Source organism: Lactuca saligna, chromosome 5 (genome assembly GCF_052625555.1).
Source record: "Lactuca saligna cultivar CGN05327 chromosome 5, ASM5262555v1, whole genome shotgun sequence".
NCBI classification, from domain to species: domain Eukaryota; kingdom Viridiplantae; phylum Streptophyta; class Magnoliopsida; order Asterales; family Asteraceae; genus Lactuca; species Lactuca saligna.
Window position 1 is genome coordinate 303,093,472 of NC_136421.1, and position 72,089 is coordinate 303,165,560.

The following is a 72,089-nucleotide window of genomic DNA, read 5'->3' on the forward strand; positions in this document are numbered from 1 at the left end:
TAACCCGTGGATCCTAAGTAATATGAAAGGTCATGGTGCATTAGGGTTTTGCCATACTGTAAAAGAAGCCCCTTAGCCACCAAAATCGATCCAATGTGTTCTTTGGAAGAGTCATAGCCGATTTTGTGATAAGATAGTCATTTCTCTCAAGTCCTCCATTGTTGGTGGTATTTTGTGAAGCATTTGAGGCATCACATTTCGGGTGCTAGGATCTTAAAGGTTCAAGTTAACAAGCTATAACAAGAGGTAAGTAATCTAACTAGTTTTTGTCATTCAATTACCTATGTTTTGTATGCTAGTTAGGATGAATTCTTTGGAAAACAAATTGCATGGATAATTAGACAAAACATAGATCCAAAGCATCTAGGTTTGTATGTGCACCTTAAGGTTGTTAGAGTGCTCAAAACTCATTAGATGTTTGGGTCTATTAAGACTATGCTGATCGAGACATTTGATGATAGATATGCAGCTGTTACTGAAGTTGCTACTGCTGCAACCACCGCAACCATAGTTGCTGCTAGGCCATAGGGAGGTGACTCGTTGTTGTTCTGGGAGTTCAACAACATGAAGCCAACGGAGTTTTATGGGACATAGGATCCAATTGCTGCTATGAGATGGAACTCCGATATTGAGGGGTGTTTTTACACATGTTCATGCCCCGAGCATGTAAGAGTTCGATTTGCACTGAACCAGCTTCACTGGGGAGCGAAGGACTGGTGGAAGTTCGTGACAGCCAGCTTTACACCTAAAGATCATGCTGCAGTGACATGGGAGAGATTTACATAGTTGTTCCGAGATGAGTATGTTCCCCTGGTGGAGAGGGAACGGTTAGCCCAGGAGTTTATGTCTCTCAAGAAGAAGACAAAAACTATGAATGAGATCATGAGGATGTTCAATGAGAGGGCATTGTTTTGCCCTGAGCACGTGTCTATTGAGCAGGCACGTGTGAGTTGATATCTGAGCATACTGAGGAGGGATATACAAGAGTTCGTGGCGAAATCATCATATCGGACATTAGCTAAGCTTCTGACCAATGCCAGGTGGAAGGAGATTGAGTTAGAGTTACAGACCATAGAGGAGGAAGAGTCTCGGGGTAGAGAAAGGAGACCAATGCAGTTGCAGCCGGTGACAAAGCGGGCAAAGCCCACTGATACAAGAGTTGGGGGCCAGAAGGGCCGCACTTGTGGCAAGTGTGGAAAGAGTCATGAGGGATCATGTCGGGTAGGGATTTGCTACAAATGTGGCAAAGAGGGGCACATGGTGAAGGATTTCCCCAAGGGGTTTGCAGTTTGCTTTCGCTGCAACCAAATGGGACATCGGAAGGCCGGGTGCCATCAACTTCCTCAGGGATCAACTCAGGATTCTGCACCTGCTACTCTACGTGCTACTGATAGGTGGCCAACAAAGGTCGAGACACCGAGGGTTCGTGGGATAGCCTTTCAGCTGACAGTGGAGGAGGTATGCGCGACACCTGATGTTGTGGCTGGTATGTATTTCCTTATTTATATTCTTTTGAGATTTGTTATGCTTATATTGTGATGTATATAGCTACTTTTCTTGTGAGTTTTGTACCTGCTTTGGTGTTATGTGACTCAGGTGCGAGTCGATCCTTCGTGTCCTTAGCTTTTAGTCGACCTCTGAGGGTTTCTATAGCCGATGAGAATGCGGTTTTTGCCACTGATGTATTCTGAGGATGTGTACTAGAGATTTTTGGTGTTGAGTTCCCGATAGATCTGATGCCGATAGTGATGGGGGATGTATGTGTCATAGTGGGCATGGATTGGTTGAGTCAGTTTGTAGCTGCGATCGACTGTGAGCGTAAGATGGTGACCCTAAAAGATCCTAGTGGGGGAGTGCTTATGGTGTATGGAAAGGGTACCAAATATGGATCAGCTTTCTACTCTGCTGCCAGGGCGAGTTCTATCTCCAAGGTTCTGATAGTGTGCAAGTTTCCGGACGATTTCCCCGAGGAATTGTCGGGTGTGCCTCCCGAGAGGCATGTGGAGTTCCAGATTGATTTGGTTATGGGTTTAGCGCCTATTGCGAAGGCATCTTATCATAGGGTACCCTTTCCATACACTGTAAGCACTCCCCCACTAGGGTCGACCCGACCAAGATCGAGGCAGTTATGAGATGGGAGGTGTTGAGATCCCCGACCGAGATCAGGAGTTTTCTGGGTTTGGCCGGATACTATCAGAGATTTATCAAAGATTTCTCCAAGATTGTTGTTCCTCTCACCAGATTAACCTGGAAGGGTGTTACATTTTCTTGGGGGCCCGAGTAGCAGGCCTCATTCGAGACTCTTCGCCAGAGATTATGTGCAACTTCAGTATTAGCCCTTCCCGAGGGAGTGGAGGACTTTGTAGTTTATTGTGATGCATCTATATTAGGGATGAGTACTGTGTTGATGCATAGGGGCATGCGATAACATATGCATCGAGGCAGTTGAAGCCTCATGAGACGAGGTATCCCACCCACGATTTGGAGTTGGGGGCGGTGGTGTTCGCCCTCAAGATCTGGCCTCACTATCTGTATGGGGTCCGGTGTACCATATATACGGATCATAAGAGCCTGAAGTACCTCATGGATCATCCCAACTCAAAAATGAGGAATAGGAGGTGGTTAGATGTGATGAAAGACTACGACTACGGGATCTTGTATCATCCGGGCAAGGCTAATGTGGTAGCCAATGGCTTGAGCCGTAGAGCAGTGAGTGCTCTGATCCGAGATGTGTGTATGAGGATGACGGTGATGACTCCAATATTATATAGCATTCGAGAGACCCAGGTGGAGGCCGTGAGACCATAGAACCTCAAGAGGGAGAGAGTGATCAAACAGGTTTCTGAGTTTGAGATGGATAGTCGGTGACTTATGACATTCCGTGGGCGGATATGGGTACCATATATGGGTAGAGCTTGACCCATAATAATGGAGGATGCATATAGATCGAGATTCTCGATCTACCTGAGGGATACTAAGATATATTTGGATCTGAAGAGGGATTATTGGTGGCTGTGTATGAAGAGAGATGTGGCATGGGTAGTTGAGAGCTGCTTGATCTGTTGGCGTCCACATGGCCCGTTGGAGCCTCTAGAGATTCCCCAGTGGAAGTGGGAATAGATTTCCATGGATTTTATCACCAAATTACCAAGAATCACGCAAGGTGTCGATGCAATATGGGTGATTGTAGACGGGCTGACGAAGAGTGCTCACTTCCTAGCCATCACTGAGATCTATTCTACAAAGAAGTTGGTCGAGAGCTACGTACGAGAGGTGGTGGCATGGAATGGAGTGTCAACATCGACAGTGTTATATCGAGATGTGCACTTTATTTCCAGGTTCTGGAAGAAGTTTCATGAGGAATTGGGTACCTGTTTGCACTTCAGTACCGCATACCACTCACTAATAGACGGGCAGAGTGAAAAGACGATTCAGACACTTGAGGACATGCTACGTGCATGTGTTATGGACTTCGTTGGAAGTTGGGATACTTATTTACGCTTGGCTAAATTTGTTGGATAAGGTGTCTAAGTCCATAACTATTTCTAGTATGTACTTGACCCGACCCGCCATGGTCCATTTGGGTTGCATGGCACCATGCAATTGGATAGAATAAATGAGAGAAATAACACTTGGATATTATTAATATATTATAAGTTCTAATATATTAATAATATTATTTGATTAGTTTGATCAAGAATTAATTTAGAATTAATTAAGTGATCAAAAGATAACTAATTAAATATATGGGTTGATTATGTAAATCATCCATATCTTGTATAGTGGGCTAAGAGGCTCCATGGATTATCAAGTTGGGTTCCACCCATAGGATGCTCCATGGATGCTCCATGGGAGTTACAAACCCATGGGTCATGGAAATGAAGAGTCATGACACATTAGGGTTTACATGGTGTAACCCTAGATGTGTCAACACTATATAAGAATCATATTCTCCACCAAAATCGATTACACACATGTGAAACAAGAGGGCTAGGCCGATTTCAAGTAGTGTGCATTCTCTCAAAATTCTTTCCAAGAGCATTTGGTGTTGTGTGAAGCATTTGAGGCATCACACTTGGGGTGCTAGGCTCATAAGGTTTCAAGGAACATAAGCAACAACAAGGTAAGTTATTCTATCTATCATTCAAGTTAAAATTGTTCCCCATGTATGCTAAATAGGAATATAACCTTGGAATTCAACTTTGCATGATAATTAGACAAACATAGATCCAAGGTTATTAGGGTTGCATGTACACTTAGGAAGTGTTAGAATGCTCAAAACCCAACAGTGGTATCAGAGCCTAGGCTTGTTTGTTTGTTATTTGTGCAAAAAAAAGTTAAAGAAAGTCAAAAAACTTGCTGTCTGACTGCTGGACCTACTCGTCGAGTAGGTTAATGCACTCGGCGAGTAGGGTCGACAGAATGCAGATTTTCGACTTTAGTTGCTAGAAATGGATTAGAAACATTACCCTAAACTGTTTTGGTACTTGAAAACTTGTTTTAGATGGTGTAATATCTTTGCTAATTCATTTACAACAACTAGTTATCAAAATTACAAAGTTTTAAGTGTAATTTTGATTTATGAATGTGTTCATATTCATGTTCTTGTTCTTATGATATTTTAGATGATCATAGGAATTATTTGTAACCTATGTGGTAGATTAATTCTTGATCATAATGTGTTTTAATGGAGTCCATAACTTGTCCTCAGGTTATGGAAAACCAAGAGTCACACTTGAATTAAAACCATTAAAAGAACACAAGAGTTAGAAAAATGAAGAGTCTTCATTTTGATTACTCTATTAAATTCATAAGTTACAAGAAATGAAAAGCTTTGAAAGTTACAAAACTTGCCCTCAAGTTTTGGAACAAGTAAAGTCTTATTAAAAATTTAGTTCCAACCCTTAGAATTTTAAAAATTAAAATTCAACCCTTATACTTATATTATTATAATTTAATAATTATATATATATATATATATATATATATATATATATATATATATATATATATGTATGTATAAGAACAAAGTCGTCTTACCGCTAGTACGCCTCATTCACGAAGCCGGTCTATAAGGTGGGTATAAGGTTGTTGCCTATAAAATGGCAACTTAATGGGTGTCCATTCTCACCCACCGCTCGCTTGACTGGTGGAGGGTCGTTAGCCGAACGGGTAGGACAAGGACTTATAAATTCTCATTAAAAGTATGATGAATATTATAAAGTAACTATAAGTTTTATTAAATTCCCAATCTTAGTTACTTTAGGAAAATGTGAATAAGGTGCTAATCCATGAAATTACACTTTACACTTTGTTTAAGTCGTTGGTGGAGCGTGTGTGGTTAACCGGCACACTAACTTGGACTTAACAAGGTAGGTAAAGGGTGACTTAAGGTTTATTATAGTATCGGTGGAGCATGTGTGGTTTACCGGCACATCGATTGAGTGATAAACTTTAAGGGTACCAAGTGATTTGCATGGTTACTTCACACCTCGTTTTGTGATCCTCGGTATCCCAGTCACAAAACTTGGAGGGCACACTCGAGATTAAAACATGCCTTTGAAAAGTTCATTGAATCTCAAAGAATCTAGGAATTTCTAAGAAACAATCAAAAACCTAATATCTAATATTTCGGTTTTCGTGGTGGAAATTGGTGAATCGTCATTCACATACCTTTCAAATATGTTATAGCTTGGATTACGTCATACCTCTTCTAAGTTATAATATATTGTGATTGGATCCTAGCCTTAATATTAAATTTGGGTGTTTTATTAAGGACTCTCTTAATATCTAAACTAATCTTGTCCTCTTCCTTTAGATGTCTTCAAACAATGCTGCTTCTGGCTCTAATCCTAATGGCTCCTTTACCCTTATGAACTTGTGTGGGAAAGTCACTTTTGATGGATCCAACTTCAATGAGTGGATCAGAAACATCAGGATGATTACCCGCTACGAGGACAAAGAATATGTCCTTGACAAGGAGCTTAAGGAGATTGATGAGACCACTGCAACTCCTCAGGAGATCGCTGACTTTCAGGCACATGAAAGGGATGCTACGAAAGTAGCATGCATCATGATGGCCACGATGATAGCGGAACTCCAAAAGTCCTATGAGGATTTCTACCCTTATGAAATGCACCAAGATTTGATGGAAAGATACCATCAAAGTGCACGACCAGAGAGGTACGAAATCATCTGCTCCATGATAACAACCATGATGAAGGACGGGAATTCCGTCATGAGCCACATGCAGAAAATGCATAGGTATGTGGATCGATTGCTGAAGCTTAATGTGAACTTCCCTGAGGAGCTTGCAATAGATATAATTTTGCGCTCCTTACCATCGTGTTATGATCAATTCTGCATGACATATCACATGAATAAGGAAGAGGTCACACTCAGCAAACTTCAAGGACTTCTTAAGACCGCAGAATCAGGTCTTAAGGGGAAGTCGGTTGTTAACACTCCTACTCCAAACTCCACTCCGGTTTTGGCAATCGGGAAAAGTCGAGGGAAGAAGAGAAAGAGTTCTTCGAAGGGTACCAAGGTTAGGACCCTTGATGCCCCTTCTTCAAGTGGAACCAAGAAAGGTTTCGTCACTCCTTCTTCTGACCCAAAAGAGGCTGAATGCTTCTATTGCCATGAAAAATCACATTGGAAGCGAAACTGCCCAAAATACTAGCAAGATGTGAAGGATGGGAAAGTTAAACCCAACCATGCAGGTATTTACACTATCATTTCTAATAACTCACCCCATTCTAAATCTTTGGTCCTTGATACCGGTTGTGGTATTCACATTTGTTGTGACTTGCAGGGACTAAGAAGAAGTGAGAATGTGGAGCAAGGAAGAATAAACTTAATCATGGGGAATAGGAAAGTTACACCTATCACCAAGATTGGAGTTTATACTTTATCGCTAAGTAGTGGGTTAAATTTAGATTTGAATAAATGTTGTTATTCTCCAGAAATGGCAAGAAATATTATTTCCTTTCATGCATTGTATAAACAAGGTTTCACCTTTTCATTTGATAATGAAGTTGGTTCGATTAATGCTTTCTTTAATAATGTTCTTTATTTTAAAGCATTATCTTGTGATGGTGTGTATGAAGCTGTATCTGTTGTAGATAACTTAGGACATAATGTTTTGTGTATTGATTCTCTTAATAATAATAACTTGGATAAAGCATCATTATGGCATTGTCGTCTTGGACATATAAGCAAGAAACGCATAGGCCAACTCCAAAAGGATGGAGTATTGGAGTCGTTTGACCTAAAGTCAAATGATAGTTGCGAATCATGCTTACTTGGAAAAATGACGAAGTCACCCCTCACATGCTTGTGTGAGAGGGGTGAAGGTTTGTTGGACCTTGTACACACGGATGTGTGTGGACCATTCAAACATGCCATAAGGGTTGCTAATCGTTATTATTTGACTTTACTGATGATTACAGTAGATATGGATATGTCTACTTAATCAAGCATAAGTCAGAGACTTTCGAAAGGTTTAAGGAATTTAAACAGGAAGTTGAGAATCAATTAGGCAGGAACATTAAGATGCTTCGATCCGATCGAGGTAGTGAGTATCTTAGTTTAGAGTTCCTCGACTATCTAAGGGAATGTGGGATTGTCTCACAATCGACACCTCCCAGGACACCGCAGTTGAATGGTGTGGCTGAGAGGTGTAATCGAACCTTGTTAGACATGGTTCATTCCATGATGAGTCGAGCTTCGCTACCAATCTCATTCTGGGGGTATGCCTTAGAGACTGCCTCCCATATCCTTAATCTAGTCCCTACAAAGAAAGTTGCCAAAACTCCTCACGAGATGTGGACTGGTAAAGTACCCAAACTAGACCACATCAAGATTTGGGGTTGCGAGGCCTTCGTGAGATGCGAGACTCATGAGAAGCTCGAACCTTGAAGCGAGAGGTGTATTTTCATCAGCTACCCACAGCAATCCTTTGGTTACCTCTTCTACAGACCTAGTGATAATGTGGTCTTTGTAGCAAGAAGAGGAGTCTTTCGAGAAAGAGAGTTTATAAGCCAAGGAGATAGTGGGAGGCAAATTGATCTTGAAGAAATTCAAGATTCAAGTGGTAAAGGAAGTTCAAACTCTAGCCCTCAACTTGAGGAGGAAACTCCTGCTGAGCCAATTAACGAATCTGTACCTCTGAGGCGTTCCACGAGAGTTAGGAGTGCACCTGAGCATTACTATGGATTCCATATTACTGCAGAAGGTGAGACCCTCATTAGTGATGGGACACTAGTAAGTCAAGATGACCCTAACAACTACGAGGAAGCCATGGCAGGCCCCGAGTCTGCTAAATGGAAAGAGGCTATGGATAGCGAGATACAATCCATGTATGACAATCAAGTTTGGAACTTGGTTGAGAATGTACCAGGTCGTAAGACAGTAGGGTGCAAATGGATCTTCAAGAAGAAGACCGACATGGATGGTAATGTACACACTTATAAGGCTCGACTGGTCGCAAAGGGCTTCTCTCAAATTCCTAGAGTGGATTATGATGAGACCTTTTCTCCAGTAGCCAAGATTAAGTCTATTAGGGTTATGTTAGCCATAGCCGCATTTCATGACCATGAAATTTGGTAGATGGATGTCAAAACTGCTTTCCTTAATGGAAAGTTGGTTGAAGATGTTTACATGAGTCAGCTAGAAGGTTTTGTCAGCAGCGAGTACCCTAATAGAGTGTGTAAGCTTGAGAAATCCATCTATGGATTAAAGCAAGCACCTCGCAGATGGAATCTTTGGTTTGATGAAAAGGTCAAGGAATTTGGCTTTTCTAGGAGTGAAGATGAATCTTGTGTGTATTTCAAGGCTAGTGGGAGTATTGTTAGCTTTTTGGTATTGTTATGGATGACATACTACTCATAGGAAACGACATTCCAACCCTGCAGGAAGTAAAGTCCTGGCTTGGGAAGTGTTTCGCTATGAAGGACCTTGGTGAAACTGCCTATATTTTAGGGATAAGGATCTTGAGAGATCGGAGTAAAAGACTAATTGGACTTAGTCAGAGTACCTACTTGGATAAGGTGCTGAAGAGATTCAGCATGCAGGACTCCAAGAAAGGAGAGTTACCCATCCAGAGTAACGCCAAATTGAGTAAGATACAAAGCCCTAGAACTGAGGCTAAGATAGCAGAAATGAGTCGAATACCTTATGCTTCGGCTGTAGGATCGATCATGTATGCTATGATGTGTACTCGACCTGATGTAACCTTTGCCCTGAGCATGGTTAGCAGGTTTCAGTGGAACCCTGGGAAGGCACACTGGACTGCAGTAAAGAATATTCTCAAGTACCTACGAAGGACTAAGGACTGGGTCCTTACCCTCGGTGGGAGTGATGACTTGAGAGTTGTAGGGTATAGTGATGCTAGCTTCCAGACTGATAGGGATAATTTCCGCTCTCAGTCGGGCTGGGTCTTTACCCTAAACGGAGGAGCAATTTCTTGGAAGAGTTCCAAGAAAGAGACAGTGGCTGATTCAACTTGCGAATCAGAGTATATTGCAGCGAGCGAGGCGGCAAAGGAGGCTATATGGCTAAAGAACTGCATCGGAGACCTTGGACTTGTACCAACTATTAAAGAGCCAATGGAAATTTTCTGTGATAGTGAAAGCGCTATTGCCTTAGCCAAGGAACCAAGGGATCACGGGAGATCCAGACACATCGACAGAAGATACCATTTTATTAGACATCGAATAATAGAAGGACTCCTCGTGGCAAAGAGGGTATCATCGGTTGAGAACCCAGCAGATCCCCTCACGAAGAGACTGACTCGGGTTAAGCATCTCCAGCATGCTCGGCGCATAGGGCTGAGGGATGATATTAGATTTAGTAGTTAGATAACCTCGAAATTTGTAAAGTGTAATTGACATTAGATGATGAATAAAAGGTGTTTTATTATGAGTAAAGTGTTGCTATCTATTGTCAATCGTTTACTATATTTCTTTTGCATGTTTTGACTTCCAGAATAATTTTGTTTGGTATAACATATTATTCAAACCTCCACAGTCGGCCATATGTCGGAAGTAGGTATGAATCAAGACTGCCATGATTGGTTGCAGAGGTCTAAGGTGTTAGACAAGGCTACAACAATCATGAGTGCTCATAAGTTCTGAGCATTGGACTCAACCCACGCTCACTGGAATCACTTCATGGAATTCTATCTCGAGTGATCGTGAGACGGTAATATCATATAAGTCTTCAAACCTAGAGATATGATTTGTTACTTACAAGTTGGTTATGCATTGATTGTACGAAAACGCATTGGTAACTCGATGTTATAAATCGTGCTTTTGTGTGTAATTCAATGAGTGGTAGAACAAACATATGAGTCGAAGTTTATCTATTCCTTCTTAGATTAGAAGCTGATATCTGGGCCCCTCGATGATTTTGTTTTGACCTATGTACCGGGCCCGGTCAGAACTAAGTTGATGTGTTCAATTAAGTTCTTTGTCAAACAAATCGGAAATCGGGAAACAAACTGTTGGAAAATAAGTAAGACATTGTTCCATGTATTTGTCCGATTGATATCTAGAACAGAGGATTATATGGTCACTTATCTTAAATGGTGTACCATCATCTTCTCAGTTCCGAGAAACCTTGAAAAGAGCTACGATTGTCGATCGGTTCCTGAAGTCATACTTGCAGTAATAGTTATTAGACTTATCCAAGTGGGAGACTGTTGGATAAGGTGTCTAAGTCCATAACTATTTCTGGTATGTACTTGACCCGACCTGCCATGGTCCATTTGCGTTGCATGGCACCATGCAATTGGATAGACTAAATGAGAGAAATAACACTTGGAGATTATTAATATACGATAAGTTCTAATATATTAATAATATTATTTGATTAGTTTGATCAAGAATTAATTGAGAATTAATTAAGTGATCAAAAGATAACTAATTAAATATATGGGTTGATTATGTAAATCATCCATATCTTGTATAGTGGGCTAAGAGGCTCCATGGATTATCAAGTTGGGTTCCACCCATAGGATGCTCCATGGGAGTTACAAACCCATGGGTCATGGAAATGAAGAGTCATGACACATTAGGGTTTACATGGTGTAACCCTAGATGTGTCAACACTATATAAGAATCATATTCTCCACCAAAATCGGCTACACACATGTGAAACAAGAGGGCTAGGCCGATTTCAAGTAGTGTGCATTCTCTCAAAAGTCTTTCCAAGAGCATTTGGTGTTGTGTGAAGCATTTGAGGCATCACACTTGGGGTGCTAGGCTCATAAGGTTTCAAGGAACATAAGCAACAACAAGGTAAGTTATTCTATCTATCATTCAAGTTAAAATTGTTCCCCATGTATGCTAGATAGAAATATAGCCTTGGAATTCAACTTTGCATGATAATTAGACAAACATAGATCCAAGGTTATCAGGGTTGCATGTACACTTAGGAAGTGTTAGAATGCTCAAAACCCAAAAAAAATTTCATACAACAACCATCATTCCAGTATCAGTATGCCTCCCTTCGAGCTCTTATATGGGAATAGGTGTCATACTCCCATCTGTTGGGGAGAGGTAGGGCAGGGAGTGATGGGTGGCACTGAGATAGTGCTCAAGATGACCGAGGAGATTTAGCAGGTCATATAGAGGTTAGTGACATCCCATAGCCACTAGAAGAGTTACGCAGACCGGTGACGATTCGAGCTAGAGTTCCAGGTCGGAGACTTTGTCCTACTGAAGGTATTCCCATGGAAGGGGGTGATTCGATTCAAGAAATAGTGCAATCTGGTCCCTAGATACATTGGTCCTATCAGAGTGATTGACCGAGTAGGTAAGGTAGCTTAGCGGTTGCATCTACCTACAAAGTTGAGCCAGATTCATAACACCTTCCACATGCCTCAGCTGAGGAAGTATGTAGCCGATGAGACGACGGTGGTAGGAAGGTGAAAGTTTTGAGGAATGAAGAGGTGCTCGTCGTTCAGGTCTAGTGGAAACATTAGAAGGAATTCGAGTGGACGTGGGAGCTAGAGTCCGAGATGCGCAAGCAGTACCCATAGTTGTTTCCGGAGCATGAATTCGAGGGCGAAGTCTAATTCTACTGCGGGAGAATCGTAACATCCCGACTCCCATGTATTATATTTTTACAATCTTTATGTTTTTTATTGAGCAACTCGACGAGTTGGAGTCCCCAACTTGTTGAATAGAGACAGTTTTGGCCACGTGGGTTTACGACCAACTCGACGAGTTGGAGGGACCAACTCGATGAGTTGGCGTTGTGAGAGGAAACCCTAATTCTCCGGGGTTTTGTCCTATTTAAAGGACCTTAAGCCCTCATTTCTGCCTCACTAGTCACCTTACTCCCTGTGTGAAACCCTAATCGTCTAGAGTGATCTAAGATAAAAAATAAAAATAAAAAAAAAAAAAAAGCTAATCTTGGGCATTTTTTTGCACTTTTAGAAGAGAAGAGAAGAGTATCAAGGCTTGGAACGAGAAGGGATTGTTGGATCCAATGTTTATCCATCCTTAGCTTCTATTTGAAGGTAAAAGTCACCACCTTCTTCATTACTTTATTAGATCTCGTGTTTAAGGAGTTTTAGGGATTTTTACATCTTTCCTTGAGAATTATGATCATTTTGAGCTTGCCAAGATATTGAGACTTAAGATCTTGACCTTGTGAGGTCCCTTAAGCCCAAAGGTCCAAGATTTATCAAGCTAGAGGAGAGCTTTTATGCTTAGGACCCTAAATGGAACTTTTTTTTGGCATTTAAGGCCCTAAGTGCCATGCATGGATGTAAAGCTTGCAACTTTACGTGGTATCTCAGCCTTGAGAGGCTAGATCTAGAGTTTGGGGTTGTAACTCTGCCTTAAAATGTCTGAATGAGCAAATAGACTTAAGGGACTTAACGAGTTGATGAGCCGGTTCGACGAGTCGGCCATGGTTTTCCCCGACGAGTCTGGACATGAGTAACTCAGTGAGTTGATGAGACAATTCTACGAGTTAAGTTGGATTTTCATGACATTTATGAAGGAACGAGGGGACTCGACGAGGCACATAGATGCACTCGATGAGTCGGGTCAACATGGACTGTTGACTCGAGTGTTGACTTCTGTTGACTTTAGGGATTGGTCAAGACAAGGATTATGGGGACCATGGAGGGGTAAAATGGTCTTTTACCTATCCCAAGAGTTAGAGAGAGAAGAGAGTTTGGTTTATTTAGAGTTGTGATTAAATTGTTAATTAGAGATAATTATCATATGTGTTAGGCGGAGGCTAGATCGGTGATTTGTGTATGATGTTTATTTACTTGCTTACTATAATGCCCGTGTTTTTGGGCTAAATCATTAATGATGAAGCAATAGTCTAGGTCAACCATTGTAATTCGTTTTGAAGTATTATAAATGAATTATGTGAATTTACGTGTTTTATACTTAATTTTTATTAAATAATAATAAAGGATAAAAATAAGCGTTAAAAATAAACTTTAAATAAACCCAATATCTACGAAGAAAGTTGTAGTGGTTGATGATGGGTTTTAGCCATAAGAACTTTCCTATGTGCGCATGCAAAACCCTAATGCTCGGATCTAGGCTTTCTAATTAAACATGCTTTGAATCCAAGACTTCTAATGCCTAATTAGGTTAAATAACAACATTGAAATAGATCTAGAACCATACCTTTGAATTCCTTGTTGATCTTGTTGTCTTGGAGCTTCTAGAGTGACAAATGTCACTCCTCTAATGGCTTATAAACACCAATAGCAAGAAAGATGATTTAGGAGAGAGGAGAGGGGAGGAATTCGGCCAGAGTATCTCTACTTTAGATGGTGTATAGAATTCCCTCACCCCTAGGGTCTATTTATACTTGTAGACTCCTTAAGGATTACAGCTTTAACCCTAATTGGATAACTTAGACTTTAAGTTAATCCACATCCTTTCCTTGATAACCCTATGGACGATTTTTGGCTTATCCAAGCCCTAGAAATCGTCCATCCTATCTTGGATAAGGATTTATAGTCTAAAGTGTAACTATCAAACAATTGACAGTTTATACCCTCTTATTTAATTAATCTCTTTAAGTCACCAAATTAATTCCAATTAATCTATGACTTATATTAATCAAATAACCATATATTATTCCTTATAATATTTACTCTCTCTTAACAAATCATCCATCAAGTTGCTATGGTGAAGGCAACCCAAAAGGACCATGCACAACCGGGTCAAATACTTGCCTAATATAGTTGCAGCCTTAGACACTATTCCAACAGTCTCCCACTTGGATAAGTCTAGTAACTATACAAGTACAATTCGGTTTGCAATCGTAGCTCTCAAAGACGCTGTCAAACTCTGATCTAATCAATCTTGTCCTTTAGATAAGGGATCGTACAGTCCTCTGTTAGATATCATGCTGACAATCCTATGGAATGGTTAGTCTAGCATTTGATTTCTCGATCTCCGATTTATTCGACATAGAACTTAATCAAACACATCAATTCAGTTCTGACCGGGCCCAGCACATAAGTCAAATAAAATCATCGAGTGGCCAAGATATCGCTTTTACCTTTTGATAAAAGTTACAGATAAACTTCGACTTATATGCATTTACTTATTCATTAACCAACTATACACAACAATGCGTTTTATAACACCGAGTTACTGATGCGTTTTCGCATTATCAATGTACAATCAATTAACAAATAATAAACCATATATCTAGGTTTTAAGACTATATGATATTATCGTCTTGCGATCACCTTTTATATCGTATTCCATAAAGTGATTCCAGCAAGCGCGGGTTTGTTCCAATGCTCAAAACCAGTTCATAAGCACTCATGAACGTTGCAGCAACCCTTTGCTATGTCTAACACCATTTAAACAATCTACACACCAATTCATGACAATCTTCATTCATATCTACTTCCAACATATGAACGATTGTGGACAATTTGAACAATTCGATTATTCTTCATAAATTCAATTATTCTGGAAGTCAAAACATGCAAAGTGAAACAATAGTTAAATGATTAACATAAGACAGTAACATTACTCATAAATAAAACTCCTTTATTTAATCACCAAATGTTAATTACATTTATCTATTATGCGTTTCTAATACTATCTAATATATACTAATATCATCCTTCAGCCCAATACTCCTAGCATGCTGCAAGTGCTTAACCCTACTCAGTCCCTTCGTAAGCGGATCTGTTGGGTTACCTTCTAATGATATCCTCTTAACTATGAGTTGTCCTTGTTCTACACGATGTCTAATGAAGTGATATTTTCTGTCGATATGTCTTGATCTACCATGATCCCTCGGTTCCTTGGTCAAGGCAACCGCACCTTCGTTATCACAGAAAATATCCATGGGCTCCTTTATGGCAGGCACAACTCCAAGATCACCGATGAAGTTCTTTAGCCATATTGCCTCCTTCGACGCTTCGCTCATTGCGATGTACTCTGATTCGCACGTTGAATCAGCTACGGTTTCTTTCTTGGAACTTTTCCAAGTTACTGCTCCTCCATTTAGGGTAAAGACCCAGCCCGACTGCGAACGGTAGTTGTCCCTATCGGTCTGAAAACTGGCATCACTATACCCTCGCACCTTCAAGTCATCACTCCCTCCAAGGACTAAGAACCATTCTTTCGTCCTCCGAAGGTACTTAAGGATGTTCTTTACCGCAATCCAATGTGCTTTTCCAGGGTTCCCTTGATATCTGCTAACCATGCTCAAAGCGAAGGCTACATCAGGGCGAGTACAAGTCATAGCGTACATAATTGAGCCAACTGTGGAAGCGTACGATACTCGGCTCATTTCTGCTATTCAGCTTCAGTACTCAGACTTTGAGTCTTACACAACTTGGCATTTCCTTGTATCGGTAGTTCTCCCTTCTTTGAGTTTTCCATACTAAAACGTTTTAGTACCTTCTCTAAGTAAGTATTTTGACTAAGTCCAACTAGTCTCTTACTTCTTTCTCTTACTATCCTTATTCCCAAAATGTAAGAAGCCTCTCCGAGGTCCTTCATAGCGAAACACTTCCTGAGCCAGGACTTGACTTCCTGCAGAGTCGGGATGTCGTTTCCTATGAGTAATATGTCATCAACATATAGAACGAGGAAGCTTACTATACTCCCACTGGCTTTGACATATACACAAGATTCATCTTCGCTTCGTACAAATCCAAACTCTTTGACTTTCTCATCGAAGCAAAGATTCCATCTGCGAGACGCGTGCTTAAGTCCATAAATGGACTTCTCAAGATTACACACTCTATTTGGATGCTTCGGATTCACAAACCCCTCTGGCTAAGCCATGTAAACATTCTCAGCCAACTTTCCGTTAAGGAAGGCGGTCTTGACATCCATTTGCCAAATTTCATAATCATGAAATGCGGCAATTGCTAGCATCACTCTAGTAGATTTAATCTTCGCAACTGGTGATAAGGTCTCATCATAGTCAACTCCTGGAGTTTGAGTAAAGCCCTTCGCAACCAATCGCGCTTTATACGTGTGTACGTTCCCATCCACGTCGGTCTTCTTCTTGAAGATCCATTTGCACCCAACGGTCTTACGTCCGGGCACATAATCAACCAAATTCCAAACTTGGTTATTGTACATGGATTGGATCTCGCTATCCATTGCCTCTTTCCATTTCGCAGACTCCGGGCCTGCCATGGCTTCCTTATAGCTATTAGGTTCATCAAGATCTACTAGTGTACCATCACTAATATACGTGTCCCCTTCGGTAGTAATATGAAAACCATAAAACTGGGGATGAACTCTAACTCTATCGGAACGTCTAAGAGGTAAGGACTCGTCACTCGGTTCAACCGGAGTTTCCTCCTCGGGTTGAGTGCCAGCGGTAGAGGTTCCTTCATCTATCGACTCTTAAATCTCTTGAAGTTCGATTTGCCTCCCACTGTCTCCTTGGCTTATGAGTTCTCGCTCTCGGAAAACTCCTCTCCTCGCAACAAAGACAACGTTGTCCTTCGGTCTATAGAAGAGATATCCAAAGGATGTCTGCGGGTAGCTGATGAAAATACATCGCTCACTTCGAGGTTCGAGTTTGTCGTGAGTATCTCGTCTTACGAAAGCCTCGCAACCCCAAACCTTGATATGTGCCAACGAAGGAGCTTTCCCCGTCCACATCTCGTGAGGTGTTTTGGCAACCTTCTTAGTAGGGACTCGGTTAAGGAAATGGGCGGCAGTCTCTAAGGCATACCCCCAAAAGAAGATAGGTAGTGAAGCACGACTCATCATAGAGCGAACCATTATCCAATAAGGTTCGATTACGCCTTTCTACCACACCATTCAACTGCGGTGTCCTAGGAGGCATCAATTGCGAAACTATTCCACACTCCTTGAGATAATCGTGGAATTCAAGACTTAGGTATTCTCCTCCTCGATCGGATCGAAGCATATTGATTTTCCTGCCCAATTGATTCTCCACTTCATTCTTGAACTCTTTGAACTTTTCAAAGGTTTCTGACTTTTGCTTGATTAAATAGATATACCCATATCTACTATAATCATCGGTAAAAGTCACATAGAAGCGGTTCCCATCCTTCGTGGTCGATCTAAAGGGTCCACATACATCGGTATGTATTAGGTCCAATAGCCCCTCACCCCTTTCACAAGTATTCGTGAAGAGTGACTGGTGGTTGTCGAGGCCAACACAAATAATAACCCTAAATATTACACACTAAAATAGTGTATAGTGGTAAAGGGATCGAATCCACAGAGATTGGTTCAATTTATAACTCTATGAAAAATCTCTTTGTAAAAATACTTGTAAAATGAACATAAAAATAAAATGGTGGGTTTTTGGTGTTTTGAAATACTTGAAACAAACTAGAATTAACTATGATTTAAATAGACAAATGCCACAAAAATAAGAGTTTGATGTAAATCAATAAGGGAGAGATGGTTGACTTAAAGTTTCCTCACTTTGACTTTTGATGAACATATCATTAGAATCCAATGGTGCAATACTTTGATTTAAATCCTTAATTTGGCTATAGTAATCCAAGGAGCTTGAGATTACCTAGACTTTTCTTAATTGTTGAAATGGCTAGAGAAGCTCATAACAATTTCCTTAGTCAAAGTCACTAATTCCAAATAGCATGTAATTAGTGAAAGTCAACTAGCATTAAGAACCAAAAAGTCACCAAATCCAAGAGGGGTCAAATGCTTTCACCACCATGTTGGAGGAAATGTTTTTATGATTGTGTGAAGCAAAAACAACACAAAAATCATTTGTTGCTTGCTAATTTGAGGATCCTTTACTTAATCAAGAAATTAGCCAACTAATCACCACAAACACATTTAAACTCATGAACTAAAACATACAAGTAATGATAAGATGTTAAAACACAAAACATTCCCATAAAGATTCAAGAACATGTTCATGGATTCTTCAACATTCAACAAAAGTTCAAAGGATTAACCAAAAGTCAACCAAGATTAGTTTAGCCAAGCATGGCTAAACACAAAGAAACAAAGTTAGAGAAAATTGTACCAAACATTAAGCAAGAATCAAGAGGTAAAAATATATGTTCTTCAAGGGTTATTGGCCTTCAAAAGTCTTCAAAACTCCAGAGAGAATCTCCAAAAATCGGATGTCCAAGAGTTTTCAAAAGATGGGCACCAACCTTCCTCAAATAGCTCAAAAGAAGAATTTCCGAAATTGCCCCTGCAGGAGGTTGCGCGACCCGCGTGCTCTTGCGCGGGTGGGTTGCGCGGGTGGTCCCTGGATGTAGCATCTTTGAGGTTTTGGGCCTCCATAGCTTAGCCCACTTGGCACAGATCGAATCCAATCACCTCCTAGCCCATTTTCTTCAAGTTTTTCTTCATTTTAAGCCCAATTTGACCTCTCCAAATCCTCCAAAGCTCGTGAATTCGCCCGATTAATAATTTACGTACGCTTGAATATTCCCCCGCATCTTGCAAATTTAAAGTTTATTTCTCTCCAAGTCTTCAAATAATCATCAAGATCACTCCATGCATCATCGCCACTACCCATCAAGCCCAACATCATTTTTGTCTACCAAATCTCATCGCCTCCTATATGTCCTGAACACTCCCGCTCCGCTAGACCCGAAAACCTGCAATTATGCTCACAAGATTCGAGAGTACCCGAAATAGTCATAAAATAACAAAAAGGAAAATATGCATGGAAATTATCTAAATTATGAATGAAATATGCTAAAATAAACTATAAAAAGAAGTAATTAAAATGAAGCTATCAAATCACCCCAAGCTTAAACCTTACTTGTCCTCAAGTAAGACAAGACTAAATGAACATGGGATGAACTACCCTAGAAATAAAAAGAATGGATAGAACCATGGAACCTGTTCGACGTTATTCAACATGGTCAGAATTGATTTCGCTGCTATCTCACAACTTTTTCATCCGATGACAATGGAACCATAAACCACAGCCAGGACAACTCCTTTAGGTGAGTAAGGAGGGATGAGCAGTCACAGCCTCAATGGAACATGTATAAAATGAAGAACATCTGTAGTAGGGAGAAAGCAACTGGATGGGCTCGGGTGGAGCTCTTTTTTAAGTGTACACTCTGATCTCACATTTGTCGGTTTCTCTCATGTGTAACTAGGTTTAATCGCTCGGGCACCGTTGTAGGAATCGATTCACTTGGTGTTGGCCCAAACCTCCCGTAGTATCCGACTCGACAGTCTCCCTAACATCACCAATTTGCGAAAAACAACTCGATCTATATACAATAAAACATACCTAAATAAATGAATATCAAACGCCGAGTGACCAAGATGTTGGGAAATTTGTTCAATAATTGAACCGGCCACCTATCTAAGATAGTTGCAACTGAAAATTTGCATGCTTCATTTTGTTTTTGTTTTTGTTTTTTTTTTTTTTTTTTTTTTTTGTTTTTTTTTTTTTTTTGTTTTTTTTTTTGTTTTTGTTATTTTTTTTTTCATGAGAAAACCCTTTGACTCAAAATTTGGTTCCCAAAGGTGTGTAGGTGGAACCGAAAGGGTAATGATATAATCCGAATGGCCTAAGTATGAAAATGACCATGTGTGGAGCATAAAGATGTAATGTAAGCTCCTTCAAACTTGTGGTTTTTCAAAGATAATGAAAATGTCCAAATGTGGACTAAAAGACTCTCTAAATTCTAAGAAAATCGCAAAAAGATATGGTGATGTAAAGAGACCGGATATGGATTCTACTCGGGGACAAGCACCAATGCTTCATCCTAACAGTTCAAACATGATCAAGTGTGATCCTCTCCGCGGTAGTGACCGCAAGGCTAAGAACACCCATTGCTATAGTATATCCTACAGTTGTTAGTATTGTATGCATAATTCTTCATGAAAACTACCTGTCCATGGTCACTTACCCCTTTAAGCTACCAGCATCTGATCCCAAGTATGAAATCCCAAACTGCAACTAGTGGTCCCGGTTCGATGGGTGAGATAGCAACAAGATCCTGGACCAATAATGATACAATAACTATGAACCTGTTCCATGGCATCCAAGAGAGGTGAGAATAAACAGACAACAAAAATGCATGAATGCTAATGTCTTAAGCTAAATGTTATGCAAAAATAAAAAGTGGAAAAGAAGAAAATAAAATCTTTTTGAAATTTAATAAAATAAAAAAAAATATGAATGCAAATTAACTTAAACTAATATGTTATGCAACCTAACTAAAAATGCATGAAAAAGAGTAGAAAAAAATAAGGGAAATGCCCCACCCCAAGCTTAAGAACAAGCATTGTCCTCAATGCTTAAGGAAAGGGTGGAAAGGACCTAAATCGGAGGGTCGGGCGGCGGGAAATGCCCGTGGCGATAGTGGTAGTCCCACATATCCTGGACCTGGCGGGAAGTGTGAGAGGAGGACTGCTACAATCGATCAACACGGCTTGCCACATCTAGGATGGCTCTCGAATTCTCTTGCGTTTGGGCGTCGATGCGCTGCACCGTGGAGAACATTGTGGCAAATTGGTCAAAGAACGTGGGAGGGAAATATGGTGGGACTTCGTGTCCCTCCTGCTGATGCGGCTGGTCAAAATGTTGTGGAGGGGCCTGGAATTGATCATGCTGAAACATCGGCTGCTGCATCGAGGGCTGGTCAAAATGGTCCTCAGCTTCGGGCATCTCGTCGTCCTCTTCGTCATCTTCTTCCTCTTGTTCCTCTGCGTCGTCACCCTCATCATCACTGAATTCTGGGAATATGCCTGCTTGGGTTAACTGATCTGGAGGAAGCCAAGTGTCGTGGTCGCCTGTATCGAATGAAGAACCGATCCAACTTGGCAGGATGTAAACCGGGGCTTTGTCAGAGTCTAACCAACTGTACGTGCGGGTTCCCCGATCGAGCAACATCTCCATCCGGATGAGAGTGTCACAATCTAGCAGGAAGTTCGGTGGGGTGTCGACAGGTATGTACTCGGGATCCGGGAAGTCTAGACCGACGGCTCGACCTATGATCGTGATAAGTCCCCCGATGAAAATTTCCCCTGTGGGACATTGGCATATGGAGTCACATTTGTCTAAAAAGAAGCCTGAAAAACTGAGGGAGAGTGCACGCCTCATGCTTCGGAGGAAAAATAGCTCACATCTGTTGATTTGACCGGGCTCGAGACGCCCGAAAATACTCGTCGTAAGGACTCGGTGAGCAATTCACCAGCAGGGGTGAATGATGTGCTTGGCTCGCTGTCGGCTTGGGTTGAAGGTTGCGAGACCGGAAATTTGCATCCAAAAGTTTGCATCAGGGTAACGCAGAAAGTCTTGGTAGTCTTGATTTTGGGGGCTGATGCGGTATGGATCGTCTATACCCATGATAGAATCAAGCTCGTCGTATGTGAGCCTATGATGCTCGCCTTTCAATTGGAATGTGAGGACTTGCGTGTCATCATCTCGTGCATATGTGCTAAGAAATTCCATTGTGGGTTCCTCGTAAGTTCTGTCACAAAGTCGAAGAAAACCACGCCAACCGAGTTTTAGGAACAAATTGGATACACCATCATGCACCCCAAGCTTTTTCATAGACTTTTTATGGTAGAATTTTGTCGGTCGGATTGCGCGACCCCGAAGATTGAAGCGATAGGTTTTGATCTCAGCATTTGTAAGGGAAGGATCGCTTCCCTCTTCTCCTCTTTTTTTTCGTTTACCGGCTGCTTTGCGTGATGGACCGGCGACATCCTTTTGCGGGTTAGGATCGATCGATGATCCATGGGTGCGTGTCCGAGCCGTGGTTTTGCCCATTTTCGAAACCTACAATATCAAAAACAACTTCACCAACGTAATCCCTCACCTCACCACTCTCAAATTAATGCGACTATCTTTAGACCGAACACAAAATAAATCCAAGAAATAATGACACCCAACTTTTGACAATGTAAAATGATTTTAATCAACACCACTAGGTTAATTTGATAATCCCAACAAAAATTCGGCAGCAATACGAGACAAAATGAGAAAATCCCAACCAAAGTTTAAACAATTTTTGAACAAATTTCCAAGCAAATTAACCAATCTCAACCTTTCTCAAATCAATGTTTCCAAATAAATCGGGCAACAACTAACGATCTTAGGCAATTTCCAAAGCATAATTGGATGCAATTATCGAATTGAAACAATGCAATGTAATAAAAACCAAGGAAAGAGAATACCCGTATTATCCCAAAATTGAACTTGAGCCCGGAATCCGCTACCGTGCACCCCAAGCTGTGGTTATTCGTGGGTGCCTAAACGCAAGACTTGTTCATTGAAGGGATATTTTCAACTTGATTTGTGTGAAAAATCCGGCGGCGGCTCATGGTGGCTCAAAAATTATGGGAAAATTTTTGGTGAGAATTTGAGGTTTTGTTTGGTTAAATGTAAAGATCCTTGAAAAAGAAACACTTTGGTGGTGTCGGAATTGCGAGAGGTGGTAGGAGTTGGCCGGAAAATGGCCGGAAAGCGGCGAGTTGGGTGGTGGTGGCGCCCCTAGACCCGGCGATGGATCGGAGTAAAATTCAGGTGGGGTTTGCAGAGCACGGAAAATGGTGAAGAATGGTGGTGGTCTCGTCGTATTCTGACCGGTGGAACTCCGGGAAATCAAATTTTTGTGAAAAGTGGGTTTATGTGTTCTTGAGAGTTTGAGAGAGAATGAGAGGGTTTTGAGAGAATGAAATGAAGAAGGAGAGTTGCTGGAGGTTTTCAATCCATATTCAAGTGTGGTCAACACCCGGTCAATGTTGGTCAACTCATTAAACCACCTGGTCAACGAAAGTCAAAGCTGGTCAACAAAGTATGGGATGGTCGTTAGGGAAGCACGCGGGTCGCGCAGAGGGGGCGCGCGGGTCGCGCACATCATGCAGTTTGGTCCCTGGTTTTTGTTGCAAGCTGAAGACCGGCCGCACACACCAGCCGCGCACCCGTGCGCGGGTCGCGCAGGCTTCTGCTCCCGGAAATCAATTTTTCTCTGTTTTCTTCTGTTTCTTCACTAGTTCTTGATCCCAAATGCCCCAAACACCTAGTAACTCTTGGTTTCTTCAAAAATGACTTCAAAAGACACATCAAAACATTTTCAAAACTTTCTTTATTCGAATGTAGAAACACGAAAGCATAAAGCTTTTCCAAAAATGCCTCTCTTTAACGTCTTAGGCGAGACGTCCTTCTAGCTTGGTTCAACACTCCGGGACATCCAAGTGGATGACTTCAATAACGCTTGCATTAAAACTTTCATAGAATGGCTTTAATCGGTGCCCGTTGACTTTGAAAATATGTCCCGTTTCTTCACTTTGGATTTCCACCGCTCCATGGTCAAAAGTCTTTATTACAACAAATGGGCCAATCCACCTTGATCTTAATTTGCCCGGGAATAACTTCAACCGTGAATGGTAAAGTAAGACCCTATGTCCCGGTTCAAAATTCTTCCGGGTGATGGACTTGTCGTGGAAGAGCTTTGTTTTCTCCTTATAAATCCTTGCGTTTTCATAGGATTCGTTTCTCAATTCTTCTAGCTCTTGGAGTTGAAGTTTCCTATGCCTTCCAGCCTCGTCAATGTCAAAGTTGCATTTCTTGACCGCCCAAAATGCTCGGTGCTCTAACTCGACGGGAAGATGACAAGATTTTCCGAAAACTAATCTGAAGGGCGACATTCCAATCGGGGTCTTATAAGCGGTCCGATATGCCCATAAGGCATCGTCAAGTCGCAAACTCCAATCCTTCTTTGTCGGATTCACCGTTTTCTCTAGAATAGACTTCACTTCACGATTCGAGACCTCCGCTTGGCCATTCGTTTGAGGGTGATAGGCAGTGGAGACACGATGAGTCACGTGATACTTCTTCAATAGAGCCTCCATCATTTTGTTGCAAAAGTGCGTCCCTCTATCACTAATCAAAGCCCTAGGCACACCAAATCTCCTAAAAACATTAGACTTTAAAAACTTGATAACCGTTTTGCCATCGTCCGATCTTGTGGCTTTGGCCTCAACCCATTTAGAAACATAGTCAACCGCGAGTAAAATATAAACGTTGCCAAATGATACGGGAAATGGGCCCATAAAATCAATCCCCCATACGTCAAAAATTTCACAAACAAGGATTGGATTTTGGGGCATTTGGTTCTTTTGCGAAATGTTTCCCGTTCTTTGGCACCGCTCACAACTTTTGCAAAACATATAACAATCGCGTGACATGGTTGGCCAAAATAATCCACATTCAAGGACTTTTCTCAAAGTCCGGCTAGGTCCGAAGTGTCCCCCACAAGCAAATTCATGACAAAATTGCAAAATGGATTGGTGCTCTTGTTGGGGCACACATCGCCTAATGATTTGATCGGGACAATGTTTCCACAAATAAGGTTCATCCCACACATAGTATTTTGCATCACTTTTCAACTTGTCTTTCTGAGCACGCGTGAATGTGTCGGGATACCTTTTTGTGACCAAAAAGTTAACGATATCGGCATACCAAGGAATAGATTGGGTAAGGGAAAAGAGATGCTCATCCGAAAACTCGTCCCGCAATGGGAGAGGAGTTTCATTTGAAGTGATCCGACTTAGATGATCGGCAACAAGGTTCTCGCATCCACTCTTGTCCCGGATTTCCAAGTCAAATTCTTGTAACAGTAGGATCCACCGGATGAGTCTCGGCTTTGCATCTTTCTTCGTCATCAAGTACTTAAGAGCTGCGTGATCCGAATACACTATGACCTTGGTACCAAGTAGGTATTGTCTAAATTTCTCCAAGGCGAACACTATGGCCAATAGCTCCTTCTCCGTGGTAGAGTAGTTGCTTTGGGCATTGTCTAGTGTCCTTGATGCATAACAAATCACATGGGAGGCCTTCCCATTCTTTTGACCCAAAACGGCGCCAATCGCATAGTTTCTTGCATCACACATGATCTCAAAAGGGAGATCCCAATTTGGTGCTTGCATGATGGGAGCGGATGTAAGAAACTCTTTGAGCTTGTCAAAATCTTCTTTGCACGCCTCATTGAACTCGAAATCGACCTCCTTTTGCAAGAGTTGGCACATTGATCTTGTTATCTTTGAAAAATCCTTGATGAACCTTCGGTAGAAACCTGCATGGCCCAAAAAAGAACGAACTTCCCGAACACAAGTCGGGTAAGGTAAGCTTTGAATAACATCAATTTTGGCCTTATCTACCTCAATTCCTTTTTTAGACACAATGTGACCCAAAATGAGACCTTGACTCACCATGAAATGACATTTCTCAAAATTCAAAACCAAGTTTGTTTCAATGCATCTTTTTAAAATTTTTGTGAGATTAGTCAAACATTCTTGAAAAGAGTTGCCATGTACCGTGAAATCATCCATAAAAACCTCAATTATGTTTTCAACATAATCCAAAAAGATACTAACCATACAACGTTGGAAAGTGGCCAGGGCGTTACACAATCCAAATGGCATTCTCCGGTATGCAAAAGTACCAAATGGGCATGTAAATGTTGTCTTTTCTTGGTCCTCCGGTGCCACCGGGATTTGGTGAAAACCAGAGTACCCGTCTAGACAACAATAATGGGATTTCCCGGCCAACCTTTCTAACATTTGGTCAATGAAAGGCAATGGGAAATGATCTTTTCGTGTGCTCGCATTGAGTTTGCGATAGTCAATACATACTCTCCACCCGTTTTGCACACGGGTGGGGACTATCATACCTTTGTTGTTCTCGACCACCGTGATTCCCGTCTTCTTTGGAACGACTTGCACCGAACTCACCCACTTGCTATCCGAGATTGGATAGATCATCCCCGCATCAAGAAGCTTTAATATCTCTTTCTTCACAACTTCCATCATTGGTGGATTTAGCCTTCTTTGCACGTCTCTACTTGGCTTGCATTCATCCTCCATTAAGATCTTGTGCATACAAGTGGAGGGGCTCAAACCCTTGATATCCGCAATCGTCCAACCCATGGCTTCTTTATGCTCCTTCAACACCTTGAGGAGTTTCTCTTCTTCAAATTCGGTTAAATGAGTTGAGATGATAACCGGAAGGGTTTCATTCTTTCCCAAGTAGGCATACTTCAAGTGTTGAGGTAAGACCTTTAATTCCAATTCAGGTGGTTGAACAAGGGATGGAGACAATTTTGTATGAGTTGGGGACAATTCAATTTGCTTGACATCTAATCTTGTGGATTTTTTCATTTCCATTTTATTTACCAACTTCTCAACTTCCGGATCCAAATAATAAAGCTTTAATTGCTCGGCTAGCTTCCCACAATCGAATCCTTTGCTTAAGATCATCTCCAACATATCACCATTAGATAACTCAAACAATTCTTGAGTAATTGGCTCAACAACATCAACAAAATACAAAGATGAAACATCACTAGGATATCTCATGGCATCATAAATATTAAAACTTATTGTTTCACCATCAAACTCCATTGTCAAACTTCCCGCATACACATCGATTTTTGTCCTAGCCGTCTTCAAAAATGGTCTCCCAAGCAAGATTAGAGCCGATTTGGAAGACACTTGCTCATCTAGATCAATCACATAGAAATCCGCCGGGAAGACTAATTGGTTCACTTGCACTAGGACATCTTCTAAAACACCTCTAGGAAAGACACTTGATTTATCCGCAAGAGAGATTATGACACCGGTTTCACTTAAGGGTCCGACATTTAATGATTCATACACCGAATAGGGCATGACATTGATAGAAGCACCAAGATCAAGCATAGCACTACTAAAAGTGACATCTCCAATCTTTCAAGGAACCGTGAACATTCCGGGATCTTTGCATTTGGGTGGAAGTTTCCTTTGTAAAACCGCGGATGCGTTTTCATTCATCAAAATTTTCTCATTTCCCTTCAACTTCCTCTTGTTGGTACAAAGTTCTTTCAAGAACTTTGCATATCTCGGGATTTGCTTGATTGCATCAAGTAGAGGGATGTTTACTTCCACCTTTCGGAAGGTGTCCAAAATCTCTTTCTCCTCCATATTCTTCTTTGAAGTTGCAAGTCGAGAGGGGAACGGTGGTTGAGTGGCTATTGGTGTTACTAGAGCGATGGACTTCTTTGGAACTCCGGTTTGTGCATCGTTCTTGACTGTAGGTTCTTCAATGGGGATGATCTCTATTTCTTCCTCTTCTTCCCTTGGCTTCTTCTTTGAATTACTTTCTTCGGCTTGCTTGCCACTTCTCAAGGTCACCACATTGACATTTGGGTTCTTTTCGGTTTGAGAAGGGAGTTTACCACGAGATTCCAACTTGCTTATAAATGTAACTATATCTCCCATTTGTGCTTCAAGGTTGGAGATACTAGTCCTTGTCTCTTTTTGGAATTGTTGGGTACTAGTGGCTAGAGATTTGACAATGTCTTCAAGAGACATTCCGGAGCTACTTGGTTGAGATTGAGGAGATTGTTGATGATGATGTGGAGGGTGCGGTTTGGATTGATAGTGTGGTTGTTGATGTTGGTATTGAGGTTGTGGTGGTGGATAGGACGGTCTAACCAATGCATTGTGAGGCAATGGTCTTGGGTTGTAGCTTCCGTTGGGATTTGGCTTCCAACTTGAATTATATGCATTTTGGTACCCGGATGGTTTGTTGTGGTAGTTTTGGAATTCTCCCGTGGCATTCACATGCTCCGCATCTTCTTGAAGGATGGGACACATATCCGTAGGATGTCCCATGGTTGCACATATTCCACAAACCATCACTTGTGGAGTTTGTCCCATAGCTAGCTTTTGGACGACGGATGTTAGATCTTTTATTTGAGACTCAAGATTCGATGTTCCCACTTCATTAACTTTGTGTTGTGTGTCTCTCTTCATGTCTTGGCGAGGGCCAAAATGTTGTGAATTTGCGGCTATGGTGTTGAAAAGTTGTCTTGTTTGTTGTGGGGTTTTACTAAAGACATCTCCACCACTTGAGGCATCAACTAGTCTTCTCTCCATTGGCAAAAATCCCTCATAGAAGTGTTGAATGAGGAGTTGTTCCGGAATTTGGTGTTGTGGGCAACTATAGCACAAGTTGTGGAACCTCTCCCAATAATCATGGAAAGTCTCATTTTGACCTTGGCGGATCCCACAAATCTCATTTCGAAGACTTGAGACTCTTGAGGCGGGATAAAACTTGTCAAGGAAAGCTCTTGCCATGTCGGTCCATGAGTTGATCGACCCCGGTGGAAGATAGAATAACCAATCTTTTGCTCTATCGGCCAATGAAAAGGGGAATGCCCTTAGCTTAATTTGGTCATCGGTTGACCCTTGTGGCTTCATGCTAGTGCAAATAATGTGGAACATCTTCAAATGCTTGTGAGGGTCTTCATTCTCCAATCCATGGAAAGTCGGTAGGTGATGGACTAAACTTGACTTCAACTCTAAGCCTCCTTCCAAAACCGGGTAATTGATACCGGTTGGAGTTTGTGTAACATCGGTCTCCATCATTTGCCTCAAAGTTCTTTCGGGAACTTCTCCTCCGTCCGCCATTTCAATTGGTTCAATAATGGGTGGATTTTGTTGTAGGGGTGGTGTTTCGGGAATTTCTTGGCGAAGGTCGGGACTAGAATCGGGTTCTATGTCGCTTAATGAAGCGATTTCGACCTCCGGATCCCCGTGAGGATTAGAAGTTTGACCACGTTCAATTCGCTTCTCCTTCGCCAAACGCCTTGCTTCTTTTTCGATTTCTGGATTGTAAATCAAGTCACCTGTACGCTGAGATCTGGGCATAGAGAAACAAATTGATTAAAAATAAACCAATCCCCGGCAACGGCGCCAAAAATTTGGTGGTTGTCGAGGCCAACACAAATAATAAACCTAAATATTACACACTAAAATAGTGTATAGTGGTAAAGGGATCGAATCCACAGATATTGGTTCAATTTATAACTCTATGAAAAATCTCTTTGTAAAAATACTTGTAAAATGACAATAAAAATAAAATGGTGGGTTTTTGGTGTTTTGAAATACTTGAAACAAACTAGAATTAACTATAATTTAAATAGACAAATGCAACAAAAATAAGAGTTTGATGTAAAATCAATAAGGGAGAGATGGTTGACTTAAAGTTTCCTCAATTTGACTTTTGATGAACATATCATTAGAATCCAATGGTGCAATACTTTGATTTAAATCCTTAATTTGGCTATAGTAATTCAAGGAGCTTGAGATTACCTAGACTTTTCTTAATTGTTGAAATGGCTAGAGAAGCTCATAACAATTTCCTTAGTCAAAGTCACTAATTCCAAATAGCATGTAATTAGTGAAAGTCAACTAGCATTAAGAACCAAAAAGTCACCAAATCCAAGAGGGGTCAAATGCTTTCACCACCATGTTGGAGGAAATGTTTTTATGATTGTGTGAAGCAAAAACAACACAAAAATCATTTGTTGCTTGCTAATTTGAGGATCCTTTACTTAATCAAGAAATTAGCCAACTAATCACCACAAACACATTTAAACTCATGAACTAAAACATACAAGTAATGATAAGATGTTAAAACACAAAACATTCCCATAAAGATTCAAGAACATGTTCATGGATTCTTCAACATTCAACAAAAGTTCAAAGGATTAACCAAAAGTCAACCAAGATTAGTTTAGCCAAGCATGGCTAAACACAAAGAAACAAAGTTAGAGAAAATTGTACCAAACATTAAGCAAGAATCAAGAGGTAAAAATATGATGTTCTTCAAGGGTTCTTGGCCTTCAAAAGTCTTCAAAACTCCAGAGAGAATCTCCAAAAATTGGATGTCCAAGAGTTTTCAAAAGATGGGCACCAACCTTCCTCAAATAGTTCAAAAGAAGAATTTCCGAAATTGCCCCTGCAGGAGGTTGCGCGACCCGCGTGCTCTTGCGCGGGTGGGTTGCGCGGGTGGTCCCTGGATGTAGCATCTTTGAGGTTTTGGGCCTCCATAGCTTAGCCCACTTGGCACAGATCGAATCCAATCACCTCCTAGCCCATTTTCTTCAAGTTTTTCTTCATTTTAAGCCCAATTTGACCTCTCCAAATCCTCCAAAGCTCGTGAATTCACCCGATTAATAATTTACGTACGCTTGAATATTCCCCCGCATCTTGCAAATTTAAAGTTTATTTCTCTCCAAGTCTTCAAATAATCCTCAAGATCACTCCATGCATCATCGCCACTACCCATCAAGCCCAACATCATTTTTGTCTACCAAATCTCATCGCCTCCTATATGTCCCGAACACTCCCACTCCGCTAGACCCGAAAACCTGCAATTATGCTCACAAGATTCGAGAGTACCCGAAATAGTCATAAAATAACAAAAAGGAAAATATGCATGGAAATTATCTAAATTATGAATGAAATATGCTAAAATAAACTATAAAAAGAAGTAATTAAAATGAAGCTATCAGTGACTTAGTCATCTTTCCAAGTAAACAAGACTCGCATGTGTCATCTTCCCTAAGGTCGAATGACTCCAACACTCCATCCTTTTGGAGTTGGGCTATGCGTTTCTTGTTGACATGTCCAAGACGGCAAGGCCACAAGGATGCTTTATCCATACTAGTGGAAGAATCAATATTCAAAACATCATTTCCTAAGTTATCAACAATCATAACAGTTTCATATATTCCATTACACGGTATAGCTTCAAAGTAAAAGACACTATTTAGATAAGCCAAAATAGAACCATTCTTATTATTAAAAGAAAATCTAAATCCTTGTCTATATAAACCATGAAATGAAATGATGTTTCTAGCCATTTCTGGCGAATAGCAACAATTGTTCAAATCTAAACATAAATTATTCCTAAGCACTAAAGAATACACTCCAATCTTGGTAACAGGCGATGATCTTCTGTTCCCCATGATTAGATTTATCCTTCCTTGCTCCACATCCCTACTTCTTCTTAGTCCCTGCACATTTGAACAAATGTGATAACCACAACCGGTGTCAAGAACCCAAGAAATAGCATGATTAGAATCGTTAGATTTAATTGTGTATATACCTGCGAAAGATGGCTTGATCTTTCCTTCTTTGATTGCTTGCAGGTATTCTGGGCAGCTTCTCTTCCAATGTCCTATCTTGTGGCAGTGGTGGCACTCTGCCTCCTTTGGGTTAGGATAGGGCTTAGTGGGATCAACTTTGGTCCCACTAGAAGAGGCACCATCTCGGGATTTAACCTTGCGATAGTTCTTCGATGAAGCCTTCCTCTTCTTTCCCTTTCCTTGACCAATTGCCAAGACAGGAGCAACAAACGGATTGGGAGTAGGTGCAACAGACTTGTCTTTGAAGTTGCTCTCAGTGACCCTCAAAAGACCTTGGAGTTTGCTTAGGGTGACCTCCTATTTGTTCATGTGGTAGGTCATCCTAAATTGGTTGTACATCGGAGGCAAAGAGTGAAGCACCATGTCGATCGCCAAGTCTTCCCCAAAGTCAACATTTAACTTGCGAAGGCGATCGACATACCTTTAGCGGAAATCATGTTAAGAGATTCTCCATGACCCATCTTAGCGGAAATCATGTTAGTGAAAATCTCATAACGCTCTTGTCTCGCGTTTTGGAGGTATCTCTCCAATAAGTCTTGATGCATCTCGTATGGATACATGTCCTCGTAGGACTTTTGGAATTCAGAGTTCATGGTGGCAATCATGATGCAATGTACCTTCGTTGCATCTCGCTCATGAGTCTCAAAAGCGGTGATTTCGGCCGGAGTCGTGATTACGAGGTTGATCTTCTCAAGCTTTTCATCGAGGACATACTCCTTATCCTCATAGCGAGCAATGGTGCGAATGTATCTTATCCATTCGCTAAAGTTCGTTCCATCGAAGGTGACCTTTTGGCAAAGGCTCATCAACGTGAAAGAACTTGCAACAGCGTTGTTTGCGTTCGACATCTAGAGAAAGGACAAAGATAGATTAGAATAAGAATCCCTAATTATCACCCAATAAGAAAAATTAGGGTTAGGATCCAACAATAACATTTACATATTAGAAAAGGGATGCCGTAATCTAACATGAAACTAAATTGAAGGTAAGTGAATGACGATTCACTAATTCTCCATTACAAAACCTAGACTTTTAGTCCTAAGTGTATTGAGAATTCCTAGGTTCGGATGAGATTCATTGAAACTATTCAATGGCATGTTTAAATCTCGATATGCCCCTCTTGTTTAAATCTCGAATTATGCTCCGCGTACTCGGATTAGGTCCGAAATCAGCCACGTCGTCTTTGCTTTGCATGCAGACACATCCGATGCCACACTGATGAGATAAAAATCTCTTTGATCGTTTAGATCTTACACAAGTTAATTAGAATAATTCAAACAAAATAACAAACATAAGAACGAATCAATAATGAGCTGAATGATTCAATAGATTCAAGCCTCAGCAGAGCTCGATGAAGAACTTCCGATGTAGAGGCTTTTAGGGTTACAATCAATAAAAACTAAAAACACTTTGAATGATCAACTGAACAGCTACGTACCAAGATGAATGCAGGCATCTATATATACTTAAACCCTAATAATTAAATCACGGATGGACAAGCCCAACCCAGATACAAAACCGGGCTAAGAAACGAGCCCAAGACGCAACACATAAAGGACCCAACAATCTCCCCCTTTGCTTCAGTTGGGGCGAGACCCTACTTTGGCTTACTGGATCCAGCGGCACCAACCTTCTTCGTGGTTTTGAATAAGCAAGGAATGATGGCAAGAAGAGTTTTTCGGAAATGAATATACCAGTGGACCATGTCATTGAAGTATTTCTTAACACTTTCAGAATTTTGCTTGCACCGATTGATGATCCCCAGAACATGCTCCAGACAAGAAGTGGTGTAAAGATGTTTGTCAGCCAAAGCGAATAGACATTTCTGGCCTTCTGCCTTGGTGAACATAACTGATTTTCGCTTCGGATCAATCCTCCCCATCTGCATTTTATTCAAATCACTTGCGGAACCGACTGGGGTGATGGTGGGCTTCTTTCTAAGTACACTAGCAATTTCCTGATCCAACTTGGCAACCTCCAAGATATAACAAACCAACATCCTCTTGAGGTGATATATGATTGGCCCATATTCAATTTCATTAGTGAGGAGGATGTTATGCAGGATGATCCAATCATGAGGATTTAGGTTGGGAAGATCAGCGAGAGAAATGGCATGTTCGGCTTTATCTGACACCCTCAAGACTTTGAATCTGACATTCGTGAAGTTACCCTCCCGAAAGGGTTTAAGGACCCGAACGTTGACAATCTTTTGTGCACTCCACGTCTGATATTGAGGTTGAGTAGTCCTCAGATAGAAATTACTAAGTTCCCTATCAACCTTCGGGTGAGGATGAGGGACTTCAGCTATGTGGGAAAATGCATGAAAGATAAATGCATTTCGGGTCAAGGGCATGTCAAATTGAGAATCAACATAATTAACCCTGTCCACGGAGATCACAGGTTCAAGCCAAAGGATGCTGGGGGACTCGATAGCTTCTTTGACAAGCTTCTCAAGAGTCCATGGAGAGAATAGAGTTTTTCAAATTTCAAGGAGGTCATGAGCCTCCTTCATCCTCCTTTCATTTGCTTCGGCCTCCCTAGCGATCCGAGCATTCATATCCAGTTCCTTCTCTCTGGCATGTTTCTTCAAAATATCAGCAATAGTTTCTTTGTCTTCACTTCCATCACTGTCATCAAGAACCTTTTTCCTTTGTCTTGAGCACCCAGACCTGATGCATGACCAGTTGTTGGTGGTTCGGTTGCTTTAGGTGGAACTGATGAAGAAATTGGAAGCGGTTGAGATTGAAGCCCCTTCTCCCCCTTGTTTTGGATGGACCACTTGCTCAGGAAGCCCCTCAATTCGGCTAAGCATGGCAATGGTAGGAGCAAGTTTCTCAGCAAGAGTTCGCCTCACCGAGTAGTTGAGAATTGGGTCATGCGCTTCAATTATGTTCGAGAGGGCTCCATGGACATCCAAAACACAACTCTTGATCACAGCACGCTCAGATCGAAGAGAATCAACCTCCTTCTCAGTTTAGGAAAGTTGATGACTCTTGATTTGGAGCTCAGTAGTTTTGCAGGCAAGCACATCCTTTGAAGAAGTTTCCGTTGCAAGGTCTTTTTGGAGCTTGGTCAGACGATCCTCAACGGATGTCTAGAAGGATTTGTTGTCTTCTTTGAGGATCTGATGAAGACTGGCGAAATGTTGTTTTTCTGTTTCTAAGGAAGTAGCTAGCTTCTCAACAACCGAATTGACCTTCGCTGCATTAGATTTGGCTGCCCCTGCAAAGACTCCAAAAAGATGTTAGCATCTCGAAATAGTTTTTCGACTTTTTTGGTCGCAGCAGCACAAGCCTTTGTTGATTTGTCGATAGCGACAGTAGCAGATTTGATTGAGGCTTCGTGTGCCTTGATGAAAGTATCGACCATCCCCTGAATGGCAGCTTCCGAAATATAGGACCGAGAGGAGGAGGAAGAAGCGACGAGATTATTAATCTTCTCGTGAAGTTCCTTGATGTGCTTTTTGGTGACAGGAGCATCATCATCATCATCGCTTTGAACCTGGTAAGGACTGTAGTAAATTAAATCGAAAGTCATATCTTCCCCTCCAAGAAATGTCTTGGTTTCGGCTGAGTGAGTGGGAGATAAAGGCGATGTTGAAGGTTCGGTTGTGGGAGTAGGATCGGGTGTGGAAGTTGGTTCGGTTGTAGGGGTGGGTTCGGGTAATGAAGTACGATCCCCCGTATCAGATACGTTGGTTCGAACTTCAGTGGTTGTTGTTTTGGTGGCTTCAGAGAAAATGGGTGGTGGTATAGGAATAGAAGTGGGTAGAATATAAGTAGGGGAAGTTATGGGGGGAATAGAAATAGAAGAGGTTATGATGGGAATGGAAACAGAAATAGTGATAGGTGGAGAAGAGACAAGTTCGGTTGGAACTGGTACCTCATGTGAAGGCGATCGGGGAGGAGAGTCGCCTCGAACCGAATCCTCTGAGTCTGAACCTTCATCCTCTAATTCGCTTGAGGAAGAAGCAAGAACAAGTTTTCGTTTAGGCTGTATTTTCTTCTTCTTCGGTGGAGGTGATTGGGCTGCTTTTATTGACTTTCTCTTCTTAGGAGTAGGGCCTTTAGCCTCTTTGGCCACTTTCTTTATTTTCCCTTTCTCTGGTTTCTTGCCCCTGGTAGCAGGTTTGTCTGCGTCATTGATGGACTGAATCATCTCTGCAGTCAGCTCTCTCGGACCCACAGGAGGAAACTCCTTGTAGGTTTTGAAAATTTGGCTCTCCTTTGATACACCAGCATACATGGACTCTGGAATTGAGCCAACAAAAATGAACTTGGAGGGATCAGTGACGATGATCTTGGTGGTGTGAAACACACCAATCGAGGAGAGTGGAGAACTGGCCACAGTGGGGACATGATACTTGTCTATTTCCCATTTGGTGACGAGCGTCCAAAACCTGGCATAGGAGATTTCAGTGTGTCGAGAAGTAGAGCCGAGGCTTTGAATCAATTGCTTCCAAAGAACCGAGCCATAATCAAGGTTGATCCCATTGTACAACCCATAAAGAATTGTCATGAATAAATGACTGGCCCCTTCAGAACTTGCACTCCTCTCAGATAAACCTTTGAATAAAATCGTGAAAAAGCCGTTCCATTGAGGAGGAAGGCATGGCTTCTTGAATTTCGTGACGGTTATAAGGATTTCGGTGTAACCCATGTTGTAAAACATGGAGAATAGTTGACCCACAGAGATCGAATTAGGGTTAACCCTCGATTCGTCAGGTTCAAACCCTAGAAGCCATCAAAATTGCTGCTTTGAGATGGAGGTTTTGTTGTCAAGGATGTCGAAGTAGATGCGATCAACATATTTGTCGTAGTGAGCAGTGGAGAAAATTTGGGAGAGACATTCCATAGGCACAATTTCAACCTTGGAAAGTGTGAGAATCAGTGGAGAGTATTTGAGACACTCCACTATGGGATACATGAAGGCATCATAGGAGATTGGGTTGAGGTCGATGACCAAGCTTTGCTGAGGTCTGATTGGGAGAATGGTAGATCGAGAAGATGTTTCATGAACAGAGGAGGAATCCACCATTGTTGAATGCTTCAAAGAAGAAAATGAACAGTGAGAGAAAAATCGCCTTCGTTTGATCGCAGAAATTTGGGTTGCAGCAAAGAGGTAAAACAAGCGGGGTTTAACCCTTCATACCGGTTATGGAGGTAAGAGAAAAATTCGCTCCCAAATCCTGTTGGAACGCGGAACGATGCTTGAATTGATTGAAATGTGACAGTTGGCAACCCCGATGATTACGCATGAGAGAGAAAATTGTTTCCGTTTAGCACGCCTTCCCACCAAATCCCTTTTGAAATCTTGAAACTGTTAATCTTCCGGCTGAGTCATCATCTTATCTTGTAAATGAGCTGTCATCAGTAAATAAAAGCAAAGACTTAGAAAAACCATAACATTCCCTTGTTGAGTATATCATTAAGAATCGAAGCTACATAAAGGAAAGTAGTTGGTAGAGAACCGAACCAGACTTTTGGAAAATCAAAGATTTTCGTGCATAAAGTGTCAAAGATAAAGAAATAAAGCAACATCTATGTGGGAATTTGTGATGTCAATATAGACACGAAACAGTGGATCCCGGGCACGAATCTCTTCCTTCAAAGTCAAGAGAGACTTTAAAGTGTCTGTGTGGTTTCCCGTTGAATTACGATCAAGCACTTGTTAAGAAGTGTTGAAAGGCATCTTTTGATGAGGCTTAGATGGGTGGATTTCGCTTCAGTTCAAAATTCCGGATCGTGACATAAGACCTAAACCAAACGAAGTACCTGTGAGACCAATGTGGTCTATTGAACAAGTAGGTTTGGACTATATTCAGTGACTTGTTGGAAAAGTTTGGTGTGAAATCTCAAAAAATTTTAAAACTGGATTCTATGGGAAGAAATGTTATGGTGTGTAACAATTTCATAAGAATCACGCTAAAAGAAAAATAGAGATTTCATGGTACAACCACTTGGGTGGTTTCGTTAATTCGTAGGTGAAAGCTAGAGCAAATTTAATTGTTCACCGTCAATGCATAGTGGGTATTGAATTTTGGGTTTCACTTAGCATGTAGTGACACGAAGCTAAGATCATAAACACAGAGATTGTGTAACCATAAACCTCAGTCGTTATTTCTGAGAGTCTCAAGGGTTACGTTTATGAACCGAAATATGATGGAGAAAAATTGTTGAGGTGTTGTAAAGAAACTAAAGTACCTCTGCTATAAAAGGAGTGACCAAGCAGAAAACTCTTAACTCATATGAGAAAAGAGTAAGTTAGCTCATGATTAGAATAAATTTAGCAGCCTAATTGGGAAGACGAGGTTTGTATATACCCAGTCAGTAAGGCTTTATTCAAAATCAGTTGAGGCTTTGGACAACATGCAGCAGCAGGCTTCTAGGGACACTAAGCTAGTACAAAGTGTGAGAAAGATACATGCCCCATCGATATTACTGCAACTGTTAACATAAACAGAAGTAGAGACAAAAGAAAGAAAATATTTTGGAATTTTGATATTTTTGTAAAGAGAAAAACAAAACAAACCGAAAAAAAATTGAACCGAACGCTCGGTTCATTTTGGTTTAAAAAAATTATTTTTGGATTGTTGGAAAACAATTGTACAAAAGTATACAACCAAATACATCACCTTTTTTAGATAAGCGAAAACAAGTTTAATGGGACCGAACCCGAAATAGACCGAGAGTTCGGTTCATTTCGGTTCCCATGTGAACCAAGCCCGAAATAGACCGAACGTTTGGTTCATTTCGCTTCCAACTTTTAGTTTCGAGAAGGTGTTTTTGGTACTGACTCCGATTCCATCATACCTAGGCCTTGTAGGATTTTATTGAAACTTGCTTCAAGAAGGGATTTGGTGAAGATGTCGGCCAGTTGATCAGTGGTTCGGACAAAGTGAATTTCGACATTTCCATCTTCCACATGATCCTTAATAAAGTGATACCTTAGTGCTATATGCTTGGTCTTGGAATGTTGCACTAGGTTATGACAGATCCTAATTGCACTTTCTGAGTCGCAATATAGTGGGATCTTTTTCATATTAAGTCCATAATCCCGGAGTTGGCTTTGGATCCAAATCACTTGTGATGTGCAGGAGGCAGTTGCAATTTACTCTGCTTCGGCTGTAGATAGAGAAACACATGTCTGTTTCTTCGATTGCCAACTAACCAACTTCCCGTCTAGGAATTAGCAGCCTCATGTTGTGCTTTTTTGGTCTAGACCACATCCTCCTAAGTCTGCATCTGAGTAGGCTTGAACAAAGAAGCCTGAGTTTGAGGGATACCAGAGACCGAGAGAGGTGGTTCGCTTCAAATACTGGAATATATTCTTCACCGCCAACATTTGTGGTTCACGAAGATTTGCTTGAAACCTGACACAATAGCATACTGAAAACATTATATCAGGCCTGCTAGCTGTGAGGTACATCAGGGAACCAATCATTTGGCGATATAGCGTTATGTCGACTGCCGGTTTTTCCAAAGATGGTGTGAGCTTGGTGTCGAATGCCATAGGGACTTTGACCTTTGATTCTCCGATCATGCCAAATTTGGCAAGGAGAGTCTTTGTGTATGCTTCCTGGTTGATAAAGATGCCTTCGGGTCCCCATCTAATATTTAAACCAAGCAAAAAGTTAATCGGACTCATTGAGCTCATTTCAAATTTAGTCTCCATCAACTTCCTGAATTCAACTGTTAGGCTAGGATTTGTAGAGCCGAAAATGATATCATCGACATAAATTTGAACGATCATATGGTGGTTACCTTCCTTTTTATGAAAGAAGGTTGGGTTAACCGAACCTTGTTTGAATTTAGACATCTTTAAAAACTTAGTTAATGTTTCATACCATGCCCTAGGAGCTTGTTTCAGACCATAAACTGCCTTATCCAAGATGTAGCAGTGATTTTGATGCTTTTCATTTACGAAACCTGGAGGTTGCTCCACGTACACAGTTTCTTCAAGTTCGCCATTCAGAAAGGCACACTTCACATCCATCTGGTAGACCTCAAAGTTCTTGTGTGCAACATAGGCAAGAAATATTCGAACGGATTCCAACCTTGCAACTGGAGCGAATGTCTTTTCGTAACCGATTCCTTCTTCCTGGCAATATCCTTTCACCACTAGCCGAGCCTTATTCCGGATCACATTTCCCTCCTTGTCCATTTTGTTTCTGAACACCCATTTGAGACCGACAACCGAGGCATCTTTTGGTGTTGGAATAAGTCTCCAGACCTTATTTCTTTCAAACTCATTGAGTTCATCTTGCATTGCCTGAACCCAATCAGAATGATCAAGAGCAGTATTGACGGTCTTTAGCTCTATTTTGGAGATGAATGAGTTAAACATACAGAATTCTACTTTGGAGAATAGATCAGTTTGCTTCGCCTTCAGTTGTGATCGAGTTAGAACCTTTTCTGATGCATCACCTATTATTTGAGATGCAGGATGATCTCTGGTCCATTTGGTGAGAGGAGGATAATTTGGATCATAAGAGGGATCCAATTCAGCATTTATCACTTCTTCCAACTCTGATTGAATGTCATCATCATAAAGCTTATTAGAATTCTCCCCCTCGACAGATGATGAAACATGTGGATGTGAACCAAAAAGTCCTTCTACTGGGCTTTCGGGCTGTTCCGGACTTTCGGTTGCTACAGGACTTTCGGGTCTTTCCGGACTTTCGGTTGTTGCAGGACTTTCGGGTCGTTCTGGAATTTCGGTTGTTGCAGGACTTTCGGGTCGTTCCGGACTTTCGGTTGTTGCAGGACTTTCGGGTGTTGCAGGACTTTCGGGTCCGTCAAAGATTGGATTCTCCGCCTGGCCATGACCATTATCGTCGATTGAAAATGATTGACCCTCACCCTGGATTTGTGAGTCTCTTTGATCTGAAGAGAATTGATTCTCCCCCTCGACTGAAGTATTGCTCTGAGGAGGTTCGTTTCTAACTGGCTCTTCTTCTGCCATTTGTTTGGCTGCATCTTCGATAATCTTCTTAAAGTGATCCACCTTGTTGTCTGCTTCCATAGTTTCGGAGTGAATAGCCTTCTCAGGTTCATCAAACAAATCTAGGAACCGATCAAAAAGATTGGCGATTGAGGTCGTGACCTGACCGGTTTGAGAGAAAATCTCTCCAATTGTCCCTTCGGTAGACTTCAACTTCTTGACATAATTGTCATCAAACGTTACATAATAGGTTTCTTCAATACATTTAGAATGCTTATTCAGAACCCTGTATGCCTTTGAAGTAAGAGAATATCCCAGAAAGATGCCTTCATCGGCTTTGACATCGAATTTGTTGCGATGCTCTTTAGAGTTGAAAATGAAGCACCTCGAGCCGAACACATGAAAGAACTTGCCATTCGGCTTCCCGTTGTTAAGAATCTCAAAGGGGGTGAGAGAAAAACGCTTATTGAGATAAGATCTTTTTTGAGTGTAGCAAGCTGCAGCAATGGCGTCTGCCCAGAAATATAGAGGAAGGGAGGCAAAACTCACCATGGTTTGGGCCGCCTCACACAGAGATCGGTTTCGCCTTTCGATAATTCCGTTCTGTTGAGGTGTATAGGGGGATGAGAAATTGTGACTGGTGCCTTTTTATGCTAAGAAGTCTTCGAATTCTTTGTTCTTGAATTCCAGTCCATTGTCACTCCTGATGTTTCGAACGACTTTTCTCAGTTGCACTTCAACTTGCTTGATAAAGATCTTCAGCTTGGGAGTTGCCTCAGATTTATGCTTTGGAAAGAACACCCAAGTAAACCGTGAGAAGTCATCAACAATAACAAGTATGTAGTTGTTACCGCCAATGCTCTCGATTGATGATGGACCACATAAGTCGATGTGAAGCAATTCAAGTGGTTCAACAACTTTGGTGTTTATGGTTGTTGGGTGACTTTGGCGACTTTGTTTCCCCATTTCACAAGTAGCACATAAGTGTTCTCGATCGAACCTAAGCAGTGGAAGACCTCGAACATGATCACCGATGACTAGCTTGTTGATGTCTTTAAAGTTGAGGTGTGAGAGCCTTTGGTGCCACAACCGGCTTTCGTCTGAATGAGCTTTAGACAATAGACATATGGCTGGATTCCCTTTGATCGGATTGAGATTCAGAGGGAACATTTCACCTTTTCATTCTGACTTGTGAATAACCTTGTTGGATTTCTTCTCTATTATCTTTGAACCTTCATCATCGAACGAAACTTTAAGACCTGTACCTCCCACTAGCTGAGACACACTGATGAGGTTATGTTGCAATCCCTCTACATAAGCCACCTTCCTCACCGTAAAGTCTCCATTGGTTATCATCCCATAACCCTTTATCATTCCATATGAGTTGTTACCAAAATTGATGTTACCACTGTTTTGAAGAGACCGAAACTCCCTTAGCTCTTCCTTCCTTCCTATCATGTGACGTGAGCAGCCACTCTCTATGTGTAAAAATTAAGCAGATTTAGGAACCTAAAGTTTCTTGGGTCCTCGTGAGCCTTTTACATAAACAGGAATAGTAAGAGAAGCATCAACAAGATAAGTTCGTTTTGTTAATGTTGTTTTATATTTCCTCTTAATAGTAAACACTTTGATTTTATTAGAGTTAGATTCATGTGTTTTGGATTTAGGTTCAGGAGTTTGGACTTTAGCTTGATTTTGGTCTTCATTTGCTAAGGAAGTCTTACTTTTTCCTTTCAAATCCTTCGTCAATTGTGAGCTTGGTGTAGGATGAGAATTAGGCTTAGAAGAAGAATGAGAATAAGAAGAATTAGAGGAATAGAAAATAGAATGAGAATCTTTCCCGACTTGAGGTTTGAAATCAACCTTTTAGTTTTGATCATTTGATGGACCGAAGCTAGACCTTCGGTTGCTATTTGTTGAAGGACCGAAACTGGCTTTTCTGTCGTAAAAGCTTGATGGACCGAACCTTGGTCTTTGTCTGTTGTTGTTTGGTGGACCGAAACCAAGCTTTCGGTTGCGGTTATTTTCAGGACCCAACCTATCCTTCCGGTCTTGTTCTTTCTGTGGCCCGAAAGTCTTATTTTGGTCCTTTTGATCCAATGGACCGAAGCACCTTTTATCATTATTCTCTTCTCCTTTTGGCTTGGAGTTTCTATCAAAGTGAGTATAGTGAGGATTTTGGGAGCGCCAAAATTGCTTTCGCTCGGAGAGATTTTTCTTGTATCTCAGATTTCTTTACTGCTTTTGATTGTTCACCTGTTTCGGTTGTCTGTGAATATTTGCCTTCTGTTTTGGCTTCTGAATAACAGGTTCACCTTTCATGGTAGAGGTTTCGCTTGTTGAGGAGACGTATTCCACTGGAACCTCTTTTGTGCCACTGGTACTGGGTACATCAAAGTTAGTAGGTTTATTAAGTGGTTCTGCCACATATCTACCTTTGGCCTTCCATGATGTTCTCTCCGGCAAACCAACTGTTTCATCTGCATTGTCTATCGTTGCAGACCAGAAAAACTCATCACAACCATCTGCATTATCTTCATTCACCAATGCAGTGAGTTCGACTGTTTGATGTTCGGTTACTCCTGTGACCTTATAAACCTGATTGGGAGTGGTTCTTACCTTTTGGTATACAACAGCTTTTTCTTTAAGGATTGAGGACTTATTTTTGGACAAACGAGCGAATTCCACAGAATTTTCAGAAATCAAGTTTTTGTGGTTTTCAGGTTCGCTCCTAATAAACTTTGAACAGTCAACCTCATCCTCTACAGAGATTTCACTCATGTCATCGTCCTCATTAAGTTCCGATGCATTTTCAACATCAATTTTATTTTCTGAACTTAATTTGGTACTCAATGAGTCAAATTTTTGTATAGTTTCGGCTCTGAGTTTCAACCTATCATTTTCATCCAAAAGTTTCTTAAGCATGTCCTTATGGTCTTTGGACTTTATAAAAGGTTCAATTTTTTCCAGACCAAACATATAAGTGGGATTTACATCATCTGAAGATACAACACTTTCACAGTTGTATGCTTCGGCATCGATTTCATCCTCCTTTAGCTCAAGGAAGGGCAAAATCATGCGATGTATTTTCTGGCCTATTTCACAGTCTAAATGCAGTTGTGTAATGTTAGTATAAAGTCTTTTTGCAATCAAACAAAAAACATTTCTCTCTTTTAACAATTTAAGATTGTCTCTTTGCAAATAGATATTTTCATTCCTAGACCTAACCAGCTCCAACTCCTTGTGCTCAATCCACATTTTTCGCTCCTCACTCTTAGATGACACCCTGCTCATTTGGTCAGTCAGATTAGAATTCGTGACTCGTGTTTGAGTTAAACAACTATCTAGATTTGAAATTCTTGAATTCAAGTTATTTAATTCTTTTTCATATGATGTTTGTGGAATTTTAAACGAAACAAAAATGGATTGTACCTTCTTGATCAGTTCATCAAGTTCACTAATCTGCACACTGAGAGGCTTCGTTGTAAAGCACACGTCCTCTCGCTCATTAGTCTGTTCGTTTCCACCATCAGTGTTGTATCCCCTCATCTGCGATACATCTGTCACCATCAAACATCTTCCACTAGCATCACCAGTCTTCACCACATAAACCTTTCCATGAGTAGGCTTTCTCACTTCATCATCTTTTGAGTCGGTCGACCACACCTGTACACCACCGAACTCATCATCATCTACCGAATCCTGCACAATTAGAGCATTCATAGAGGGATTAGTAGCAGCTTTCTTTTTTTTGAGATTCATTGAACTTTTCAATGGCATGTTAAATCTCGATTATTCCCTTCAAGTTTGTGATTGGGATACGGAGGATTACAAACAAGGTATGAATAACCATGCAAATTTACTTGGTACACTTGATGTCATTTATCATCTAATTGACATGTCGATTAACCACACACGCTCCATCGATCTATGACAAACATCAAGATACCCATTGCAATCCTTACTAGTCCAAGTTAATGTGCCAGTTAACCACACACTCCCCATTAATGACTTGGCAAGGTGCAAAGGGCAATCTCAGGATTAGCATCAAATTCACATTTTCCTAAAGTAACTAAGATTGGGAATTTAATAAAACATTTAGCTACTTTATAATTATCATTATACTTTTAACGACAATTAATGTCCTATCCTACCCGTTCGGCTAACGACCCTCCACCAGTCAAGGAAGCGGTGGGTGAGAGTGGACACTCATTAAACCATCATTTAATAGGTAGTGACCTTATACCCCCCCCCCCCCTTATAGACCGGCTTCGTGAATGAGGCCTACTAATGGTAAGAATGACTTGTCTTATACAAACATACATACATACATACATACATACATACATACATACATACATACATACATACATACATACATACATATATATATATATATATATATATATATATATATATATAATCAATAAACTTTTAATATTATAATAGTATAAGGGTTGAATTTTAAACTTTTAACATTCTAGGGTTTGGAATTAAAGTATTCATAAGTGTAACTTTACAAATTCCAAAACTTGAGGGCAAGTTGTGAAACTCTTTAAAACTTTTCATATCCATAACTTATGAGTTTAATGACCTTTTAAAGAAAATACCTTTCATTTTTCATAACTTGAGGACAAGTTATGGAGTCCATTAAAAGCCTTTAGATTATTATTTTAATTAACACAATAATAAAATAAGTCATCCATGATCTAATTTAACTCATAAGAAAAAGATAATTCATATCAACAATCTTCAAGAAATTAGCCTAATCATATAAACTAATAAAAGTCTTGAAATTATGACAATTATCTTTTAATTGGATAAGCATGATCTATACCTTATAAAAAAAACAGATTTCGTGGTTCAAAAAGTAGTTTGGGGTAATGATCCTAATCCAATTTTGGCCAAAAACTCGAAATTTTGCACACAGGAGCACCAACTCGGCGAGTAAATGAACTGGACTCGTCAAGTTGGTTTGTTTCTGAGTGGACTCGTCGGGTCATCTAGTGGACTCAGTGAGTTCACCCGTCAGAAGGCAGAAAATCGATTTTTACAGCTTTGAAAATAAGTGAGCATCAAATATGTCACACCCCAAAACCGAGAACGGTGGAATACGTTCTGGGGTGGAGGACGTCATGTACAGTATCATTACAATTGCATAATAGTAAAAACAAGAAACAACAACCATTTCATTAATATAGTGATAAAAATTACAATTGTGTTCTGTAAAGTTTAATAGACACCAAAAGTATAACAAAATAAAAGATGGGTCTTGTATGTGCTCCATCTTCTCCAAAAGTTGCACCAGTACCTGTCTATCTTTGACCTAAGGATACAAGTTATTTTGAAAACGAGTATCAGAATAAAGGTGGTGAGTTCATAAGATTTTAGTGTCGTTGTTTGTGTAAAGAGTTTTACGGGCATGTAATCTAAAAACTGAAACTTATGTTTATGAGTAGTAGAAATCCCTAGAAAATCCTATATTTTCCAGGAAGCTACATTTGTAAGTCAATCCTTTGAGTGTGTAAAAGTATTATCGTCGAAACCTTTAATTGTAGAAGTATAGTAATAACTCTCATGTGAGTAATATAGCTAAAGAAATGTTATGCCTGCTAACAGTAGTAGTGGTGTAACTTTAGTTAGTAATAAATCTTTAATTACTTTGGGATATTAGCTTAGACTTTAAGTCTTAGTGTATTTATTTGGATATAAGTGTAACCCCTCATGTGACCAACTGTAAAATAGTAGAGTGCACGATGACCTTCCCAGTCATGCGTAGTGAAGTAATGTAGTGCCACCCCTGGGCCTACTTGGCTCGGACTGTTGTTAACAATCGGGATGTAATAGCGTCAGTTCCGTATAGATCTATACATGTAGTGTTGCTTTCCTTCCGGGAAGCCCTGGTCACATGGTGTAAGTGCAGTAGAGTACCTTATAGAGAGATAGTGTGTTATACTTTTTATTAGTGAATTCTCTTATGCTTTGGTATGGTAGACTTTTAGTACAGTAAGTAGAGTGTTCTCATATATTTGCATTAACTTGTAATATTAACAGTTATAGTGCGTATAGTAGTAGTAGAAGTAACGAGCAGTAGCCTTAACTATACCTATCATAGTTAACTAGAGTATGTGAATTCCTACCTCTGATCAACAAAGGTAATGAATAAGATGGAAACTTTCATATCTAATACAAATATATATGATATATAACTAAGAAATCAACGACAGTCGGACAGACAACCAATACCCTAAGACCACATCAAACAAGAACAGGAAATAAGGCGAGCTATCGGTCCTAAGTCCTTCAAGTCTTACTTATATAAATATATTAGTGTAGATATATTTTTATAAAGGAAAGTAGTTGAAACATAGTTTTGAAAGTAGTTTAACAACAATTTAACCTTAAAACGCATTTGATAATTAGTTAAAACAGTATTATTGAAAAGTATCTAAAAGTGTAGAGAAATCTCTTTTTGATGATGACTTGTAAATCACATATGATTTGATAATAAAACTTGTAGTATTGTACTTGTATCCCCCCCCCCCCCCACCCCCACCCCTAAAACATGTAAAAACATTTAGAAAGGTTCATTAAGGGGTATGAAGTCACCTGAAGTGAGTTGATCAGCTGGAAGTGTCGGATGAGCGTTTTAGTGTCAAGTAAAGACTTGAACACCCTTTAGGACCTTAATAACATATGGAGACATATGTTTACAAGTAATTAGTGATTTAAACTCTAATTAAACACATAACGACATCCTAGTGTGAATAAAAGTTCTATGGTTGAGTGCTATAAGGCTAATGGGTTGCAAGGAAAGAGTATATGACCTCACCATTGAGTTTACTCCTCCAAAACTCACCTTAAGTGAGTTTACGGTTGGGAGACCACATCCCCCATGATTTTACGGTCGTAAACTCATGGGAGAAGTGCAATTGAGTGTTTGCAAGCCTCTTATGGTTCTAGAAGTGGTTCTAAGGTAATATACAAGGCTATAGGGGTGTTTAAGGTTAAAGGAGGGTACTCCCTTGGAGTTTACGGTCCAAGGACCACTCATTGGGAGTTTACGTATGTGAACCCCTTAGTTTACGGTGGTAAACTCTTGGACACCTCCATTCTTTGATTACAAGGCCCTTGGCTCTTTAGGGGACTTAAACTCTTATTTGGCTTGTTTTAGGGGAGTTTACGGTCTAAGCATATGCTTGGGCCGTAAACTCTAGTTTCCCCCTTAATTGACAAGATTTAGGTGCTCCAAGACCGAAATAGCAAGTCCTTAAGCCATATCTTAAGTCTAAATGTGGTTTGGAAGTGTTGTGGGGCTTGTTTGCATGTTTAAAGGGTGTTTACGGCCTAAGCATGTGCTTGGCACGTAAACCCTCTTTCCACTACAAGAAAAATCATGAATAACTACGGAAAAATGTTACGGAATCAAATTTTGTAGCAATTTTGCTACGGAATATGCTACATAATGACTTTCTGTAGTTTTTTGTTACAAAATTTTCTACGAAATTAAATTCCGTAGCAAACTTATAACTAATTACGGAAATTTGTTACAAAAACGTAATCTGTAGTTAGTCTGCTACCGAGTTTGCTACGGAATTAAAATACGTAACAATTTTGCTACGTAAATTAATACGGATCTAAATTTTGTAGCTATTTTGCTACATAATAATATCCTGTAGCTGTTTTGATATGAAATTTAGTTACGGAAATGATTTTTGTAGTTATTTTGCTATGAAATGAAATTCCATAGCTATTATGCTACAGAATTTTGCTACAAAACTGATTTTCATAGCTATTTTGCTACGGTGGAAAAATTCATAACTCTTTTGTTACAAAAAAATCTACGGAACTAAGTTATGTACCTATTTTGCTACGGGATGAAACTTCATAGCGCTATTTTACCCTTAATATTTTTTTAATTTGTTTAATTCTTTTTTTTTAATTTTAATAAATGATCTTCCATAACAAATTTCTAACAATTACAAGAAAAGCAAAAGCTGAATCGCGTAACAAATTTATAGGGAAATGGATATGGATGCAGCAGGTTGAAGGGTCATGGTGTTCGTTCAGACTCATGTATGTATCATCCACCCCTAATGGAGTACAATCGAATGACGATTCTCCATGTTTATCCCAAAACTCATAATTTGGAACAAAACCAAACTTATACAAATGATACTTTGCCTTATCAACTTTTTTATATGCTTTGTTATGGCATTTTATGCATGGACATCGGATCTTATCTCCATCCATGTAACTTTGTTTGCTAGAAGCAAACTTGATGAATGATTGCACACCATTTACAAAAATACAAGAAATATGACCACGGTCATCAAGTCTTTCATACATCCATTTCCTATTTGGATTGCTCATTTTATAATATCCGCACACACACACGTACATATATATATATATATATATATATATATATATATATATATATATATATATATATATATATATATAACGAGTGATAATCAATTAAATATTAGGAAACAAACCTATAGGTGGATATGACCAAAACAATAGCAAGTCAACATCTAAAAATACTAAAATTAATAGTCAAACATATTTATAATTAAGAATAATAAAGAATAGGATGTTTTTTACTAATTGAGAAAATGGATAGAAAAGAAATAAACAAATGAATTAGTGGTTCTTATGTCCGATTTTTGTACTGATTGAGAAATTGATAGAAAAGAAAGAAAAAAATCATTCAAAGCAAATCTAAACAAAAGAAACAAAAAATACCTCTGAAATCGGAGTGACGGGGAGGCTTAGTAGCGGCCAACGATCGCGATTAGAAATTTAGGGGTTGTAGCGTGAGTGGGATAGGGACGGAGGAGCGAAAGCTAATCATGAAATCAGGCAAGGCAAGGGTATATTTTTAATTCACATAGGGGATTCCATTAACAAACGGTGGAATAATAAATTTTCTATCCTTTTTAGCTTTTTAGGATATTTTATAATTTCTTTAATATAAAATAGGAATAAAACCAATTTTATAAAATCTCAAGTCAATTTCATCTGTTACGCGATTCAGCTTTTGCTTTTATTGTAATTGTTAGAAATTTGTTATGGAAGATCATTTATTAAAATTTAAAAAAAAAAAAAACAATTAAACAAATTAAAAAAAATATTAAGGGCAAAATAGCTATGAAGTTTCATCCCGTAGCAAAATAGCTACATAACTTAGTTCCGTAGAATTTTTTGGAACAAAAGAGTTATGAATTTTTCCACCGTAGCAAAATAGCTATGAAAATCAGTTTTGTAGCAAAATTCTGTAGCATAATAGCTATGGAATTTTATTTCATAGCAAAATAACTACAAAAATCATTTCCGTAACTAAATTTCATATCAAAACAGCTACAGGATATTATTATGTAGCAAAATAGCTACAGAATTCAGATTCGTATTAATTTACGTAGCAAAATTGTTACGTATATCAATTCTGTAGCAAATTCGGTAGCAGACTAACTACAGATTACGTTTTTGTAACAAATTTCCGTAATTAGTTATAAGTTGGCTATGGAATTTTATTTCGTAGAAAATTTTGTAACAAAAAAACTACAGAAAGTCATTCTGTAACATATTCCGTAGCAAAATTGCTACGGAATTTGATTCCGTAACATTTTTCCGTAGTTATTCATGATTTTTCTTGTAGTGATAGTGGTAAAAGGTTTCTATGGAGTGTCCACCCTCCTTTATATAAGACTTGGGTTTTCTACCCGGTATACGACTACCCGATACTTATGTTTAACGAGGTTTAAACTTTTTACCCGGTTAAATGGTCGTAATTAAAAATAAACTTTTTCCAACTAAATGGAAATATAAATTATGTGTTTTTATTTATTTTATTACGACGATAATAACATAAAATACAAATAAATAAAACATTTATTTATTTGTCGACCCCAATTTAACGGAACTTTTATCAAATAGAATATTCTATTAACGGAAACGGGTTATAAATGACGGAATAATTTTTGGGTTGTCACATCATCCCCCCGTTAAGGAAATTTCGTCCCGAAATTTAGAATACAAGCAGCTAAGTTATTACAGTACTACTAATCAAAGAACTCCGGTCATCGTTTGGCGCTCCATCGAACCTTCACAATTGGGATGCGGTTTTGTTTCGTTCGTTTGACCTCTCGGTCCATAATCTCCACAGGCTCTTCCACGAAGTTGAGGCTCTCGTTGACTTCGATTTCATCGAGTGGGATAACGAGAGTCTCGTCGGACAGGCATTTCTTTAAGTTTGAGACATGGAAGGTAGGGTGTATGTTACTTAGCTCGTGGGGTAGGTTGAGTTTGTAAGCTACGGGACCGATTCTAGCAAGAATCTAGAAAGGCCCTATGTACCTTGGGTTCAGCTTTCCACGCTTTCCAAAGCGTATCGTACCTTCTAGGGTGAGACCTTCAACAAGACTCGGTCTCCCACCTCGAATTCCAAAGGTTTTCTTCGTTTGTCTGTGTAGCTTTTCTGTTGGTCTCTAGCGGCTTTTAATCGTTCGCGAATCTGTACAATCTTCTCGGTTGTTTCTCGGATGATCTTCGGACCCGTGAGAGTGCTGTAGGAACTCGTCCTTTAGCTAACTGAGTGTCACCCACCTCAGCCCAGCACAGAGGGGATCTGCACTTCCGACCGTAGAGGGCTTCAAATGGAGCTTCCTTGATGCTCGTATGATAACTGTTGTTGTAGGAAAACTCCACAAGGGGTAAGTCTGTATCCCACGCCTTACCAAAGTCAATCACACAGGCTCGCAGCATATCCTCTAAGGTTTGGATCGTCCTCTCAGTTTGTCCGTCAGTCTGCGGATGGTAGGTTGTACTCATGTCCAGCCTCGTCCGTAATGCTTTTTGCAGTGATTGCCAAAATCTCGAAGTAAACCTACTATCTCTATCCGAGATAATAAATACATGGACACCATGCAATCGAACTATCTCCTTAATGTATGTTCTTGTGAGTTTCTCCATCTTGTCTGTTTCTTTGATGGGTAGGAAGTGTGCGGACTTGGTCAATCTGTCGACGATGACCCATATGGTATCCAACCCACCCGTTGTCTTGGGTAGCTTAGTTATGAAATCCATGGTGATCCGCTCCCACTTCCACTCCGGTATCTCCGGTTGCTGGAGAAGACCTGATGGCTTTTGGTATTCGGCCTTGACCTTTGCGCAAGTAAGTCACTTACTCACGAAGGTAGCAATCTCTGATTTCATGTTAGGCCACCAGTATAGCTTTTTGAGATCCAGATACATCTTATCTGAACCTGGGTGAACGGAGTATCGAGTGTTGTGTGCTTCCTTCATGACCAAGTCTCTGAAACCACCGTGGCACGGGGTCCAGATTCGGTCCATGAGATAATAGGCTCCATCACCCTTGACCTCCAAGTTCTTATCCATTCCACACAGGGATTCTCCTACCACATTCTCAGGCTTTAAGGCTTCGAGCTGAGCCTCCCTAATCTGTGCGGATAGATGCGAATGGATAGTCATTGTTAATGACTTGAGTCTTCGGATAAAATACTCTTTTCTACTTAGTGCATCTGCTACTACATTGGCCTTCCCCGGATGATAACGAATCTCGTAGTCATAATCGTTGAGTAGTTCGACCCACCATCGTTGTCTCATATTGAGCTCCTTCTGTTTCAGTAAATGTTGGAGGCTTTTATGATCAGTGTATATTATGCTCTTCGTTCCATACAGGTAATGTCTCCAGATCTTCAGAGCGAATACAACCGCTCCTAACTCGAGGTCGTGCGTGGTGTAGTTGATCTCATGTGTCTTCAGTTGTCTTGAGGCATAGGCGATGACCTTACCTTGTTGCATCAAGACACAACCGAGCCCTTGGTTCGATGCATCGCAGTATACCACAAAATCTTCTGTTCCTTCGAGAAGGGATAACACCGGTCCGGTGCATAGAGCTCGCTTCAGGGTCTAAAATGCCTTCTCCTGTTTCTCTTCCCAGTCAAATGTCACGCCCTTTTGTGTCAACGTAGTGAGAGGTTTCGCAATTCGAGAGAAGTTCTGAATGAATCTACGGTAGTAGCCAGTGAGGCCTAGAAATTGACGAATTTATGTAGGCTTCTTCGGTGCTGACCAGTTCTCAATAGCTTTAATCTTGGATGGGTCGACGTGGATTCCTTCCTCACTAACCATGTGTCCTAGGAATTCAACTCTTCGGATCCAAAATTCGGACTTAGAGAACTTTGCATATAACTTCTCCGATCGTAGGGTTTCTAAGACTTGTCATAGATGATTCCTGTGTTCTTCCTCACTCCTAGAGTAGACGAGTATATCATCAATAAAGACGATGACGAACTGATCTAAGTATGGACGACACAACCTATTCATCAAGTCCATGAACACTACGAGTGCGTTAGTCAGCCCGAAGGGAATCACTACGAACTCGTAGTGCCCGTAATGAGTTCGGAAGGCTGTCTTCAGAACATCCTCCTCAAGGACTCATAACTGGTGATACCCGGACCTAAGATCAATCTTGGAAAAGTAACTCGCCCCTTGTAGTTGGTCGAATAGGTCGTCTATACGAGGAAGAGGGTAGCGGTTTTTTACCGTGAGTTTGTTGTGCTCCCTATAATCGATGCACATACGGAACGATTCGTCTTTCTTCTTCACGAACAAGACCGAAGCTCCCCAGGGTGAGAAGCTTGGTCTTATAAAGCCCTTGCTGAGTAGCTCGTTAAGTTGACCGGATAGTTCTTGCATCTTGGCAAGTGCTAAATGATAGGGCGACTTAGCTACAGGGGTAGCTCCTAGGACTAGGTCGATTCTGAACTCAACCTGACCTTTGGGAGGTAAACCTGGAAGCTCTTCTGGAAAGACATCCAGGAAATCACATACAACAGGGATGTCTTTTGGATCTCTTGCCTTCTGGCTTGTATCGACGACGTGTGCAAGGAAGGAACGATATTCCTTGCGCAAGTACTTCTGGGCTTGAATACTTGAGATGATACGAAGGCTCGTACCGGGTTTGTCTCCGTAGATTAACATAGTTTCGTGATTCGGTGGATTTAGGCGGATGGCTTTGTCGAAGCATAGAATATCAGCATGATGAAGACTCAACCAGTCCATGCCAACGATGACATCGAAACTCTTGATCGAGACCGTTATGAGATCGATTGGGAAAGAATGATCGTCTAACGTGAGGGTACAACATATGAAAATTTCGTTAGATCTTTCAATCTTTCCGTTAGCCATTTCTACAACGAATGTTTCTTTTAGTGGTTGTGGGGATTGTTAAAGTGAGTGTTTAAAGTTTTGGTTTATGAATCATCTTTCTGCACCACTATCGAATAAGATACAGGCATAAGAGTTGTTAAGAAGGAACGTACCCGTGACTACTGCGGGGTCCACTACTGCTTCATTGTGGCCAATAGCGAGTAGTCTTCCTGTTCCTCCCATATTCCCGGCCTTCGGACAGTTTTTCTTGAAATTACCAACTTCACCACAGCCATAGCAGGCCTGGCTCACTCCTAAGCTAGAAACTTGAGAAATGGGTTTGGGTTGGGATCTGCAAAACCGGACACTATGGCCCTTCCGGTCGCAGTTGGTGCATTGCAATTCACGGCAGGGGCCGTAGTGATGGAAGGGACACTTGGGGCACTTGGGCAGGTTCCCAACATAAGTTTTGGCTGATGTAGGGGTAGCAGGAGTGGTGGCAGCGTGGAAAGCCACAATTTATTGGTCTTTGGAGGAGGGTTGAGTTTTCTTGCCCTTTTTCTGATCCCAACGCTTCCTCTTTTTTTCAGTTGACTTGGGTGGTGTAGTGGCAGTTGCGGTTGCTGTAGCTGGAGTGGGCGGAGTTTCATGATCAATCAACCTGTGGGCCAACTCCTTGGCGCTATCAAAGGTTGCAAGATGAGAGGATAGAACATTTCCTTGATACGGGGGCACTAAACCCCAGATGTATCACTCGATTTTCTTGCTTTCAGAAGGAATCATGTTAGGGCACATAGCCACCAGGTCGCAGAACCTGGCTGTGTAAGCCACTATATCTGTCCCCTTCATCATGAGGTTCCAAAGTTCCTCCTCAAGCTTCTGAACTTCACCTCTAGGGCAGTACTCCTTTCTCAGTAGGTCCTTTAGCGTGTCCCAGTCCATGGCATTGGCTATTACTAAGGAGAGTGAATTGACATGGCCATTCCACCATGTCAGGGCCCTTTTAGTGAAGGTGGCAGTAGTGAACTTGATTTTGCTCTCTTCAGGGCATGAGCACATTTCGAAAACAGCTTCGGCTCTTTTGATCCATTGGGACAGAGCGAGGATTCCTCCAGTCCCATTGAAAAATTTGGGTTTACAGTTCATGAAATCTTTATAGGTACACCCCTGTGCACGAGTGGGGATTTCACCATGTCTGGAGTTGGTGCCCATTCCGGCTCCACTAGCATCGCCAAAATTCATTTGGGCCACGGCTTCCGTCACAGCTGCGGTCACGGCTGTTTGAAATAGCACTGGATCGAACTGCGGAGGAGGTGGAGTTTGAGCTGCAGGTCTACCTCTATTTGGGCGCTTGCGGGGTGGCATCTTTTACCTGAAAGTTCATAGAGATAGTGACAATATTAAGAGTCTATTTCAAGTATGATAAGAGTGTTTTATGGACTAAATCAACATAGTCCAAAATCAGATAGAGAGTCATAGCAATAGAGTAGTTAACTGCCAATTATTGGTATTAATGATGTAATACAAGTTCGGGAAAAGTAACCTAACAGTAGGTCTTACATCAAACCAAAAGGAAAATGTTGGCAGTCTAGAGGCCTAATTAGAGTACTTTCAAAGTTACGAATGTTTACAGACAAGTGCTCTACTGAGCGTAGAAAAGAAAAGGCTAGTCCTTAAACAAAAGATTGAGATGTTTCGACATCTTCTACTGGCGACGGGTACCCATTGGGTGAACCCTCAGATCTTCTAGTTGGCGAATAACTTCCTGAAGTTGTCTTTCACGATTCCTATGACGTGCTTGGAGTTCCCTCACTTTGGCTCCGGATGCAGCTAGCTGTTGCTACAGAGCCTCGTTGGTCCTCCTTTTCCTATCCATAGCTTCTTCCAGTTGGCGAATGCGAGCAGTGTTGAGGTTAGAGTTGGCATCAACCTCCACAACTCAGCCAATTGCTGCTTAACCTTGCTCGACATTCCTGGCAATCCTTCGGACCATAACGGGAAAGACTCAGTCCGCTGATCCTCCTTCGCTTATGTTGTAGAATCTTCGGTCTCCATTGTAAGGTACCGACTGACCCTGCTCATCGCTCCACCAGTTCAGGGTTATTGCCCATATGGGAGTGGGTCCCTAAAATTCCGGACGGGAGTTGGGGTTTGGAGCTACAGGGGGTAGGTTGTTAACTTCTGGCTCGGAGCTGGAGCCATCCAAGAAGCCTTCTGCATGGTGATCATCCAAAGGGATCGGGTGATCATCTTCTGGCTCCTCGTCGATCCATCCTCCATTGCCTTGGTTCGGATAATACGGGTCATCGGGATGGTGGAATCCAGCCATGATATCTACGCAAGAATGGGGAAAGAAAAGGTTAATAGACGTACTAATCTATAATACTTTTTAAGATGATCGTTACTGGTTGGTCCAATATTTGCATAGTGCATACCAACTACATATAACTGAAGCAAAATATTCATTCGAATAAGCAATCCTAACTCCATATCCCTAATTAAACAAGAATAGGAAATGTAGCAAAGGTCACAGATTCTGAGTCTACAGTTCCCTAGTCACATGTAATCGTGATGTACCCACTTAGCAACTATTGTCCTACCAGTAACGACCCTTTTACTTATCACATATGTAGTTAGTAGAGTACAGAATACTCCTATAGTATTCTTGTTCTAACGAGCTTGTGGTAGTGTTGGTAAGTTTTTAGACTTGTTGCAACACCACAATCATTCTTAGGCACATGCTAGTCACTCCTAGAGAGATGTAGTTGATCAGGCTACATTCACCCAAATGTGACTATATGTCTCTAAGCTTAATTGTGCTGTTCAACAATCTTTAATACTTCTGTTCTGTTTTAGAATGATACCTACCCCTTTATATTGGTGAATGTATATATACATACCTAATTAAATATTTTAGTATTAAAAAGTATATATTCTTGGTCAGAGTGTTTTAGTCCCGAACTGTTTATAGTCCGTATATCTTTTATGGGTTGACATACCTGATTCACTATAAAAAATGCTCTAATACCAATCTGTCACACCCCAAATCCGAGAACGGCGGAATACGTTCTAGGTTGGAGGACGTCATGTACAGTATCATTACAAATGCATAATAGTAAACACAAGAAAAAACAACCATTTCATTAATATAGTGATAATAATTACAATTGTGTTCTGTAAAAGTTTGATAGACACCAAAAGTATAACAAAATAAAAGATGGGTCTTGTATGTGCTCCATCTTCTCCAAAAGTTGCACCAGTACATGTCTATCTTTGACCTGAGGATACACGTTACTTTGAAAACGTGTATCAGCATAAAAGGGTCGTAAACCCCTTTTTCAAGGGCAAAGTATGCCCTAAACACCCTTAAAGCCTTAAGACAATTAACCTTGACTACTTGGGACTTGAATGGGGAACAAATTACATCAAAATCATCCCTTAAAGGGAGTTTACGGCCAAGGAACACCTCTTGGGCCGTAAACTCCAAGTAAAGGCATAAATGTGTGCCTAATGTCCCCTTTAGCCTTAGACAAAAACATAGAAGCTATCCTACATGTACAAGTGACCTAAAAGAATTAAAACCAACACCCCATAGGAGTTTACGGCCGTAAACTCTAGGGGATATGGTCCTTTGGCCGTAAACTCCCCAAAGGAGCATTCCAAGGCCTTAAACTACTTCAAGGATTATTCCAACAAGGCTAGGCTTATTCTAGGATCAATATAGCACTTCAAAACACCCAAAACCACCAAGTGAGGAGTTCACGGCCGTAAACTCATGGGTTCACGGCCGTAAACTCCAAAGGGTGGGGTTTTTTGGGTGGTGAACTCATATGCAAGGTCATTGGTGCATTAAACCCCTTTTGCCTTGTCCCGTATCAACTTAGATGCAACCATTAGGACCTATAACACTTATATAAAGTGTTTTCATGTTCCTAAGTGTCTCAAATTACTTTGTTAAGTTATTATTTGGCTAATTAGTTATATATATGCTCATTATATGATAACTAGGCTCGAACGTGTGAACAAGTCTCCGTTTGCCACCAAGCACGGTACCCGATACTTCAATCCAATCAACTCACCACATGTGAGTTCATACCCCTTTAATCAACCTTTGAAATACTTTTAAATGTTTTAAATACTTTATGGGGGAATACAAGTTAAATACTTATAGTTATTGCATCAATCACATGTGTTTGCATTAATCACATGTGATTAATAACTAGAAAACCAATGATTTTATCATTGTTCCAACTGTTTATCAAACTGTTTCACTTCAAAATGTTTTACAAACTCTTTTTACTTATCAAATGCTTTTATTAAACTTGTTTTACTTCTTATAAATTGCATGCCCATATATGTATAGATATATAAGTAATGTTTAAAGGGCTTAGGAAGGCCATCCGCCCTATTTCGTTTTCGCGCACTGAGATGTGGGGATTTCGGGTGACCATCCGAGGGTCGTTTCAATATTAGTTATATATCATATATACATGTATAGACATAAAAGTACTTCCATATTCATACTTATCAGTACATCAATAGCTAGTTACCATCGGGGTAACACAGAACATATACAACTATACTAGAAACAGAACATATACAACTATACTAGAAGAAGTACATATACAATTATACTCGAAACAGTACATATACAACTATACTAGAAACGGTACATATACAACTATACTAGGAACAGTACATATACAACTATACTAGAAACAGTACATATATAACTATACTAGAACGAGAAACATTACATATACATGAACACGTTAACAATTGTGATCCACTGTGTCGGAGCATGACTTAAATGTCATGGCCCGAGTTGTAGCCAGAATTCTCTTGGAAGGAGAGCGTGATTCTGCGTATAGATCTATACTGGATTGACTATCCTACACCTTGCTGCTAGCTACAGCCGAACCTGCAGGTCTGCGGGTGCCAAACATCATTCCGTTATTACGACCATTCATTATGTCATTGTTACCAGTCGATAGCATGGTGCAATTTATCACATTATACCTTAATATAAATCCGATTTAAGGTAGTTAGTACAATAGTAGTTCTTATAATACAAGACTACAGTACTACAATGATTTACCCATTACATATTTTAGTGATAACCTCACTTAAACGTTAATGTACAAACTATATTTTGTTAAATGATAGTTACACTTGGGAAATTACACACTTTTACATCAAACAAGCATACAGAACAGTTAAGCCTTGGTAGAAGGTTACTTTAATAGAAAATATAGGTTTTTCTGAGAGATTCAAACTTTTACAAACACTTTCAAACACTTACTTACATTTTTACAAACTTATACATTGAGACAGGTTCAAACGTTTTGACAACAAACATTGACACTAAAATACTTATGAACTCACCAGCTTAATGCTGATAAACTCTTTCAAAATAACTTGTATTCTCAGGTCATCAGTAGACAGGTACCGAGGCCAGCTTTTGAGAAGATGGAGCGCATACAAGACTCATCTTATTATTTTGAGATACATTATTTTTGGTGTCTATACTGTACAGAACACGCGTGTATTAAAATTATGTATTTAATGCAATGGATGATGTTGTTTGCTTATTTACATTTACTGTGTTGTGATACTTTACATGACGTCCTCCGCCCCAGAACGTTTCCGCAGTTCTTGGTTTTGGGGTGTGACAGATTGGTATCAGAGCATTGTTTATAGTGAATCAAGTATATCAACCCATAAAAGATATACTAAACGATAAACCCATTTGGGATTAAACACTCTGACCAAGAGTCTATACTTTAAATACTAAAATATTTAATTAAGTATACTAGTCTGCATTCATACTAAAACCAGTGTCACAACGACAAGAACAAAAGTATTACAATTGTTAAATATCACAGGTAAGCTCGGGGATATATGGTCAGTCCTGGGAATGGCATCGCCTGATCAACTATGCTGGTCCTAGGAGTGATTAGCATATGCCCTAGAATGGTTGTGATGTGTTAACAAGTCTAAAAACTTACCAACAATACCACAAGAAGATCAGTAGAACCTGAACTTAAAATACTATAGGTGTATTATGTACTACCAACTACATATATACTATATCTTTATATCTCTCTTCTCGCGTAGATTTAAATGGCTGGATTCCATCACGGCGACCCGTACTTTCCAAATGAAGGCAACGCAGGATGGCTCGAAGCAGAGTCTGACGATGAACACCAAATCTCGTTGGATGATCATCAAGCTGAAGGCTTCTCGGATGGATCAGACTCTGAGCCCGAAGTCAACAACCTACCTCCAGTAGGTCAAGCCCCGAACAACAACCCTCGACCAGCTTTTCCAGGTCCCACTCCATTGTGGGTAGATAACTTGAATCACTGGAGTGACGAACAGGGTCAACCCTTACCATACTTTGGGGACCGAACGTTTTACAACGTCAGCGATGGTGGCTCTGCTGACCGAGCTCTACCTATCATTATCCGCAGAATAGCTCGTAATGTCGAGCAAGGTCGAGCAGCCATCAACCGGGTCATGGAGATTGATGCCAACTCTGGTGTCAACACAGTCCGCATTCGCCGTCTCGAAGAAGACATGGAACGGACCCGGAGAACCAATGAAACCCTACAACAACATCTGGTTGCCTCTCAAGCTGAAGTCATGGAACTGCGAGCTCGTCAAAGTGCTCATGAACGACACCTTCAAGAGGTGGTCCGTCAAATGAGAGACCTCAGGGTTCTCCCGAGGAATACTCATCGCCGTTAGATGATGTCTAGTACATCATTATCTTTTGGGTTAAGGATTAGCCTTTAACATCTGTGCTCTAAGTAGCACTTATCTGTAAAATATTCCTAACTTTCAGTACTCTAATTAGGAATATAAGAACTGTCAAACTTTCCGTATGGTATGATGTAAGACCTACTGTTAGGTCAATTTTCATTGAACTCGTTACATCAGTAATACCAGTATTATTGACAACTACCTACTCTATGGGAAGAATCTTTACATTTGGGTTTTCCTACACATCTTTCTGGTTATGATCTCAAACACTCATTCAATTGTTGGGCTATGGTTAGTTAGTCCATGTGTCATTCGCACATTACTTACAAATTGATTCTTACCACTTTTCTCATCTTTATAAACTTATAGCTGAAAGATGCCTCCTCGCAAATCTCCCCGGAATAACCCTACACCTACACCACCTCCACCACCTCCGGTCATCGATACAGCAGCCCTAAATGTTGCCGTAGCTGCAGCAGTGGCAACTTCCATGGCACAGTATCACTCTACTGATGCCAGCAGAGGTGGAACCCCTGTAAACTCTATTCCGGTGGAAACTCCTGTGCGCTCGAGAGAGTGCTCTTACAAGGATTTCACCAACTGCAAGCCGAAGTCCTTCCATGGGACCGGTGGAGTCATTTCTCTCTCGTAATGGTTCGAGAAGACTGAATCAGTCTTCGAAATTTGTTCTTTCCCTGCTGCGAGCAAAGTCAAATATGCCGCATGCACCTTCGAAGGGAAGGCACTGACGTGGTGGAACGGCCACGTTAAATCTCTAACTCTCGTCGTGGCCAACGACATAGGCTGGGATACGATGAAAGACCTCATGATTGAGGAATACTGCCTGAGGGGCGAGATCCAGAAACTAGAGCAGGAGCTTTGGAGCCGGACCATGAAGGGCACCAACATTGTTGCTTACACCGCCAGATTTAGCGAACTGGTGGCCCTCTGCCCTAATATGGTTCCCACTGAAGGGAAAAAGATCGAACGATACATATGGGGGCTAGTGCCTCCGTATCAGGGGAATGTCCTATCATCAAACCCCGCTACCTTCGACAGTGCCAAGCGACTCATTGACCATGGTGTCAAAACCCCTGCAACCACAATAACCCTAGCCATCTCGGAACCTTCCAAACCCGCTGACACCAAGCGGAAGTTATGGGATGACAAGAAGAGGCAGCGAGCTGCCAAGAAGTAGCAAATTGTGGCAGTACATGCCACGGTAACCCCTACTGCTGCTACTGCTCCGATGAAGCAGTATGCTGGAAGTTTGCCGAAGTGCAACAAATGCAACTTCCACCACAACGGCCCCTGTCGTGAAATGCAGTGCTCTAACTGCAACAGGAAAGGACACACCGTCCGTTTCTGTAAGTTCCCGGCACAACCGATCACACAAGTCCCTGGCTCTGGCGCGAGCCCAACTTGCTATGGATGTGGCGAAATAGGCCACTATAAGAGGGACTGCCCCAAAGCGAGAAATGCTGGAGGAGCAGGGAGGGTACTGGCTATAGGCCACGGGGAAGCAGTTGCTGACCCGATAGTGGTGACTGGTATGTTCCTCCTTGATAACTCCTATGCATGCATTCTATTCGATAGTGGAGTGGAGCGAAGCTTCGTGAACCACAAATTTGCTCGCATGCTTAAACAACAACCACACGCACTTAAAGAACAATTCACAGTAGAAATGGCTAATGGAAAAACAGAAAACACCAGTAGCATATACTTAGGATGTATCCTAACCCTAGATAACCATTCATTCCCAATCGACCTCATGCCAGTCTCAATAAAAAGCTTCGACGTTACCATCGGGATGGATTGGTTGAGTCTTCATCGCGCCGACATCATGTGCTTCGAGAAAGCAGTCCGACTAAACCTTCCGTCTAACGAAACTCTTATAGTCTACGGCGACAAACCTGGTGCGAGTCTTCGGATTATATCAAGTATTCAAGCACAGAATTATCTGCGCAAAGAATACCACGCATTCCTTGCTCACGTCGTCGACACGAACCTCGAATCGAAAGAACTAAAGAACATTCCAGTAGTAAGCGACTTCCCCGACATTTTCCCAGAAGAACTACATGGATTACCTCCGCAACGACAGGTCGAGTTCAGAATCGACTTAGTCCCAGGAGCTACCCCAGTAGCCAAGTCGCCCTACCGCTTAGCACCAGCAGAGATGCAGGAATTATCTAGTCAACTTAACGAACTACTCAGCAAGGGCTTCATAAGACCAAGCTTCTCACCTTGGGGAGCACCGGTCTTGTTCGTTAAGAAGAAAGACGGATCATTCCGTATGTGTATCGACTACAGAGAACTCAACAAACTGACGGTCAAAAATCGTTACCCTTTGCCTCGCATAGACGATCTATTTGACCAACTGCAAGGGGCGAACTATTTTTCCAAAATTGATCTGAGATCCGGATATCACCAGTTATGAGTACTAGAGGAGGATGTTCCAAAGATAGCCTTCCGAACTCATTACGGACACTACGAGTTTGTGGAGATGCCCTTCGGATTGACCAATGCGCCAGCAATTTTCATGGACCTGATGAACAGAGTATGCCGACCTTACTTGGATCAGTTCGTCATTGTTTTCATTGACGACATCCTGATCTACTCCCGAAGTAAGGAAAAGCATGGCGATCACCTGCGACAAGTTTTAGGAACTTTACGAACGGAGAAACTCTATGCGAAGTTCTCGAAATGTGAATTTTGGATCCGAAGAGTCGAATTCTTAGGACACGTGGTAAGCGAAGAGGGAATCCACGTGGACCCATCCAAAATTAAGGCCATTGAGAACTGGTCAGCACCCAAGACACCGACAGAAATTCGTCAATTTCTAGGTCTCGCTGGCTACTACCGCAGATTCATTCAGAACTTCTCCCGAATAGCGGAAAGGCGTGGCCTTTGACTGGGAAGAGAAACAAGAGAGAGCATTCCAAACGCTCAAGCGAGCCTTGTGCACCGCGCCAATACTATCTCTCCCCGAAGGGATAGAAGACTTCGTAGTCTATTGCGATGCATCGAACCAAGGGCTCGGGTGTGTTCTGATGCAGCGAGGTAAGGTCATCGCCTACGCCTCCAGACAGTTGAAGACACACGAAGTTAACTATACGACCCACGATCTTGAACTGGGAGCAGTGGTGTTTGCTCTGAAGATCTGGAGACATTACTTGTATGGAACGAAAAGCACTATCTTTACCGACCACAAGAGTTTACAACACATATTCGATCAGAAGGAGCTCAACATGAGACAAAGACGGTGGGTCGAGCTACTCAGTGATTACGAATGCGATATTCGTTATCACCCGGGTAAAGCCAACGTAGTAGCAGACGCCCTAAGTCGGAAGGAATATTCTGGTCGCAGGGTCAAGTCATTGTCAATAACCATCCATTCACACTTGTCTAACCAAATTCAGGCGGCCCAACTTGAATCCATGAAACCTGAAAATGTGACGAGTGAATCCCTCAGAGGAATGGACAAGAATTTAGAAGCCAAGGGTGACGGAGCCTTATACTTCATGGACCGGATCTGGACACCGAAACACGGTGGTTTCCGAGACTTGGTCATGACCGAGGCGCACAACACTCGGTATTCCGTCCACCCAGGTTCAGATAAGATGTATCTGGATCTTAAAAAGCTATACTGGTGGCCTAATATGAAAGCAGAGATTGCTACCTTCGTAAGTAAATGCCTTACTTGCGCAAAGGTTAAGGTTGAGTACCAGAAGCCCTCCGGTTTACTGCAGCAACCAGAGATTCCAGAATGGAAGTGGGAGCGGATCACTATGGATTTCATAACCAAGTTGCCCAAGACAACGGGCGGACTTGATACCATATGGGTCATCATTGATAGATTGACCAAGTCTGCACACTTCCTGCCAATCAAAGAAACCGACAAGATGGAGAAACTTACAAGAACATACATTAGGGAAATCGTACGACTACATGGTGTGCCTATATCCATTATCTCCGATAGAGATAGTAGGTTCACCTCAAGATTCTGGCAATCACTGCAACATTCCCTAGGAACAAGGTTGGACATGAGCACAGCCTACCATCCACAGACCGACGGACAGAGTGAGAGGACGATGCAGACTTTAGAAGATATGTTGCGTGCTTGTGTAATTGACTTTGGAAAAGCGTGGGATACTCATTTACCCCTCATTGAATTTTCCTACAACAATAGTTATCACACGAGCATAAAGGCAGCACCATTTGAAGCCTTCTACGGCCGAAAGTGCAGATCCCCTCTGTGCTGGGCTGAGGTGGGTGATACCTAATTGGCTTGGGGGCAAGCTTCTGACAGCACTCTCACCGGTCCGGAAATCATTTGGGAAACGACAGAGAAGATTGTTTAGATCCGTGAACGATTGAAGGCCTCTAGAGACCGACAAAAGAGCTACGCTGATAAACGCAGAAAACCTTTGGAATTTCAAGTGGGAGACCGAGTCCTTCTCAAAGTCTCGCCCTGGAAGGGCTTGATACGCTTCGGTAAGCGTGGGAAGCTTAATCCTAGGTACATAGGGCCTTTCGAAGTTCTCGCAAGAGTCGGCCCTGTAGCTTACAAACTCGATCTACCCGACACACTTCGTAACGTACATTCTACATTCCACGTATCTAACTTGAAAAAGTGTCTGTCCGACGAGACTCTTGTAATCCCACTCGACGAGATCGAGATCAACGAGAGCCTCAACTTCGTGGAAGAACCTGTAGAGATCATGGACTGTGAGGTCAAGCAGACGAAACAAAGTCGTATCCCTATCGTGAAGGTTCGCTGGAACGCCAAGCGAGGACCGGAATTCACTTGGGAACGCGAGGATCAGATAAAATTGAAATACCCTCATCTTTTCGCTTAGTTATTTGTAACTTCTTAGTTGCTTAAATTCTAATTTCAGGACGAAATTCCTTCTAACGGGGGGATGATGTGACAACCCGAAATTTCCATTTGTACGAACATTATCTATTCAATAGAAGCTAGTCCAGTTTCAGTGATTTTCAGACTTGTCCGAACAAGTTTGTGTACATTAGGGTTTACGTTTCTGGATATATCAGGAGAGTGGATGCTCCTGTATTTGTGAAACTTGAACATTCCAAGTTTCATAATGTTATAGTCCAACTTTCGGAATAAAAATATTTTCTGTCAAAATATTTCAGGACTATAAATAGATTTCTGAATTTAATTAATTCATTATTCACAATTCCAACTAGAGAAAAGCCATTTCTCTCTGACGGATCTTCGGGTTTTCATCCCGGATTGTGAGTCTACTTTCCTGAATGTGTTTTAATGCTTGTTATATGCTTTATAACATTGTTTACATGTCTAAAATACAAGATCCGAGAGCTTACGGCCCAAGAACGTTCTTGGGGTGTAAACTCCAAAACGAAGCCTAAAGGCTTCCTAGTCCCGATTCCTTGTTAGACAACTTGTTCAGGGCTTAATGTATAAACATTTGAGACTAGAAATCAATCAAGAAACCCTAGTTATAGGAGTTTACGGACAATGATCTCTCTTGGGCCGTAAACCCCTTTTTAAGGGCTATAAGTGCCCTAAATCACCCCTAAAGCTTAAGGACCTTTACCCTCTAATGCTTGTGGTTAATTTGGACACCAAAACACTTCAAAATCATAGGGTTTTAGGAGTTTACAGCCAAGGAAAGATCTTGGGCCGTAAACCCCTTTTTCAAGGGCAAAGTATGCCCTAAACACCCTTAAAGCCTTAAGACAATTAACCTTGACTACTTGGGACTTGAATGGGGAACAAATTACATCAAAATCATCCCTTAAAGGGAGTTTATGGCCAAGGAACACCTCTTGGGCCGTAAACTCCAAGTAAAGGCATAAATGTGTGCCTAATGTCCCCTTTAGCCTTAGATAAAAACATAGAAGCTATCCTACATGTGCAAGTGACCTAAAAGAATTAAAACCAACACCCCATAGGAGTTTACGGCTGTAAACTCTAGGAGATATGGTCCTTTGGCCGTAAACTCCCCAAAGGAGCATTCCAAGGCCTTAAACTACTACAAGGATTATTCCAACAAGGATAGGCTTATTCTAGGATCAATATAGCACTTCAAAACACCCAAAACCACCAAGTGAGGAGTTCACGGCCGTAAACTCATGGGTTCACGGCCGTAAACTCCAAAGGGTGGGGTTTTTTGGGTGGTGAACTCATATGCAAGGTCATTGGTGCATTAAACCCCTTTTGCCTTGTCCCGTATCAACTTAGATGCAACCATTAGGACCTATAACACTTATATAAAGTGTTTTCATGTTCCTAAGTGTCTCAACTTACTTTGTTAAGTTATTATTTGGCTAATTAGTTATATATATGCTCATTATATGATAACTAGGCTCGAACGTGTGAACAAGTCTCCGTTTGCCACCTAGCACAATACCCGATACTTCAATCCAATCAACTCACCACATGTGAGTTCATACCCCTTTAATCAACCTTTGAAATACTTTTAAATATTTTAAATACTTTATAGGGGGATACAAGTTAAATACTTATAGTTATTGCATCAATCACATGTGTTTGCATTAATCACATGTGATTAATAACTAGAAAACCAATGATTTTATCACTGTTCCAACTGTTTATCAAACTGTTTCACTTCAAAATGTTTTACAAACTCTTTTTACTTATCAAATGCTTTTATTAAACTTGTTTTACTTCTTATAAATTGCATGCCCATATATGTATAGATATGTAAGTAATGTTTAAAGGGCTTAGGAAGGCCATCCGCCCTATTTCCTTTTCGCGCACTGAGATGTGGGGATTTCAGGTGACCATCCGAGGGTCGTTTCAATATTATTTATATATCATATATACATGTATAGACATAAAAGTACTTCCATATTCATACTTATCAGTACATCAATAGCTAGTTACCATCGGGGTAACATAGAACATATACAACTATAGTAGAAACAGAACATATACAACTATACTAGAAGCAGTACATATACAATTATACTAGAAACAGTACATATACAACTATACTAGAAACGGTACATATACAACTATACTAGGAACAGTACATATACAACTATACTATAACGAGAAACATTACATATACATGAACACGTTAACAATTGTGATCCACTGTGTCGGAGCATGACTTAAATGTCATGGCCCGAGTTGTAGCCAGAATTCTCTTGGAGGGAGAGCGTGAGTTTGCGTATAGATCTATACTGGATTGACTATCCTACACCTTGCTGCTAGCTACAACCGGACCTGCAGGTCTGCGAGTGCCAAACGTCATTCCGTTATTACGACCATTCATTATTTCGTTGTTACCAGTCGATAGCATGGTGCAATTTATCACATTATACCTTAATATAAATCCGGTTTAAGGTAGTTAGTACAACAGTAGTTCTTATAATACAAGACTACAGTACTACAATGATTTACCCATTACATATTTTAGTGATAACCTCACTTAAACGTTAATGTACAAACTATATTTTGTTAAATGATAGTTACACTTGGGAAATTACACACTTTTACATCAAACGAGCATATAGAACAGTTAAGCCTTGGTAGAAGGTTACTTTATTACAAAATATAGGTTTTTCTGAGAGATTCAAACTTTTACAAACACTTTCAAACACTTACTTACATTTTTACAAACTTATACATTGAGACAGGTTCAAACGTTTTGACAACAAACATTGACACTAAAATACTTATGAACTCACCAGCTTAATGCTGATAAACTCTTTCAAAATAACTTGTATTCTCAGGTCACCAGTAGACAGGTACCGAGGCCAGCTTTTGAGAAGATGGAGCGCATACAAGACTCATCTTATTATTTTGAGATACATTATTTTTGGTGTCTATACTGTACAGAACACGCTTGTATTAAAATTATATATTTAATGCAATGGATGATGTTGTTTGCTTATTTACATTTACTGTGTTGTGATACTTTACATGACGTCCTCCGCCCCAGAACGTTTCCGCAGTTCTTGGTTTTGGGGTGTGACACATAGTTTTGAAAGTATTTTAACAACAATTTAACCTTAAAAATGCATTTGATAATTAGTTAAAACAGTATTATTGATAAGTATCTAAAAGTGTAGAGAAATCTCTTTTTGATGATGACTTGTAAATCACATATGATTTGATAATAAAACTTGTAGTATTGTACTTGTATCCCCCCCCCCCCTAAAACATGTAAAAACATTTAGAAAGGTTCATTAAGGGGTATGAACTCACCTGAAATGAGTTGATCGGGTGGAAGTGTCGGATGAGCGTTTTAGTGTCAAGTAAAGACTTGAACACCCTTTAGGACCCTAATAACATATGGAGACATATGTTTACAAGTAATTAGTGATTTAAACTCTAATTAAACACATAACGACATCCTAGTGTGAATAAAAGTTCTATGGTTGAGTGCTAGAAGGCTAATGGGTTGCAAGGAAAGTGTATATGACCTCACCATGGAGTTTACTCCTCCAAAACTCACCTTAAGTGAGTTTACGGTTAGGAGACCACATCCCCATTAGTTTACGGCCATAAACTCATTGGAGAAGTGCAATTGAGTGTTTTCAAGCCTCTTATGGTTCTAGAAGTGTTTCTAAGGTAATATACAAGGCTATAGGGGTGTTTAAGGTTAAAGGAGGGTACTCCCTTGGAGTTTACAGTCCAAGGACCACTCCTTGGTAGTTTACGGCCATAAACCATTTGGTTTACGGTGGTAAACTCTTGGACACCTCCATTCTTTGATTACAAGGCCCTTGGCTCATTCCTAACAAGTTCTAGTGAAGGTATAAAGCTCTTTAGGGGACTTAAACTCATATTTGGCATGCTTTAGGGGAGTTTATGGTCTAATCATATGCTTGGGCCGTAAACTCTATTTTTCCCCTCAATTGACAAGATTTAGGTGCTCCAAGACCGAAATAGCAAGTCCTTAAGCCATATCTTAAGTCTAAATGTGGTTAGGAAGTGTTGTTGGGCTTGTTTGCATGTTTAGAGGGTGTTTACGGTCTAATCATGTTCTTGGACCGTAAACCCTCTTTCAAGCCCTAAAAATTGTTGGTTTAAGGTTCAAACACTTCTAGGTTAAGTCCAAAACTTGTTTCTAAGCTTAAAAGGGAGAAATTGGGCATTTTTGGCACCATTTTAGGTGTTTACGGCCTAAGGAGGTTCTTAGGCCGTGAACTCCTTTTTCTTGGCCTTCTTGAATGATTTTTGAGCCAAAACACAAATCAATGATGTCTAAAACAAGTTAGGGTAAGAGAACTTACGTTTTGGAGGCGGAAACTTGCGGTTTTTGGTTGAAATCGGACTCGAGGAGAGAGAGTTGAGAGAGAAAATGTGTCTAGAGTGGTAAAAGGTTTCTATGAAGTGTCCACCCTCCTTTATATAAGGCTTGGGTGTTCTACCCGGTATACGACTACCCGATACTTATGTTTAACGAGGTTTAAACATTTTACCCGGTTAAATGGTCGTAATTAAAAATAAACTTTTTCCAACTAAATGGAAATATAAATTATGTGTTTTTATTTATTTTATTACGAAGATAATAACATAAAATACAAATAAATAAAACATTTATTTATTTGTCGACCCCAATTTAACGGAACTTTTATCAAATAGAATATTCTATTAACGGAAATGGGTTATAAATGACGGAATAATTTTTGGGTTGTCACAAAATATAACAGAAAAAATCCTAGGCTCCGATACTACTGATAGGTTTTGAGCACTCTAACAACCTTAAGGTGCACATAAAATCCTAGATACTTTGGATCTATGTTTTCTCTAATTATACATGCAATTTTTTTTCCAAAGCATTCATCCTAACTAGCATACAAAACATAGGTAATTGAACAACAAAAACTAGTTAGATTACTTACCTCTTGTTATAGTTTGTTAACTTGAACCTTTAAGAGCCTACCACCTCAAATGTGATGCCTCAAACGCTTCACAAAACACCACCAACAATGGAGGACTTGAGAGAAATGAATATCTTGTCATTAAATCATCTACCACTCTTCCAAAGAACACATTGGACCGATTTTGGGGGCTAAGGGGTTTCTTTTATAGTATGGAAAAACCCTAATGCACCATGACCTTTCATATTACTTAGGATCCATGGGTTAAACCTCCATGGACTATCCATGGACCACCATATTGGTTTAGCCCATCCTAAATAACCATAAGCCCACATTATAAGAATCATTGATTTACCAAATCAATCCCCGTACATTTAATTAGTCTCTTTTGATCACTAAATTCATTCCAAATTAATTCTAGATTAATACTAATTAAATATTATGATTTCATATTAATATATTAGAACTTATAATATATTAATAAATCATAAATAACCTCTTCTCAAAAGTCCATCCTTACAAATTGTTCCGGTGAAATGCAACCAAAATGGATCATGCCACTTTCGGGTCAAGTACATACCAAATATAGTTATGGACATAGACACCTTATCCAACAACATCTCATGTATCACCTCTCGAATGGCTGCAGCCACCTCCTCACAATGATCATGTGGATCTCCTCATGACTAGTCCCATTGCTCTCGGGGTTGTGGCATGTACCCACCATGATATCTCTGAAACACAACATGAAAATCATCAGAGACTAGCTCGAGTATACTCACACTCGATCACCCGTCCCTACATGCTCCTTAGCATCCTAAGGATTCTTACTAGGGTTGAAGATAAATCTGGTGCTTTCAGTAGTACATGCCCAATACTACCTTCTATACCAACCTATAGTCACCCCAAGTCCTCATCCTAGGATCCCGATTCACAAGTACTTTATCTCTCACGAATATCAAACTACTCTCTTAGTAGACTCCCAATATTCTCATCTAGGTATCTCTCTTAGATTATCCCTCGACTCAGATCTCTTTCTAAGTGATTGCTACTAGACACTCCTACTCATCACATACTCGAGGCATATAACAGATAACATCGATCAATAGCACCTCTTAGGCTAAGGAATCACAAATCAGGCAACTCTATCTCTAAAATATGAAATACTTAGTCTATTCTCTAGCATGCATCCTTAATATCTCATGAATATCTCATAACACAAACAAGTATGGGTGGTATTTTGGGAAATCACCGTTCGGGCTCTGGCTGATTGTACACACTGCTCCAACTCGTTTTTCTCTTAAAACTCTTACTCGTTTTAGAAAAATCATTTCTTTTGAAAAAATTTCTCAAATCCTCAGTTTGAGTCCAGACACACCCGAATATACATCTGAATCCCTCAAACCAAGGCTCTGGTACCAACTTCTAACATGGTAAATTTTCAAACAATTTTTTTCATTTTAAAATCAAATAAATCTCATCAACACAATTCACAAAAATCCCAAAAATATCAAATTATCAAAACACATGTTCATAATTGTTTGAATAAAATCCAGGATCCTCAAAACATAACTCCTTCGTGTATGTACAATCAAGTCGACGTCTTCCCGTGATCCTGAGAAGTACCTGAAACACATAACACATAACATAGTAAGTGATAGAACCCATTTTAAACGATCAGTGGATGCAGAAGAAAAATATCTCGAGATTTATCGGGTATAAAAATATATAACATGAAGAACATTAAGATGAGAATTTCATAGATAAGAAAAGAGAATAGAGATAAATATAAAAAATGTTACATGAACATGCGTAGGAGAGAAGATTCTCCCTTCGTTGGAGAAAACCCACCAAATTCTCTCTCTCTAGAAATTACATTTTTGGAAGTGCACTCTTGAATAACGACCAACTCTCC